The sequence below is a fragment of the Apium graveolens genome, unplaced genomic scaffold, assembly GCF_009905375.1.
Source record: "Apium graveolens cultivar Ventura unplaced genomic scaffold, ASM990537v1 ctg5669, whole genome shotgun sequence".
In the NCBI taxonomy this organism is placed as follows: Eukaryota; Viridiplantae; Streptophyta; class Magnoliopsida; order Apiales; family Apiaceae; genus Apium; species Apium graveolens.
Genome location: NW_027419048.1, coordinates 986 through 73,074, shown reverse-complemented (window position 1 = coordinate 73,074; position 72,089 = coordinate 986). Strand labels below are relative to the sequence as shown.

Genomic DNA, 72,089 nt, shown 5'->3' with positions numbered 1-72,089 from the left:
TCTGAAAGTAGTCAGATTCAAGATCTTGGAAGAATGAATACACAGAAAATCAGTAGCATCAAAATTCCTATATTTGACAAAGCTAACTACACTCTTTGGAAAAAGAAAATGTTGCTGTTTATCAAGATGGCCAATCCACTCTAAATTCAAATTCTCAAAAATGGACCTTTCATTCATATGGTTAGAGTTGAAGAATCAATTGATGGTGATATGGTCATTACAGCTCATTATGCTCCAAAAGACCCTTCTGAGTACATTGAGCCTGAAAAATAAAAAGTTTCCCTGGATAGTGGCTTGCAGCTGATATTGATAGAGTCACTTGACAATGTAATGTACAACAACATTGTCAACTGTGACATTGCCAAACAGATCTGGGAAAAGATCGAGATACTTTGTGAGGGATTTGAGGAAGTTAGATCAAATCAAAAAAGGATATTGATTTCATAGTATGAGGGTTTCATGGCCAAGCCAAAGGAAAGTATAACATATGTGTTTGAAAGGTTCAACAAGCTGATAAATTACTTGCAGCTCCATGACAAATACTATGAAGCTGAAGAGGTGAACTTGAAGTTCTTGCTTACTCTCCCTGATCATTTTGAACAGAAAATCTCAGCAATCAGGGAAAGGAGAGACTTGAGCGGAATAACACTGGAAGTTCTATATGGAATTCTCAAAACATATGAACTAGAAATGGTTCAAAGGAAATCATTGAGATCTGGTCAAGGACATGTTGTAGATGGCTCAAGTGCTTTAATTGTCAATGAAAGCCAAACATCAAATGATGAGCCAAGATCTCAAACTCCAGTTGCCTCAACAAGTGAGCAAAGAACAAATAATTTACAGGAACAAGTCATTCTGGAATTGGAAGAAGATGAGTTCTACACTCTTGATGAACCGGATGAGCTAGATCAGTCAATGGCCTATCTGGCTAGAAAATTCTCTAACATTAGAGTAAAGAAGCCGATATACTTCAAGGGTAAAGGACAATCTTTCAACAAAGACAGTAGCTGGAAAGGAAAAGGGAAGTACACTTCTGACAGCAAGAATGGTTACAAAACTGGATATGTTGACAGATCTAAGATAAGGTGCTTCAACTGTGATGAACTGTGCCATTTTGCTATAGAATGCAGGAAACCCAAGAAAGCAAAGAAAGACAAAGCTTATCTTGAACTAGAAGCAAAGTATGAAGCTCTTCTGAAGAAACAACAAAGCAAAGCTTATATTGCAGAGGGAAAAAGTTGGGATGACTCTGAAAATGATAAAGATGAAGAATTTGGAAATTATGCACTCATGGCCTTGGAGCAAGGGGAATCATGCTCATCTAAATCACAGGTACCAACTCTTACCACCATTGATTTAAATGTGAGTCAATATTAGGAAACTATAGAGAAGATGAGCACATAAATATTTCACATACATACAAGTATGGTTGCTGCTAATGAAGAAGTGAGCAAACTGATAAAGGTAAATGAGAAGCTTGAAAGTGAGAAGCAAGAAACTGAATTATTGTTGGTGGAGCTTGAAGCTGTAAAACAAGAGAATGCTTATCTCAAGAACAAGCTCAAGTGTGCAAATGAAATTGAAGCAGTGCTAAGGGAGAAGCTGGAAAAGAATGAGGTGAAGTTGAAGTCTTTCAAGAATGCATCTGAGTTAATTTGGACAGTATCATGAGAAAAATAAACCATGTGCAAATATTGTTATTGGTCTTGACTATGATGCCTTGAACAGCAAGAAGAAAGAGACAGGTGATAAATGAAAAGCAACAGTTAATGAAAATGTTCCATCTAAGCTGAAAAAGGTTGCATCACCTATGTTCAAGGCATGTGAAGTCAACTTCAGTTAAGAAGAATTGATTATCAAGCAAGAAATTGTTAATGAGGATAAAGAGCAGAAAACTGCAAAATCAACTCAGTCTTCCAATACTGAAGAGAAGCTCATGGACAAACAAAGTCCCAAGACACCTGTTAAAGAAACCAAAACTGAAGATGCAAGAAAGAAAAAGAAAAATAGAAATGGGAAAATAGGGATAAACAAAAGCAACGATTTTGCTTATGTTACAGATGCTCCAAGAAAGAAATGTGAAAAATGTGGCTCTGTGAATCACCTAACTCACCTTTGTAAAAAGGCAGTTAACAAGCCAACTGAAGGAGCCTGCAAATACAATGAAGCAAATGCAAACGATCCCTACTCCTTCTGTGACAAGTTCGACTGCATTCCTTGCAACTGATGAAAAGCTGTCACAAACTGAGAGTAGACCTCAAAGAAACAAAAATTGGGTCTACAACAGAAAGGGAAAATTCTCAACAGTCAATGAACTCTATTTTATCTGAAACTACTCATCCTACTTCTGCTAAATTAGTTAACAAGAAGAAAGTACCCAACAATGCTTGGGTTGCTAAACACACTTAAAACTCATTGTGTGCAGGGCAAACTGAAGAAAGTTATCTGGATCATAGACAGTGGATGTTCCAGGCATATGACAGGTGATAAAGCCCTGCTATCACAGTTTGAGGAGAAAGCTGGCCCCTTGGTGACCTTTGGAGACAAAAGCAAAGGATTTACAATGGGATATGGAAAAATTATTTCTGAAAATGTTGTCATTGATGATGTAGCACTAGTAGCTGGTCTTGAAGTGAATCTTCTCAGTGTTAACCAATTTACAGACAAAGGCTTTGAAGTTTTATTCAACAAAGAAGAATGCTCTTTTATCAGCAAGAAAACTGGTGAAGTTGCTCTGAAAGGAGCAGGGAAAGGAAGCTTGTTTGTTGCAGACTTAGACTCAACAAATAAGGATGGAATTTGTTGCTTCTACACCAAGGCATCAGAAAAACAAAGCAAGCTATGACATAAGAAATTGTCTCACTTAAATTTCAAGACAATTAACACCTTGGTCAAAAAGGAGTTAGTAAGAGATCTACCTAAACTGGAGTTTGCTCAAGTTGAAGTTTGTGAAGCTTGTCAGAAAGGAAAAATGAAAAGATTAAGTCACAAGTCAAAAACTGTGAATTCTATAAGTGCACTATTGCAACTTATTCACATGGACTTGTTTGGGCCAGTAAATGTCTTATCAATTTCAAGAAACAAATATGCACTTGTGATGGTGGATGATTTCTCAAGATACACTTGGGTAGAGTTCATGCACTCTAAAGATGAAACTCCACACATCATAATTGAGCACATCAAGAAGATAAAAAACAGGCTGAAGATCACAATTGTGTAAAAAGATTTAGAAGTGATAATGGAACAGAATTCAGAAATGCAACATTGAGTGAATTCTGCAAAAGTACAGGCATTGTTCAAGAATTCTCAGCTGCTAGAATACCTCAACAAAATGGAGTAGTTGAAAGAAAGAACAGAACATTAGTTGAAACTGCTAGAACAATGTTGCAAGATGCCAAGTTGCCAACAAGTTTCTGGGAAGAGGCTGTTAACACTGCATGTTACACTCAGAACATATATCTTATTAACAAGGCACATGGCAAATCACCTTACTCAATCATGTCTAAAAGAAAGCCTACTGTAAATCAACTTCATGTGTTTGGAATCAAGTGTTACATTTTGAAAGACAACTCTGAATATGTGAGAAAATTTGACTCAAAAGTCTTTGAAGCAATTTTTCTGGGATATTCACTGGAAAGAACAGCCTACAAAGTTTATGCGATTGACCAAAAGAAGATTATGGAGAGCACAAATGTGACTTTTGATGATGATAAGTGTCCAGGCTTGGAATGCCTTGATGATAATGAAGCTAAAGCCCTTGCATTTGAAAACCTCAATATTGATAGTGATTCTGATGGGGAAGATGAAGTTGATGCACAACAGATGACAAATGAAGAGTCTACTGAACAAGAAAATCATGAAAATGGAAGCTCAACTCAAACACTTGAATTTGATAGCACAAACTCAGGGGGAGAAAGAGAAGAAGGATCTAGCAGTCATACCAACAATGAAGAAAGTGATGAAGGCACAAGTCAACAAACTCATATAAGAAAGTGGGATAGAATCATACTAGAGAAGCAATAATTGGCGATCCTACTGTTGGTGTGAGGACTAGAAGTGCAACTGCTAATGAGTGCCTACATGCATATTTTATGTCTCAAGTAGAGCCTAAGAAAATTGATAAAGCTCTATTGGATCCTGATTGGATATCTGCCATGCAGGAAGAGCTGAATCAGTTTGAAAGAAACAAAGTTTGGGAATTGGTTCCTGCACCAAAGAATAGAAGCATTATTAGAATAAAATGGGTGTTCAGAAACAAGATGGATGAAAATGGCATAGTTACCAGAAACAAAGCAAGGTTGGTTGCAAAAGGCTACTCACAAGAAGAAGGAATTGATTATGATGAAACTTTTGCTCCAGTTACAAGACTTGAAGCAATAAGGATTTTTCTAGCATTTGCTGCACATTTAAATTTTAAAGTGTATCAAATGGATGTCAAGAGTGCCTTCCTGAATGGTGAGCTAGAAGAAGAAGTTTATGTGCAACAGCCACCTGGCTTTGAAGATCCAAAATTTTTAAATTTTGTGTATAAGTTACTCAAGGCTCTATATGGACTATAACAGGCATCTAGAGCTTGGTATGATACACTGTCAGAATTCATATTGAAGCATGGTTTTACTAGAGGTACTATAGACAAGACTCTCTTCTACAAGAAATATGGTGAGGATATGATCTTAGTTTAGATCTATATGGATGATATCATTTTTGGTTCTACAAATGAGAAACTTTGCCAAAGATTCTCCAAGCTTATGCAAAGTGAATATGAAATGAGTATGATGGGGGAACTGAGTTACTTTCTTGGACTTCAAGTCAGTCAAAGAAGTGATGGTATCTTTATCAGCCAAACTAAGTATGTCAAGGATTTATTGAAAAAGTTTGGTATGTTTGATTGTTCACCTGCATCTACACCTATGTCTACTGCAATAAAGTTGGATGAAGATAGAAAGGGCAAGAGTGTAGATATCTCAAGCTATAGAGGGATGTTTGGATCATTGCTTTACTTAACTGCAAGCAGACCAGACATCATGTTTGCTACATGTCTATTTGCAAGATTTCAAGCCAATCTAAAAGAATCATATTTGATGGTTGTAAAGAGGATTTTCAGATATTTGAAGGGAACTCTAAACTTGGGATTATGGTATCCTAAGGGAACTGGTTTTGAAGCTGTTGGTTACATATATGCTGATTTTGCTGGATGCAGGGTTGACAGGAAGAGTACTAGGGGAAGCTATCAATTTCTTGGACAAAGACTTGTATCCTGGTATAGCAAGAAACAACAATCTGTATCAACTTCTACAACTGAGGTTGAATACATACTTGCAGGAAGTTGTTGTGCTCAAGTGCTTTGGATTAGAAATCAACTAATGGATTATGGCCTAGTGTTACACAAAATTCCTATCATGTGTGACAATACTAGTGCTATATCTATAGTAGCTAATCCAGTTAATCATTATAGAACAAAGCACATTGATGTAAGGTACCATTTTATTAGAGAACATGCTACAAATGGTACCATTGAGCTCATTTTTGTTCCAACAGAAAAACAATTAGCTGACATTTTTACTAAACCTTTGGATGAAGCAACTTTCACTAGACTTGTAGGTGAAATTGGAATGCTTAATTCTTCATCCTAAGGCAAGAACTCAGCTAATGTTTTACAGCAGATTAATTTCTAATAAATCAATCTTTATTTGATTTAAATTGGAAATTAATTGAAATATGAATTATAATTATTTCATAAATCTCTGCATATTTATTTTCCAAAATTCAAAATTCAACTTGGAATTTTTCAAATTTTAAGTAAACTGCTCAGTTGATAATTTACATCCTTAATATGTAAAATTAACACAAGGCAGAATTACAATGATCAAAAGTATATAGAGAACTGAGTTCTCGATAAGTCTAATTGACTTCTCGACAAGTCATTTTAAGACTTCTCGAGTGAGTTCTCGATAAGTCAATTTACAGACTTCTCGAGTGACTTTTCGATAGGCTTAAATATGACTTATCGATAAGTCCTTTTAGAGTTTTCTAGTTGTGTTAATTCACAGAGTTCTCTACAAGTACAATTTTTGACTTATTAATAACTCAGAACTGAAATAACTTAATTTAATAAATTATTTTGGTAAAATACTTTTGGCAAAATTTATTCTAATTTTATTTTGAATTTATTCAAATAAAAGTTGGAATTAATTCAGTCCATTTTTGGACAAACTGGGTATTTATTTGACATCTCGATAAGTCAATTTTTAGTTCTCTATAAGAGCAATTTAAAATGACTTCTCGATATGTCTTTCATTTCCTAAAATGACTTCTCGATAGACAAATTCGAAACGTCTATTTTTGAGTTCTCGACAAGTCATTTGCTTTTACTATAAATACACAGACTTCTGGATACATATACATACTTACAATTTTCGAGATCTCAAATGACCTAGCATTTCAAGCAAAAACCGATTTCACTCTCATTTTTACTCCTTTCTCAAAAATTCTTCTTACCCATTCTTGTAATATCCGGGATATATCGTGTAATTATTTTGCTATTAAATAATTATTATATGTGTTCAGTATCTATTCTGTGAATTAATTGTTAAGTGTTATCTGTATTTGGATATTCAAAAATAATATTAATTGAGTATTTTAATTTTTATATGTCCAAAATAAAATATAGATAATTGTCATATCCTCCTAATTATTTTTATGTTGATTTATGAATTTATAAGAATCATATGAAATTTATAAAATCTTTTTCCGGGTATTTAAAATCTATTTTATTAAAACGGGAACCAACCGACGTCATCCGTTGTTACGTTTTTGGAACCCGAAACTCTTCCGAGAACTCCTTCCTAACCTAATTGTAATATTCCGAGCATATTCCATGTTTCGACTTTTTCGATCCGGCGTACGGTTTGTTCTGCGCGGGTCCCGGCGCAACATTTTCGATACAATATTCGTTTCGGTAAATCAATAAAACCCGTATTTTCGATAAACGAGAGCTTTTTATTAAACTATCACAATTATCATCTCGTAATACGTGTAACCAGGCGCTGAGACCAAGACCGCAGTACAAATTGTACTGATCTGGATAATTATCCTGAAAACCAATACCGATTGGATCAATTTTTATAAATAAACGTACCATTTTATATCCGGAATGATCCAACGGGATACTAATTTTCCGTAATTATAAATAGCCTTTTCCCGTATTTTATTTCGTATCAAAATCATTTGCAGACAGATAATTATATAATTTTCAGAGAAAAACCCTAATTTCATAAACTGTCTTAAGAATCAAACAGCAAAACGAAGGCGTTACCGATCTCTGTTTTCAAAGCTCGAGTACTCACTCCAAAGGATTTGAAGTGTTCTATCAGATTCTGAGCTTCGTTTTACTACAGAAATCAAGGTTTATTTTCTATATTTTTATTTATTTTCGAATTAATTTTATTAAAAATATGAATTTTTGTTCGGATGATTGTTTGTATGATTTGATGATTGCATGTTGTAGAGCTTGTTTTCCTGATGATTTTGATATATTATACGTCTGATTTGGAGTTCAATAACATGTTCAAATTTGAGTTTGATTTTCGAATTTTAAAATTAGGGTTTATAACCCGTATGAATATTCTCAATTGAAATTTGGGGGTTTTTGATTTAGGGGTTATTAGTTGTTGATTTATAGTGGATTGTGTTCCTTATGAAATTTGCAATCGATTGGTATATAGCTCGTTAACAGAGGATTAGTGAATCGAAGGGAGTTGTGTTTTGAAGTTTTCCGAAGTTCGTCGGAAACCGGCGATGTTCTTGGCCATTTTCCGGCCAGGACAGGGATGATTAATGAGTTTTGATTGCATGTATAAGTTGCTGGTAACCTGTAGATTAATTCTGGACAGTTTGGTGGCCTGAGGTGACCGGAATCGTGTTCTCCGGCCACACTCCGGCGAGTCGACGACGGGAGTTTGCAAAATTGCAAACAGGTCCCTGGACTTTTGGGGAAGAAACAGTTAGGTCCCTGAAGTTTCCAGACTTTGCAAATTTGGGATTCCTGTTTTAAAAATATTCAAAAATCATATTTCCTATTTACTTTTATTATAAAAATTTGATTTTAATTTCTGAAAATTCCAAAAATTATTATTTTAATTCCGAAAATTATTTTTAATTCAAAAATAAATCTGAATTAATTAGTTAATTAATTTCAGTCAATTTTTAATTGATTAATTGATCAATTAATTCGAAAATTAATTGATTAATTGATTTAATTAATTATTAATTGATTTTAATTAATTATTTAATTAGATTTAATTATTTAAAAATGATTTAAAAATTCCGAAAAATAGTTTCGAGCTTTAAAATATTATTCTAAATTATTTCCAAGGCTCGATAATTATTATAAAATTGTTTCGGAGCCAGAATTGGCCAACCGAACCCTGTTTATTACCTCGAAATTAATCCAACGACCCGTTTTAATTCCGAAAAATATTTTAAAAATCAATTTAAATACCTGAAAGCCTGTTTATGACCCGAGACTTATTTATAAATGATATATCATTGATTATGTGACGTGTTATGTGTTATTTATGACTTATTGGTTGACTGCCGGTCTGTATATTCGATGTTTACTGGTTAATTGCGTAACTTGCAATCCGTTAATCGGATTTGGGTGAAACGAAGGGTAGATAGAAGTATGTGTTGAATAGAATCCTATGAGTTAAATATTGATAGATGCTTATGATATGTGAGCAGAAGAGGCAAGGCGTAGGAAAGGGAAACAGGTAGTTAAGGAGTAAGACGGTTGAGATTGGAAACGAGTGCAGTGTAGTAAGCTAATACCAGGCAAGTGTTCTGAACTTTCTCGAGATATTGTAATACTTAGTAGTTCTGTTGATATTGCAAGTGCTTTAAAGCACTGAAACCCAAACCCTGATTCCAGTTATTGCTCTTGAGCCGTAAACCCTATTCTTTCTAAGCCATTGACTATTGCATACCCGAATACGAACCTCAAGTATACGATACTACTCCACAAATACATACAAACTAAATACCGAACACTAAATCGAATTACCCACACACTCCAACCATTGTATCCTATGCTTTGAAAGGCAAAATCATTAAAACCTTGAAACACCGATTCCTTTGTTATCCAATTCTTTCATTACCCAACAGCTAAGCTTTGAAAATGCCATATTGATCTTCATGAACTCTGAAACCATTTCATTATGAAACATCCAATGTTGTTAATGATTCTGTTTATTGTTTATTATTGCTTATTCTGTTATTATGCTAGAATTGGATTGTTTTTATAAAATTGTAGACCAGATTCGTGGTCAGACCATATAATGGTCAAGTTAGGCCAATGTGTGCCTTGGATCCAGTAGTTAGAGCAATGTTGTGTGCTTTGCTCGGGGTTAGTGCGTGACTGATCAGCAGCCTAACCTTGGTTTTTAAAATAAATGTATAATATCCAATTCTAAATCATAATCCATTGTTCACTTGATATCATAACCATATTTACCTGATGATCATTATTCTCAGTTTTGTCATGGTGACTTGCTGAGCTAGTTAGCACATTTGTGCGACATTGTTTATATTCTTTCAGTTAAAAAGGAACAAATTGGTAGTGAGGATCCCCAGTCCAGCGCGAGAGCTAGGGGTTCAGGTTGATCGAGTTAAGCTAGCAGGCTTCTTTTGGAATAATTTAAGTTTGTAAAATTTTGTAATAATGTTTAATACTCAATTTGAGTTTGAATGGTTGGGATTTGAACGGTTTGTAATGTAAGTAGATGTGTTTGGCTTGTGTGCATACTTTAACCTATTGCGATCCTTGGTAGTTGGTAAGTAGGGTCACTGCATATTACTACTATCTTTATTATTGTTATATGCAGGTTATAATTAAGGTGTGTGAGTGGACCCCAAACTTCTAACCCGGGTTTGGAGGGCGCCACAGGTTTGGTATCAGAGCTACAGGTTATAAGTCACTGACACAAGCCTAGGTTGACGGGAATGGGTAGAGGGTTAGGATTAGAAGTAAGGAATAGAAAGATAGAACGTTGAGAGGTTGAGTGCTTCGGTATAACAGGTATTAGTATAATTCACGTCATGGTTCGAGATTCTTATATTGCGATATGATTTCAGATAGCAGCGATGACCGACTCTTTTATCCCCGTATCAGCTGATCACTCAGAGCCGTCAGTTGGAGCACCATCATCAGATCCACGTCCTGTTATTCCACCAGCATTGGCTATTCTACCTCCACCTGTGTTGCAGCCCGTACCACTGCAGGCTATTCCACCCCCAAGCATGAGGCCACCTATCAGAGGACCCCCATCAGCTGATTCAGATTCCACTGGGCATTCAGTTACGAGTGCCCCATTCCAGTCTACATTGCCCCAGTTCCTTACTACCGGTATGAGGCTCTTCTATTGGAGCGTGATTCCTTACTGGCCCAGATCAGAGAGCTACAGCATATTATTAGGACTACTGATGTTGATCGTGGTGTGAGGGAGCTTCGAGAGGAGATTCATGTGACACGGAGGGTTCTTGAGGCTAGACTACATGGAGCTACCCTACCTGGCAGAGGCCCTGATGCACTGATGGGCTGGGCTACTGAGGTGATGGAGGACTTTGAGAGGCTGGCAGGACCAGAGTTTCCTTGGAGTTGAGTCAGAGATCCAGAGATGGAGATGCTGAGCAGTATTGTGATGGTTGTATAGTATGTACAGTAGTGTGTGGTGTGTATCAGTAGATTTTTGAGTTGTATTTATAGACTAGCTATGCTGACTAGTGAGTAGGTTATTGTACCCTTTTGCTTTTACTTCTGAAGCGTCTTTACGCTTGTACTACCAAAAACTTTTGATCTATATATATCAGTACCCTTTTTCTTTTCCAGCACTGTCATTTACTTTATTGCACCTGTTTTACTTTACCTTATTTATTGCACCAGCTATACCCTGCGATACCATGTACCCTGTTTTCCATAACTGTTTATATTCTGTAAAGAAGCATGCAATTTACTTAGTTATAACTGTTTTCAAAAAGAGATATTTCTGTTTTACAAAACTGTTCTTTTATGCAAAAGATTTGATTCAAAAGCTAAATAAGTTGTTTGATTCTTTACAGAAAAATGCCTCCTAGAAGAAATACCCGCACCAACACCCAGAATGAAGAAACCAACAACAATAACAATCAAGATGATACAAATCCAAATATGAACCCAGGACCCATGGACCCAGCAATAGCCCAGATTCTTCAAATTTTGGCCCAACAAACAGTTCACCTGGCACAACAACAACAAAGGCAGACCAATCCCCAGGTAACCTTCAAAACTTTTTAGGCGATAAACCCACCAGAATTCAAGGGTTCCTTAGAGCCGATTGAAGCAAATGTTTGGTTAAAGGAAATAGAGAAGGCATTTGCCTTAGTAAAAGTAAAGGAAGAACAGAAGGTTAAGTTTGCAAGTTATTATCTGAAGAACGAGGCCACCTATTGGTGGGAGATGGTGAAGACATTGGAAGGTACATATGCTATTACTTGAGAAAGGTTTAAGGAATTGTTTCTAGAAAAGTATTTTCCTCAGTTTGTCCAAGATCAGATGGAGCTGAAGTTTTTAGAATTGAAGCAAGGGAATATGTCGGTGGCAGATTATGAAAGTAAGTTTGAAGAATTGTCAAGGTATATGCCGTCGTATGTGGATACTGACAGGAAGAAAGCTAAGAGATTCCAGCAAGGCTTGAAGCCATGGATCAGAGGGAAGGTAGCTATTTTTGAATTGGAGACCTATGCAGGAGTGGTACAGAAGGCCATGATCACGGAGACAGAAAGTGAGATGTCACAGAAGGAGAAATAAAGTAAGAAAAGGAGATTTGAAGGGAATGAAGGTCAGTCACAACCAGGGAAGTTTCCAAATATTAAGAAAGGCAAGTTTCAGCCAGAGAGAAATTTTAATTTCAAGAGACAAAATGCAAGCGACGGAGGCCAGGGCAACCGTCCAGTTAATGCGAATCAGCCGAATCAGTTAAGACTAACTTTTTCAGATTGTCAAGTATGTGGAAAGAAGCATGGAGGAGTTTATAATAAGTTAAATGTGGTATGTTTCAAATGCAACCAGAAAGGGCACTATTCGAGGGAGTGCCGAAATTAGCCAGCAAGAGAGCCAGCAAATAAGGATCAGCCTATCCGGAATCCAGCAATAAAGGTTCCAGCCATTGGATTTACGTGCTTCAAATGTGGAAAGCCAGGACATATGGCCAGGGATTGCAAGACACCAGCCCCAGTCAGTAATGCATTGAGGATTATGGGATCTACCCCAACAGTGAATGAGACTCCAAGGGCTAGAGTTTTTGACATGTCTGTGAAGGATGCTATCCAGGATACGGATGTCGTGGCAGGTACGCTTAATGTGAATTCTTTATGTGCTAAAGTATTAATAGATTCGGGAGCCACTCGATCGTTTATTTCACAAGATTTTGTTAGTAAGTTAAATTGTCCAGCTGAGTATTTAAATGAAATAATGACGGTGGAATTAGCAAATCAAGAACGTATATCTGTTAATCAAGTTTGTGGGAATTGTGAAATTGATATCTCTGGTAGTAAGTTTTCTGTAGATTTGATACCATTTAAGTTAGGAGAATTTGACGTTATATTAGGGATGGATTGGTTATCTAAGCATGATGCCCAGATAGACTATCGAAATAAGAAGGTAATGGTGAAAACGCCAGACGAAAGGATAGTAACGTTCAAGGGCCAGAAGCAAGTAAAGAAGTTCTTAACAATGATTCAAGCCAAGAAGTTATTACGGCAAGGATGCGAGAATTTCGTAGCATATGTGATTGACAAAAGCCAGGAGCCAGCAAAACTTGAAGATATTCCAGTAGTGAATGAATTTCCAGACGTGTTTCCTGACGAATTGCCAGGACTTCCTCCGGATAGAGAAATTGAATTTGCAATCGACTTAGCACTTGGAACAGAACCAGTATCCAAGGCCCCGTATAGAATGGCGCCCGTTGAGATGAAAGAGTTAGCGAAGCAATTGCAAGAGCTGTTGGAGAAAGGAGTAATCAGACCCAGTATGTCCCCGTGGGGTGCACCGGTATTATTTGTCAAGAAGAAAGATGGAAGCATGAGACTGTGTATCGACTATAGGGAGCTCAACAAGCTTACAATCAAGAACAAGTATCCGTTGCCTAGAATTGACGATTTGTTTAACCAATTGAAGGGAGCCAAGTACTTCTCCAAAATTGATTTAAGATCAGGATATTATCAACTGAAGATCAAGCCAGAAGATATACCAAAGACAGCTTTTAGAACGAGGTATGGAAATTATGAATTTCTAGTAATGTCTTTTGGATTGACCAATGCCCCGGCAACGTTTATGGACCTGATGAACAGAATTTTCAAGGAGTATTTGGATAAGTTCGTTATTGTGTTTATAGATGATATTTTAATTTATTCGAAAACGGAAGAGGATCATGCGGAACATTTGAGGACAGCTTTAGAGATTTTAAGGAAAAAGAAGTTATATGCTAAATTCTCGAAGTGTGAATTTTGGCTACAAGAAGTTCAGTTTTTAGGACACATAGTCAGTAACGAAGGGATCAAAGTGGACCCGGTAAAGATCGAAGCAATTACAAATTGGGAGAGACCGAGAACACCCACCGAGGTAAGAAGTTTCTTGGGATTAACGGGATATTATCGTCGATTCGTCTAGAATTTCTCAAGGATTGCAACATCATTGACAAAGCTTACCCGAAAGAACGAAAAGTTTATATGGAACGATAAGTACGAGGGAAGTTTTCAGGAGTTGAAGCGAAGATTAATCACGGCACCTGTTTTGTCACTTCCAGACGATCAAGGGAATTTCGTAATTTATAGTGATGCTTCTCACAAAGGATTAGGATGTGTTCTAATGCAGCACGATAAGGTGATTGCGTATGCGTCAAGGCAATTGAAACCACACGAACAGAAGTATCCTACTCATGATTTGGAGCTAGCAGCCATAGTGTTTGCTTTAAAGATTTGGAGACATTACCTTTACGGAGAAAAGTGTGAGATTTATACAGATCACAAAAGTTTGAAGTATATATTCACCCAAAAGGAACTTAATATGAGGCAAATGAGATGGTTAGAATTGATCAAGGATTATGATTGTTCGATTAATTATCATCCCGGTAAAGCGAACGTTGTAGCAGACGCGTTAAGTCGAAAGGAAAGGTTGAATGTGCTATCAGTACCTGAAGAGATATATAAGGAATTTCAAAAATTGGAATTGGAGATTAGAGTTTGCAAGCCTGAGGAAGCTAAAGTGTACAGTATGACTTTCCAGCCGGAATTGTTGGAGAAAATAAAGAAATGTCAGGAAGATATAATGGATCAAGACATAAATCATTTGGTAGGTAAAGAATTATGCACACAAAAGGATGATCAAGGTATTTTGAGGTTTTCTTCTAGAATTTGGATTCCACCAGTAACGGAGCTGAAGAATGAAATTTTGCAGGAAGCGCATAGTTCAAGATATTCCATCCATCCGGGGAGTACCAAAATGTACAGGGATTTAAAGGAAAATTATTGGTGGCCAGATATGAAGAGGGAAATTGTGGAATGGGTTAGCAAATGTTATACCTGTCAGAGAGTTAAAGCAGAGCATCAGAGACCAAATGGATTGTTACAGCCATTGGAGATTCCAGAATGGAAGTGGGAACATATTACCATGGATTTCATAGTTGGATTACCAAGGACAAGGGCTAATCATGATGCCATTTGGGTTATAGTGGATAGACTTACCAAGTCAGCTCATTTTCTGCCTATAAATGAAAGATTTTCGCTCGACAAGTTAGTCCATATGTACCTGAAGGAAATCGTAATTCGTCATGGAGTTCCAGTGTCTATTGTATCTGATCGAGATCCAAGGTTTAATTCAAGATTTTGGAAGAGTTTTCAAGAATGTTTGGGAACGAGATTGAATATGAGTACGACCTATCACCCGCAGACGGACGACCAAATTGAAAGAACGATCCAGACAATCGAGGATATGTTACGTGTTTATGCTATTGATTTCAAAGGAAGTTGGGACGAGCATTTACCTCTGGTAGAATTTGCTTATAACAACAGTTATCACGCCAGTATTGTTATGCCACCCTATGAAACCCCTTATGGACGTAAATGTAGATCTCTAGTGTACTGGGAAGAAGTAGGAGAACGCAAGATACTTGGACCTGAACTGGTATAGCAGACAAAGGAAATTGTTGAAATTATCCAGAAGAGATTGATAGCCGCACAAGATCGTCAGAGAAAATATGCAGACCAGTCAAGAAAAGACATGGAATTTGAAGAAGGAAGCTTGGTATTACTGAAAGTATCACCATGGAAAGGACTAATGAGGTTTGGAAAGAAAGGGAAGCTAAGCCCAAGATATGTCGGGCCTTTTGAGATCCTAAAGCGCGTTGGCAAAGTAGCTTACGAATTGGCGTTACCGCCGCACATGGAGCACATTCACAATGTTTTTCACATATCGATGCTTAAGAAGTACAATCCAGACTCCAAGCATGTAATAGAATATGAGCCAATAGAGCTTCAGAAAGATTTGTCATATGTAGAGAGCCCGATAGAGATTCTAGAGGAAAGAGAGAAAATATTGAGGAATAAAGTAGTAAAGTTAGTAAGAGTATTGTGGAGAAACCCAAAGGTTGAAGAGTCAACCTGGGAGTTGGAAAGTGATATGAGAGAAAAGTACCCTCACTTGTTTTCTTAGGAGATTCTGAGGATATAATCCTTTTAAGGGGGGAAGGATGTAATATCCGGGATATATCGTGTAATTATTTTGCTATTAAATAATTATTATATGTGTTCAGTATCTATTCTGTGAATTAATTGTTAAGTGTTATCTGTATTTGGATATTCAAAAATAATATTAATTGAGTATTTTAATTTTTATATGTCCAAAATAAAATATAGATAATTGTCATATCCTCCTAATTATTTTTATGTTGATTTATGAATTTATAAGAAACATATGAAATTTATAAATCTTTTTCCGGGTATTTAAAATCTATTTTATTAAAACGGGAACCAACCGACGTCATCTGTTGTTACGTTTTTGGAACCCGAAACTCTTCCGAGAACTCCTTCCTAACCTAATTGTAATATTCCGAGCATATTCCATGTTTCGACTTTTTCGATCCGGCATACGGCTTGTTCTGCGCGGGTCCCGGCGCAATATTTTCGATACAATATTCATTTCGGTAAATTAATAAAACCCGTATTTTCGATAAACGGGAGCTTTTTATTAAACTATCACAATTATCACCTCGTAATACGTGTAACCAGGCGCTGAGACCAAGACCGCAGTACAAATTGTACTGATCTGGATAATTATCCCAAAAACCGATACCGATTGGATCGGTTTTTATAAATAAACGTACCATTTTATATCCGGAATGATCCAACGGGATACTAATTTTCCGTAATTATAAATAGCCTTTTCCCGTATTTTATTTCGTATCAAAATCATTTGCAGACAGATAATTATATAATTTACAGAGAAAAACCCTAATTTCATAAACTGTTCTAAGAATCAAACAGCAAAACGAAGGCGTTACCGATCTCTGTTTTCAAAGCTCGAGTACTCAATCCAAAGGATTTGAAGTGTTCTATCAGATTATGAGCTTCGTTTTACTGCAGAAATCAAGGTTTATTTTCTATATTTTTATTTATTTTTGAATTAATTTTATTAAAAATATGAATTTTTGTTCGGATGATTGTTTGTATGATTTGATTATTGCATGTTGTAGAGCTTGTTTTCCTGATGATTTTGATATATTATACGTTTGATTTGGAGTTCAATAACATGTTCAAATTTGAGTTTGATTTTCGAATTTTAAAATTAGGGTTTATAACCTGTATGAATATTCTCAATTGAAATTTGGGGGTTTTTGATTTAGGGGTTATTAGCTGTTGATTTATAGTGGATTGTGTTCCTTATGAAATTTGCAATCGATTGGTATATAGCTCGTTAACAGAGGATTAGTGAATCGAAGGGAGTTGTGTTTTGAAGTTTTCCGAAGTTCGCCGGAAACCGGCGATGTTCTTGGCCATTTTCCGGCCAGGACATGGATGATTAATGAGTTTTGATTGCATGTATAAGTTGCTGGTAACCTGTAGATTAATTCTGGACAGTTTGGTGGCCTGAGGTGGCCGGAATCGTGTTCTCCGGCCACACTCCGGCGAGTCGACGGCGGGAGTTTGTAAAATTACAAACAGGTCCCTGGACTTTTGGGGAAGAAACAGTTAGGTCCCTGAAGTTTCCAGACTTTGCAAATTTGGGATTCCTGTTTTAAAAATATTCAAAAATCATATTTCCTATTTATTTTTATTATAAAAATTCGATTTTAATTTCTGAAAATTCCAAAAATTATTATTTTAATTCCGAAAATTATTTTTAATTCAAAAATAAATCTGAATTAATTAGTTAATTAATTTCAGTCAATTTTTAATTGATTAATTGGTCAATTAATTCAAAAATTAATTGATTAATTGATTTAATTAATTATTAATTAATTTTAATTTATTATTTAATTAGATTTAATTATTTAAAAATGATTTAAAAATTCTGAAAAATAGTTTCGAGCTTTAAAATATTATTCTAAATTATTTCCAAGGCTCGATAATTATTATTAAATTGTTTCGGAGTCAGAATTGGCCAACCGAACCCTGTTTATTACCCCGAAATTAATCCAACGACCCGTTTTAATTCCGAAAAATATTTTAAAAATCAATTTAAATACCTGAAAGCCAGTTTATGACCCGAGACTTATTTATAAATGATATATCATTGATTATGTGACGTGTTATGTGTTATATGTGACTTGTTGGTTGACTTTCGGTCTGTATATTCGATGTTTACTGGTTTATTGCGTAACTTTCAATCCGTTAATCGGATTTGGGTGAAACGAAGGGTAGATAGAAGTATGTGTTGAATAGAATCCTATGAGTTAAATATTGATAGATGTTTATGATATGTGAGCAGAAGAGGCAAGGCGTAGGAAAGGGAAACAGGTAGTTAAGGAGTAAGACAGTTGAGATTGGAAACGAGTGCAGTGTAGTAAGCTAATACCAGGCAAGTGTTCTGAACTTTCTCGAGATATTGTAATACTTAGTAGTCCTGTTGATATTGCAAGTGCTTTGAATCACTGAAATCCAAACCCTGATTCCAGTTATTGCTCTTGAGCCGTAAACCCTATTCTTTCTAAGCCATTGACTATTGCATACCCGAATATGAACCTCAAGTATACGATACTACTCCACAAATACATACAAACTAAATACCGAACACTAAATCGAATTACCCACACACTCCAACCATTGTATCCTATGCTTTGAAAGGTAAAATCATTGAAACCTTGAAACACCGATTCCTTTGTTATCCAATTCTTTCATTACCCAACAGCTAAGCTTTGAAAATGCCATATCGATCCTCATGAACTCTGAAACCATTTCATTATGAAACATCCAATGTTGTTAATGATTCTGTTTATTGTTTATTATTTCTTATTCTGTTATTATGCCAGAATTGGATTGTTTTTATAAAATTGAGGACCAGATTCGTGGTCAGACCATATAATGGTCAAGTTAGGCCAATGTGTGCCTTGGATCCAGTAGTTAGAGCAATATTGTGTGCTTTGCTCGGGATTAGTGCATGACTGATCAGCAGCCTAACCTTGGTTTTTAAAATAAAAGTATAATATCCAATTCTAAATCATAATCCATTGTTCACTTGATATCATAACCATATTTACCTGATGATCATTATTCTCAGTTTTGTCATGGTGACTTGCTGAGCTAGTTAGCTCATTTGTGCGATGCTGTTTATATTCTTTCCAGTTAAAAAGAAACAAGTTGGTAGCGATGATCCCCAGTCCAGCGCGAGAGCTAGGGGTTCAGGTTGATCGAGTTAAGCTAGCAGGCTTCTTTTGGAATAATTTAAGTTTGTAAAAATTTGTAATAATGTTTAATACTCAGTTTGAGTTTGAATGGTTGGGATTTGAACGGTTTGTAATATAAGTAGATGTGTTTGGCTTGTGTGCATACTTAACCTGTTGCGATCCTTGGTAGTTGGTAAGTGGGGTCACTGCATATTATTACTATCTTTATTATTGTTATAAGCAGGTTATAATTAAGGTGTGTGAGTGGACCCCAAACTTCTGACCCGGGTTTGGAGGGTGCCACAATTCTCACTCACTAAACTACAATTGCACAAAATAATGTTAGAGCAACTATCCCAGAGAAAGGAACAAACTATTTGGCTTTTACTGATGCTAACCAAGCCCCTGATAGTTTCAAGGGGTTTGTGAAATTTCTTTCTGAATCTTACATTGCAGGAGCCTTGACTGATAATCTAGTGTTATACCTGGATGTGTTGCATGAGTTTTGGACTACAGCTGTGGTAAGGACTGTGATGAATGACAATTCTATATCCATGGTGGTGACTTGCTCAGTTGGAGGACAACAAATTGAGTTTAATGAGCAAGATGTGAACCTAGCTTTGGGTTTACCCACTGTAAATCTGGTGGAGGTTCCAACTCCTGATGAGCTGAATGAGTTTCTGGACTTCATCAACTATGGTGGAAGAATCAACTTGTCAAGCCTGAACAGAACAAATCTAAGGAAGGAGTGGTCATTCATCTTTGATTCTGTGGTGAGAGCCTTCACATGCAGGAAGACAGGATATGACAAAATTTCAAGTGTGGTGCAAAAGTTGGCGTATTCAATTGCCCACAACAGACACTTGAATGTTGGTATGTTGATCCTGGAAGAACTTGCAACCAGGCTAACAATGCCCCTGACAGCTAGAGGTAAGGAAATTTTCTCTCCTAGATTTATTATGTCCACTTTAAATAATAAAGTAGCAGACATACACTTATTGAATGGTATAGATAACACAAAAATAGGTAATTATAAGCAAGTGTCCAAAATAATATTTGGTTCACTTACTACAAAGAATAAGGTAAATGTAAGTCTAAGAATCACTCCATTCATGTTGGAGAGGTTTAGGACTTACCCTTATCCTGTGCCTGACATGAGATCAAACATACAATCTAGCACAGCTATGATCCCTGAACCTGTGGAAGCATAAACACAGAAACACCCACAGGGATCTTCCCAAACTGTAACCATTTTTTTAAAACATCTAGAAGCTAGGAAACCAACCACCTCATCTTCTCAAAAGGATGAGATGAGTAAAAAGAAGAGAAAGGGAGTAACCTTAACAGTTATAGCTGAGAGTGGTGAGGATATAGCAGAAGCTGAGTCACCCTTGGTTAAGAGATCCAAAAGGAGTAAGAAATCTGAGCTGACCACTCAAGTCACCTCTATATCCTCCCAATAGGATGCAGTTGTAAAAGCACCCAGTATTGAGTCTGCATAGCCTGCACCTGAAGTAATTCAAGTGTATGGTAGGAGAAATAAGGATGACACACACTGTGAGAGCACATCTCTTGAAGCTCTCTCATCTATTCAGGGGGAGTTGCCAACACTCTTATCTGAGCAACACTCTCTCAAATATCAAATTTCTTCCTCACCAACTGCACTTGAATTCAATTCTCAAATGCAAACTCACTCAAGTGACTTAGCTCAAGAAGCTTTGCTTACCACCCAGACACTACATTTAGATGGTGAGAGGCTACTAGCTGGGGTAGACCTTGATGACACCATCAAAACCATGGGAGATTCATCAGTTTTTACTGAAGACCCCATGAATGTCTCTAATGCACCTTCATGTAATAGTCATCACAGACTGAAAGGTTTGAGGGTAGTACTCCTGAGGGGGAGCTATCTAAATCCTCTCCAATTCAATTGGAGGTTCCTCATGTAGGAACAACTCCCCTCAAAATCCTAACAGAAATTGCCTTGGCAGTTAATGCTAGGAGTACGATTGCCAATGATCCTGTCATATGGGAGGCAAGTATAGCACATTCAGGTGCAAGTGTGTTGCAAGACACACAAGGGTTTGAGATTAGTGTACATGGCAGTAACCCAGTCAAATCCCCTCCAATTCAATTGGAGGTTCCCACACCTAGTGAGGAACAACAACTAGCCATAACCACAGAGCAATCTGTGAGTAAAACTGTGACTCCAGTCACAAGTGTTTTTGAACCATCTACTTCACAACCTCAACAACCTCACCTTCTCTCAGTGGTTGCAAGAATCTGGCTCTTAACCAACTTCTGTAGATGATCTACTAGTAGAGCAGATTTCTGGACTGGCCAACATATCTCAACATCTACTCACTTCTGATATGAGCAATCAAGACTATCAAGCCATCATGCTCACCTACAATGAAGATGTTGAAAAACAGAAGGAGAAGATTGTGAATGATGAAGAACATGATGGTAATGTTGATGCATGGTTATCCCAAGATTTTGTGTTGAAGATGGATCAAGTCTTGGCCAGATTCAGGGAAGAGTATGTTACAATCCTTGGAAGCAATGCAAAGGCCTTGACTCCACAAGAAGTGTATGATGTTGTCACAGAAGTGCACAAAGCTCAGCTCAAGGCTTTTCACCTTTTTGGTAAAGCTCTTGAAGTCAAAATGACTAGTCATGAGGATAAAATCAGGAAGCTGGTGAAGGATAAGATGGATGAAATTATACCATCTCAAGTACATATCACCTCAAAGTTCAAGCATTTTGCTGATCAGATATCAAGGATGGATCTTACTACACTAGAGAATGAAGTCAAAAATCTCAAACAATCTTTCATCAATCTCCATACAATGGTCCAGCAGCAAATCACTCATTCTAATGACACTAAGGTCAAGCTGTATCAACTTCACCAGAGCAGATATGAGCCTTCAGCTTTGCTAATGGAAGGCATCAAACAGGTTCTCGAAGAAAACTTTGGCACATCCAGCAGCTCTATTCAGCCTGGATCCACTTAAACAAATTTACAAATTCAATCTCTACAAGGCCAAGTCTCAGCACTGCAAGACTCCAACTCTTCTCTCACTGCACAAGTTCAAGCCTTGACATCTCTTGTCAAGAGCCAACAAACAGACATCCAAACCCTGGTGGACTCTCATAAGCATCTTCAAATGCAGAATTCTATAGCTTTGGGAGCCATCATGGGAAAACTCAATATACTACTACCTTCTCTAACTGAACATGTAAGGCCTGAAATACCTACTCCCCTTCTCATGCCTGCCAACAAGACTAAGGCGGAGATAGAGGCTAGGCTGGCTCAATCAAGGTCATCTCAACAACAAGTCCAGGGTGCTGAAAAGAAATTAAATAAAGAAGTAGATCTAGACATGGAGAGACTTATTAGGGCTGCTGAAGGACCTAGTCTGAGCAGAGAATTTGATAAACTACTCAAAGCCCTAAAAGCTTCTCTCAATAACAATCACTTCATATACAAAAAGGCCCTGGACAAGACAATTAACTTCATAAGAGTGATCATGGTCAATCAGGACAACTTTTTGCAAAAGAAGATAGTGATCAATATAAATGACTCAGGGACAGACAGATGTATGCAGGTGTCCCTCAATTACCTTGTCTCAAGGAGGGTATCTGAGTTGGATATCTTCATCAACAAAGTCAAAGTTATAACTCATGAAGATATCTTGCTATTAACTGAACTGAGAAATGCTCAAGTGGTTGCTTTTCCTGAAGCATATCTACAGCCAAGCAAGGGTATTGCATACATCTGTCCAAACACCAAACATTTCAAACATTTTTAGATCCCCAAGCAGTGTGTCATGAGCAACAAGAAGCTTATCATGATCCTAGAAACTGGCTTAAAAACCAAGAAGAACAAGAACTTTGATGACATATAAATGATAAAGCTACCGGGGAGATACTTGAATAATGCAAAAGCCAACTTGCCCAAAACTCAAATCAACAAGGATGACTTGGATGATGATGAGCAGAAGAAAGATGATCAAAATCCTTCTAGCTCAAATTCAAGTCAATCCAGTAAGCCATCTGGCAGCAAGGGTGGAGAGAAAAGGAAGGAGGATGATAAAAAAGATGAAGAGAAAAAGAGAAGAAGTGAGAGGAGGAGTAAAAAGAACCATGATGGCTCAGAAACATAACAATCCCTAAAAATCCAAACAGTCCTAGCTCAACCTTTATCTCAACCTTCAGAAACAACCATCTCAAACATTATACCCTCTCAAACTCCAAAACCTAAATTTCTTTACAAACAAACAACCAATGCTTTTCTAAAAATTCCAATCACCACAAGCCAAACAAATCTCAAGAAAATCTCAATCCTACCTTTAACCAAGCCTTCACTAAAAGTCAATATTAAATTTGTTGGAAGAAAAACTAAGAAAGTCAAGTCTTCTGAAAAAGTTGAAGTCACTGAAAGGACCATCTGGAACTGTTTCAAGCAATCTGACTTCCTGAAGGGTTTTTAGCACATAAACGCAGCGAAAACGTAAACTTAAATCTTAAAAAAAAACCAAAACCCTCCGCAGGATCCATGCGAAAAATAATATTTAATTCGTAGTTCAGTATGTTTACCTTAAGAAGCTTTACATTAATGGAAAGATGGAGGTCTTTAATAGCGATCCAAGAACCACGAGCGGAGATCCTTAGCAGCTGTTCCTCAAGTGTGAAGCACTTCACCGGTATCCACCAAGAAAATGATGTAATGGAGAAGGAGGAGGTGGAGAGAATTAGGGTTTTGTAAAATTTTTAGGTTGAGGCAAAAATAGGGTTTATAATAGTATATTTATAGGCAAAATTTTCAGCTGAAAATTTTCCCATAAAATATTATTATTATTAACCCTTTATTATTCTCATTAATAATTAAAACACCTTTTAATTATTAATCCTTTTTCTAAACACTTTAGAAATAATTTTCTCTCTTGATTTAATTTCCAAAAATTAAATTCTTAATTAATAATATTAAGAACCTTTTCTTAATTAATTTATAATCAATTAAATCTCATTTAATCAATTATTAAATTTGCCAATTAATTATTTATTTTAATAAATAAATAATTATCAGCCATTATTAATTAATTCCTCCACCATTAAATTATTCGCTTTTATGGTGTGACCCTGTAGGTTCAATATTAAGCCGGTAGTAGAAATAAATAATAATAAAACTATTTTATCATTATTTATATAAATTCTCTAATTTATTAAATATGATTAATTAATTAATCATATTTATTCTACACCGTGAGAAATACTTCTCAGCATATCGCGACTATCCAGATAATACGAATTCACTGCTTAGAATACCAAGAACATATTCAGTGAGTAGTTACCGTAGAATTAATTCCTTCTACCCTGCAATGTCACGATTAAATATAAGGCATGGAACTTGTGTCAAGCATATCTTATTTAATCACTTGCTTTCCCATTCACTATGCTTAGTTCTATTTAATGTAAATTAGAAACTCCTTTCTAATTTCATTCACTCTGGCCAGAGATTCCTGAACTAACATAAGTGGATCAGCATTGAATATTCTCTTCCTTCACTGGAAGGGGTAGATCCTTTATTGATCATACATTATTTTCGTGTACAAATTCCTATACCCAGTGGAGCCCTTATAATTGTCTCTGGAGACTAAGAACTAAACCAAAACATAGTTCAGTGTACATAAGATGACTATGATGACCTCAAGTCTAAGGATACTTGTACAACTATCACTATGTGAACAACTGCTGACACATGAGTGAACTCCATCAGTTGTTCAGCTGTGTGAGTCATGTTCAGTGAACTTATTCTATAATAAGCACCTACATACTAGCTATAGTGTCACCACACAAATGTCTATGAGAACAGACATCCTTCATAATGAAGCAAGCATAGTATGTATCGATCTTTGCGGATTACTAATTACCATTTAGTAATCCTATGACCAGGAACTATTTAAGTTTAGAGTTATCATCTTTTAGGTCTCATTATTATGATCTTATCACAATCCATAAAAAGCTTTACTCTAAAATGTGGTATATCTTATTTAAACATTTAAATAGATAGAGCTCGCAATAAAAACAAAACAAGTCTTTTATTAATATCAATGAAATCAAAACAGATTACATAAAAGTTATTCCTAAATCATCATACATGATTGGACTTAGGACATATCTCTTTCAATCTCCCACTTGTACTAAAGCCAATCACTCTGGTATCTAATACCCATCTTGTTTTTATGACGATCAAAGTGACTTTGAGAAAGTGACTTTGTGGGTGGGTCTGCTACGTTGTTATGTGTGTCAACTCTCTTGACGTCTCCTCTTTCAATACAACACAAGAAATGTTACCGCGCTCCCACTAACCCTTTTGTAGACACATGGTTCATCTATGTTTTTGATAAAACCAAACTCTTTGATCAAAACGGATGTTCCATCTACGAGAAGCTTGCCTTAAACCATATATGGTTCGCAGCAGCTTACACACTAGGTGTTCATTTCCCTTGGAAAGAAAACCCTATGGCTGTGTCATATACACTTCCTCCTCAAGTTCCCCATTGTGGAAGGCCGTTTTCACGTCCATTTGCCAGATCTCATAGTCGTAGTAAGCAGCAATCGCAAGCAAAATCCGAATTGATTTTAACAGGGCTACAGGCGAAAAAGTTTCATCAAAGTCAATCCCTTGCCTTTGTTTGAATCCTTTTGCCACGAGCCTGGCCTTATAAGTCTCCACCTGGCCATCTGCTCCAATCTTTCTTTTGTATACCCACTTGCACCCAATAGGCTTAATACCTTCAGGCGCCTCAACCAGAGTCCATACTTGGTTGGTATACATAGATTCCATTTCGGATTTCATGGCACTTTTATAGAAGAACTGGAAATTCTTGATCACTTGAAGGATGTTCTTAGGGAAGAAGCAGATACAAAAACGATCTTTACCTGATACTTGTTACCACCGAACTCTGTAAATCTTATGTTGTACAAAAGTTATAATTCTATCAAGCTTTGTGTATTAATTTTATTTTCCATTATTTTAAACTCGGGGTTAGTCTTCTTAACAGGCATAAATTTGTGTTAAGCAATGTTCTCACAAATTGGGGGAGATTGTTGTGCAAGACATGCCTGTACTTTAACAAGACTAAGACAGTTTGTCAACCCTAAGTAAGTTGTATTGTTATCTCAATTTTTATTTTGTACTTGTAACACTTAAATTCTGTAAAAATGTCAAAGGAGCAGACTGGAGTCTTTTTCTATAAACAGTGTCAAGTCTAAGAATTCTATCTGGAAGAAGATCAAGAAAATTATGTCTCAGAAGAATTATGAAGAAGCTTGGAGTTGAATAAATCTGTTTTAGGAAAAATATTTTAAGTCAAGATCTCTACAAGTCACAGATTTAGTGTTATAGAGAAGTCATTCTAGAACTCCAGAATAATTTATAGAGAACTCAGGAAAGCTTATAGAGAACTTAGAGATATCGACAAGCCAAATTGAGGACATGAAGATCAGAGATATCGACAAGTCATTTCTTCACTAGAGAACTCAGAATTATCGACAAGTCAACATTCATTAGAGAACTCTGAGTTATCGATAAGTCAAATTCCACTAGAGAACTCAGAGATATCGATAAGCCAAAATTTACTAGAGAACTCTGAGTTATCGATAAGTCAAATTTGACTAGAGAACTCTGAGTTATCGATAAGTCAATAAGCCACTAGAGAACTCAGAGATATCGATAAGCCAAAGTGAAGATATGAAGACTAGAGATCTCTACAAGCCAAATTCTCTTATAGAGAACTCAGAGACCTTTACAAGTCAAAATTACTATAGAGTAGTAGAGATCTCGATAAGCCAATATACTTATCGAGATGTCAAGTTCTCTATAGACTAAATGGAGATCTCGAGATAAAATCTCAAAGTACAAAATTGCAGATCAGTTCAATATCCAAGATTTACAATCAACAAACAATCCAGACAGCTGGATTGACAAGTCTACAAAAAGCAGCTTGAAGGATGTGCAAGATCAATGGTGAAGATTAACTAACAAAGGAAGATCAAAGTAAACACAGGATGCTAAGATATGCTAAGCCAGAAATATAAGATATACTTTTCTATAAATGGAAATGACAAGTGACTGTTTACTAAAGCTAATAGCATGTCTTATTGTACACTGTGTAAACCAGTAGTTAACTAAATTATAAAGTTAACATTGGTCCTTTAGTCAGTTGTAACAACTCAGATAAAAAATCTTGTAACACTCTCAAGAAGAAGCTAAGCTCTTTATCAACAAAGAGCCTAGAAATTTTGTAGCAAAACATTCTTAATTTTAATATAAAATTAAGTGAGTTTTGAAGATCTGTGTTCTTTATTTTTGCAAATTTAATTTCTGCATGAACACACTTTCACTACAAAATTTAATCTACTTTGTTCAACCATAAAATATTTAAGAAAAGCTTAAAAACAGTAAAACACATTCACCCCCCTGTGTGTTATTCATTTCCTAACAAAGTAAAAATAACAGAAATGGGAAGGTAGGAATTAACAAACATAACAACTACACGCCTGATAAATATGCTCCAAGAAAAATCTGTGTTAAGTGTGGTAGTGTTAATCATTTGTTTGTTAATTGCAAACTTGCTATGCCTACTCCTATGTCTGCACCTCCTTCATTTCCCAACATGTCTGCCATGTCTATGAATGCTTTGCCTACACAGAATATGAATGCACAATTTACTAATATGCCTTTTTCACCTAATCCATATTATGCTGCATTTAGTATGCCTCAAATGCCATTTAGCATGCCTTACTGGAATAATATGTTTGCAAATAGCATGCCTTTTCTTGTTAATCAAAATATGCATGATAATTCTGCTTCAATGAATGGTTTCAAAGGTCAAACTCAAATGACAAAGGATGAATCTGATATACCCAAGTCAAATGAGATCAAACCTAAGAAACCAAAGAAAAGGGCTAACAAGGTGGGACGGACCCAAGGAAACTTGGATACCAAAATCAACTTGATTTGATTTTGATGTGTGCAGGGAAACATAAAGAATTTTCGGTATTTGGATAGTGGGTGCTCAAGGCACATGACTGGAGATTCTACCCTGCTCACTGGGTTCAAGGAAAGAGCTGGCCCAAGTATCACTTTTGGAGATGACAGCAAGGGTTATACTGTGGGATATGGCTTGATTTCAAAGGATAATGTCATCATTGAAGAGGTTGCCCTAGTGGATGGACTCAAGCATAATTTGTTGAGTATCAGCCAGCTTTGTGACAAGGGCAACTCAGTCACTTTCAACTCTGAAGCCTGTGTTATGACCAACAAGAAGAGCAACAAAGTGGTTCTCACTGGAGTGAGAAAAGGCAATGTGTATCTAGCTGACTTCAACTCAACAAATGCAGAATATGTAACTTGTCTTCTCAGTAAAGCAAGTCAAGATGAAAGTTGGTTGTGGCAAAAGAAGCTGTCCCATCTAAACTACAAAACCATGAATGAGCTAGTCAAGAAAGAATTGGTTAGAGGTATTCCTCAAGTGGAGTTTTTAAAGGATGGATTGTGTGATGCTTGCCAGAAAGGAAAGCAAATTAAAGCATCATTCAAAAAGAAACTTGATTCAACAATTGAAGAACCTTTGTAACTGTTGCACATGGATTTATAGATGATTTTTCAAAGTTCTCTTGGACATATTTTCTAAAGTCCAAAGATGAGGCTAGTGAAATCATCACCAATCACATAAGGCAAGTTAACAATCATTCTGACTTCAAGGTTAGAAGAATCAGGAGTGACAATAGAACTGAGTTTAAAAATTCCGTGATGAGACTATTTTATGAAGAGAATGGGATTATGCATGAGTTATCTGCAGCTAAAACTCCAAAACAAAATGGAGTGATGGAAAGGAAAAACAGATCTCTTATTGAAGCTGTAAGAACAATGCTAGAATAATCAAAGTTATCAACATACTTTTGGGCTGAAGCTGTGAACACTGCATGCTACACTCAGAATATTTCTTTGGTCAATCAAGCAAAATGCATGACACCCTACCAATTGTTCAAGAATAGGAAGCCAACTCTAATTTTTCTTCATGACTTTGGATCCAAGTGCTACATTCTAAGGAATCAAACTGATCAACATGGGAAGTTTGATGCCAAAGCAGATGAAGGAATTTTTTGTTGGATATGCTGTTGGAAAAGCATATAGAGTCTACAATCTAAGAACCAACAATGTTATGGAATCTGTACATGTTGTATTTGATGATAAAAAGATTGAAGGACTGCAAGATGGAGATTTCCATAAGAGCCTCAAATTTGACAATGTGGAGATGATCTGTGAAGATGGTGATGATGATAGTGATCAAGAACCAATATCCAAGGACCATGTAGATAAGTCTACAACCAATGAAGCACATAATTCAACATCCATCGAAAGACCAAGTGCATCATCCGTCGAAAGACAATCTGCATCATCCGTCGACAGACAAAGATCAATATCCGTTGATCCCTCAATAGGAGCTGAAAGTCAAATGAGATCACAGTCAGAAAGAACCCCAGCTTCAAGTCAAAGATCCATAAATTCAGGGGGAGTTTCCGATCATCAAAACTCTACTAATCATCAAGACAATAATGAGGCCTCTTCATCTAGAGCTAATCTACCACAACAGAGAAAATGGACTAGAGATCACCCTTTTGAGCTCATTATTGGTGATGCATCTTCTAGAGTTCAAACAAGGAAAGAAACTCAAGAAGAATGTCTATATAGCAGTTTCCTATCTAAGGAAGAACCAAAGAAGGTAGAGGAAGCTTTGTTGGATCATGATTGGGTTTTAGCTATACAGGAGGAGCTAAACCAATTTGAAAGGAACAAGGTATGGAAGTTAATACCCAAGCCTAAAGGAAATAATCCAATTGACACCAAGTGGGTATTCAGAAACAAGATGGATGAAAATGGCATAGTTGTCAGGAACAAAGCTAGATTGGTTGCTAAGGGCTACTATCGATAAGAAGGAATATATTTTGATGAAACTTTTGCTCCTGTTGCAAGACTTGAAGACATCAGAATTTTCTTAGCCTATGCAGCCCATGCCAATTTCAAAGTCTATCAAATGGATGTCAAAAGTGCCTTTCTGAATGGAGATTTGGAGGAGGAAGTCTATGTCAGTCGGCCTCCTGGTTTTATAGATCCAAATTTTCCAGAATATGTATACTATCTTTTGAAAGCACTTTATGGATTGAAGCAAGCACCTAGAGCCTGGTATGATACTTTGTCAAAGTTTCTCTTAGAAAATCACTTCACAAGAGGTACTGTTGACAAAACTTTATTCTTTAGAAATGTTAATGGCTCTAGTATACTTGTTCAAATTTATGTAGATGATATTATATTTGGCTTTACAAATGAAAAACTTTGCAAAAAGTTTGCCAAATTGATGCAAAGTAAGTATGAAATGAGCATGATGGGAGAACTAACCTACTTTCTTGGTTTACAAGTTATGCAAGTTAGTGATGGAATTTTCATTAGTCAAACCAAATATATTTATGATCTTTTAAAGAAGTTTGACCTAATGGATTGTACATCTGCAAAAACTCCCATAACCACTGCAACTAAACTTGAATTAAACACTACTGAAAAGTCTGTGGATATTTCAAGCTATAGAGGCATGGTTGGCTCACTTTTATACTTAACAGCTAGTAGGCCGGATATAATATTTGCTACTTGTCTTTGTGCTAGATTTCAGGCTGATCCTAGAGAGTCTCATTTAATAGCTATAAAGAGAATTTTCAGATATCTCAAGGGAACACCAAAACTTGGCATTTGGTACCCTAGAGATTCTGGTTTTGATCTAACTGGTTATTCAGATGCAGACTATGCAGGATGCAAAATTAATAGAAAAAGCACTACAGGAACCTGTCAATTTCTAGGAAACAAGCTAGTATCCTGGTTCAGTAAAAAAAAAATTCAGTTTCTACTTCTACAGCTGAAGCTGAATATATTGCTGCTGGCAGTTGCTGTGCACAGATTCTATGGATGAAAAACCAATTGTTGGACTATAGTCTGCAAGTAGATAGAATTCCTATTTTCTGTGATAACACAAGTGCAATTGCCATCACTGAAAATCCAGTACAGCATTCAAGAACAGAGCACATAGACATCATGTACCACTTTATTAGGGAAGATGTAATGAATGGTACTGTGGAACTTCATTTTGTTCCAAGTGAGAATCAACTTGCAGATATTGTTACCAAGCCACTTGATGAATCCACCTTTACTAGGTTGGTAAGTGAGTTAGGTATGCTTAATTATTCTTAAATTGTTTATGCTGATTTTTGCAAGTTGTAGTGCAGCCAGAAACTTAATTGATTTCTCTATTTTAGATGAAATTTTGACTAAGTCAAAATTTACATCTCGACGGATGTTCATTATCCATCGAGTTTGATCATCCGTCGAAATAGAATAGCTTGGTAAAAATCAATTACTTTTCTGGATTACTCTTTTACCCAACGGATAATTACTTTATTCTCATCCGTCGGATTGTCTACATCTTAGCCGTTAAAGTTCTGAACATTATCCATCGGATATACTTACAGTCTGTAAGTAAATCACGACGGATAATTGACAGAATTTTGACAGTTTATTTTACTTTTAAACGGCTATTTTGGGCAATTCTCATTGGGTCTTCAATTTTTATCTTTAATTTTTATCCCATTTTATTTGAGAGTACATAAAAGCCTAACTTCAGATTATTTTTGCTTTTATCTCTCTCTACCGCAATTAACTGTTCTCTTCTCTCTCAAAGCAAAACCCCTTTCTCTCTGCAATTTTCCTTACTTTAACAATGGCTTTAGTAGTCAAGATTATGTCTCAATCAGGATTCATCTATGAGAAGAACAATTTTGTAACTCTTGTGAACAAAAAGATTCCAGCATATGAGGATTATCACAAAATGATGGATTTTGTGAAGGGATGTAAACTTAGTTTTGCCATGCTGGAATCACCCACAATATACTGTGAAGTTGTGGAAGAAATGTGGACAACTGCTGTGTATCAGGCAACTGACAAGACCATAACTCTCTCTGTGAAAGGTAAAGAATCCTGTATTAACAGTGATATTATCAAAGCATGCTTTAAAATTCTTGATAACACTACTACTAAGCCACACACAAATGCTGATATAGTTAATCTGCTTAATTATATGGGCTATGCACTTCCTATCACTAAGTTGGGTGAAATTAGGTGGCTAGGTCTTAGGAAATAGTGGAGTTATTTGTGTGATGTAGTTACCAAGGTGTTTTCTGGTAAAATAAGTAACTTTGATTCTGTCAACACTACAATGCTTAACATGCTTTACATGCTTCTTACTGATAAGTACTACAATTTCAGTGATGCCATCATGTTTGAGTTAGGATACATAAATATACTGTAAGTGTTTGGTAACAGTAAAGTAATTGGTCGTTAACATTAAGAAAATGTAAATTTAATAATTCATCGTTGGTGATTTGAAAATATTCAGAAATAATTAGAGAGGGTTTAGTGCTCAGCTTGAGCCTACAAAGAGAGACCTTAAATCAAAATATTTTAATATTTTAGTGTTTAAAAATTTGTCATGTAAGTTTTAAAAATACTTTGTGTAAAAAATTACGGATTTTAGAAATATACAACTTTATAATTTATATTTTATAATTTTTAATCGAAGTGTATACATAAATAATGGAAAACATAACTAGAGGACGAGTGTGTTGAGGAACCCAAAAAATAAGATGTGTGTTGAGGAGACCGAGAAATAATTGAATCCCTTCCCTATTTTGAGCGGTGATCGGGTCAAGGATGTGCGGGCCGAATTAAATGACCATCCCTAATCATCAGTAACACAATATTTTTCCATCGAATAGAAAAATATATCTTAAAAATGCGAGATGGCGCCGGTAGGCAACGTCGAGTAACACTCTTTGATAAAAAATATACTAAATTTTTGTACGGTTTAAGAATTTTCTTTGACAAAAAATGATCATATAAAATTATTTTTAAAGTTATTTATAAATAATATAGTCATATATTAAATTTTCCTTTTTCTCATAATGCTTCAAATCACAATTTTCAAGGACATCGAGTTAATTTGCATGCAAGAAACTTCAGTACACAATCCCTTAATGAGGATTTTTTTTTCTCTCCTCGATCCCCGCCATTAATTAGGGTTTAACAATTCTTAATTTAGGTTTTATAAATATTTAGTTCTAAAATTTTGGATTTTAGAAGTACAATTTTTTCTAAAATAACTTAATATTTTATAATTGAAAGCAGGGACACTAATTCGACGATTTTTAATATTTTAGGGTTTAATAATTCTTCATTTGTGTTTTAGAAATATTTGGAATAAAATAAGTAAAATATATAAAAATGTAGGTGTACTACACAAAACCCTTGAACCTGTGCACCCTAATTTAACCATTTTTAATATTTTAGGGTTCAATGTTTCACCATTTTGGTTTGAGAAATATTTACTTTAAAAAAAATAGATTTTAGAAATATACAACTTTTTAATTAATATTTTATAATTTTTAAAGAGTTTGTGTACATAAAATATGAAAAACATGATCGTAGTGGTGTGTATAGATGAACCCGAAAAAATGGGTTTTTCCGGACAAACCGAGAATATAACTGAATCACTTCCCAGTTCAGAGCGATGATAGGATAAACAATGTGCGGGATGGGTCATGTGACTATCTCTAATCATCATTAACAAAATGCTCCTCCACCAAATAGAATAATATATCTTTAATAAAATGCGAGACGACGTTAGGAGGCGACGTCGAGTAACGCTCTCTGATAAAGTTGCTTTATGATAATGTGTCTGTATGGTACTATATCTATAAACATATGATAATATGTCTATATGGTACAATTTCTATAATGAAATGTGAGACGAAGTCATGAGACGCTGTCGATTAACATCCATTATATAATTAGGTCGAGTAAATTTATAATTTTGTAAAAAATTTATTCTGTTAACAAATTTCTGAATCCTATTGCAAACAACTGAAATAACTAAATCAACTATACATAATTAATAAATATAGTTAATCCAAATATACTAAATTTTAGTTTGTTAGATGTTTCAATATTTTCACATTTACTTATACTTATATACTTAAAACCAATATGTGTATACATGCGTGATTAGTTTAAGTCTAATTATTATTTTTCGTTACACCGTTCTTCCGTTTTGTAGAAACTTTAAAAAATAATGACTTTATATTCATATATAGTTTTTGTTAAATAAAATATTAATTACTTTAAGCAATTATATCAAAATTTATAGATACAATTAACTTTGTGTAAACAATGCATGTTGCAAGTGGTGTAATATTTTGTTTTTAAATTATACAGAGTGGAACACGGGTTTGGAATGTCTAATTGATTACAACTCACTTTAATTTAATATTTTGTGTTGTTATTTACGCGTTTTTGTGCAAGAAAAGCACTTAAAATTCTATTAACGTACGATTAACATACAATTTGGATCATATAATCAACTTCAAATCTTCTGCAATACGGAATAATTACAAACTTCAATTTCAATGCCAAGTTTAGAAGAATCATATTCAGAGTAAAATTTGGTATTGAATTGAACTTGATTATATTTATACATATAATCTTTAAACAAGATATTACTAAATGATATAGATGATTAATATGATATCATTTTTAATAGAAGTTGTATCAAAATCAACTCTGAAACTTATGCAAATCTAATTACGTCCTATAGTACAATATCAATACTATATATTACTTCATTATATGACAAATAAAATATATTCCTTATCAGTAAGACACCACTGCATCATCTGCGTTGCAACCCAACCACAACAACATTATAAGTTAGTTATTGAATTTAATCTACACCATTTGTTTGTAGATACATATGAACGTGTTTTGTTATTTTAATTCTCTCACTGATATAATAAATTCATATCCAGGTTTGCATTAATCTTAACAAATACGTGTACTATTGTTTCATTTTAATAAGCATGTGTCTTTCATCCTTTAAGATCACTTGATGCATCAGGAATGATCGAGAGAATCAGGATTCGTGTAACTCGCATTTGGCCTTCAATAATCAATGGCTGTTTAGAGTTAGCATGAATGAATATGATTTTGCTTGATGAACATGTAATAATTCAACAAATTTTAAACTCTCGATATTGTCATCAGTTCCATTATATTTCGAACATTAAACTTACTTTGTTATTTTCGTACACATGTCAGAATTATGATATTCATGCTTTTGCACAAATTCCAGTTTGGAGATTCTTTGAAAATGTTGTGGAAGAAGGAAGTCTATTACACATGGTAGATTACACGACAGTAGAAGCAAGAGGATCTCTAATGTCCGTTTTAACAGATGATTTTTTTTATTTATTTACAAAACCATATTACAAGTCATCGTTAATCGAAACGTACATATTCCATAACAGAAATTTGAACTGAAGTATATTAATGAATTAGGCGAGTATGCGTTCTCATATGCTCCCGAACAAGTTCCCACATTGGCACCAGGTAAGTAGTTATTGGCATTAAATGTTTTCAATTCATATACGGTTTAATGTATGTGTTTTTTTATAATTTTATAGATGTTGTTGGTATTTTTTCTGACATCGAGCAACGAGATGTATACACAAAATGGGTTCTATGAGAATATGTTCATTTTAATCTTCGTGATGAAATAATGGTAATTTATATATCAATTTTTATATTTATGTGAGGAGTTTTACACAATACGTTTGAGGTTATTAAAATTTATGTATCTTAGTTGACTAATATAAACATTTAAGAGTTTTGTACAAGTTATGATTTAGGGTTCATTGATTTTTGATATAGAACCTCTCATCAAAGGAAATGTACCATCACCTGCTGTTATTATTTTTGCAAGTGTCCATGTGAAATATTCGCGTCATAAGATTCTTTATTTGTTTCACCTTAATAGATATGTGTTATGTATACATTTTTGTACATAGCTTAATATGTAGTAATTTTCATTGTCCAATTTACTAACACGAATGGTTTAAAATATCGTAACTTTATCAGGAGGCCCATTGCCTAGGATATATATAATCCTTTACACGATAAGGTGGCGAGTTTTGGGGATAGGTATTGTTCTATTTTTAAATTTATAAAAATATAATTGGATGATTTTAGAATATGTTTGTTTTGTTCCATTATACACTAAAATAAATGATGCAAAATAAAGTAATATGTAAAAGTTTAATAAAGTTAAACAATTTTATGAAAAGTGGAAGTTGATCAAGTCATGTTCTACAGCTCAGTTCAGAATCTTTTTTTTAGGTAAAATGTTGATCACCATCTCGCAATTTTAGATCATCTATCAGGTAACTATTTCCCATCTTTGTTCGACTATATTTTCTTTATAACTATATTTAGAGGCCTTGAAAGAAGGCAAACTTGTCAGGAGGTGATTGAATTGCTCAATAGAACTAATATAAGGTCGAACCTGATAGAAATAATTAAGTTGTATGTAGATATGTATGCTTACATTACAAACAGAGACTATCTTCTACCTGTATACAAGTTTTTCTCAAACACGCGAAATTTAGACCCAATATACCAGTTAGAGGGTCATCTTTATGGAGAAGAATTGTGGCTATCACTTTGCTCTAATACTGTTGAGTCTGACTTTCGCATTGAGGGTTAATTTATACCAAAATCTTGAAGATGGCTCATATGTGGAACAATGAGTGTGAGCATTGTGCTACACAACTCATTCTCTACAAGATTCTCCTAAGTAGTTTCAGAGATTAAGCATGTTAGATATGAATGTACTTTGACAGTTATAGTTTTGAATTGAATGTTTAGCATGCACAATGCATGAACATATTAATGAATTTTGGATTGTAACAAGATGTTCAGATATTTTCAATTTTGATATTTATTTTGCCGTATGTTGGTTTTTATAACAATCTCAAAGCTATTGATTTTAAATTGTTATGTATTATTAGTTACAATATTACTCATCTTGGCTAAATGAATTTTTTGACAAATATTTATCAATGTTTAAATAATATGCCCTTTTTTTCATCAACATTTCCCAATATTTCAATGTTAATAACACCTTAATATATCTTAATAGGAACATTGTCGCCTAATGTGACAGAAGTATCCTACTAGAATGAAGCAAGTCAATAATGCAATGTTGTCTCACTCTTCCTTAAATTTGAACTTTACATTAATCCGGTACATTGTCATGGCCATTATCTTTAACAACAGAATATACAAATATTTTTAATGAGTTCTTGAATTGCTCAAAGAAATCATCATCTGTAATCACCTGCAAACTGTTATGTACTTGAAAATCCCATTGTCATAGTAAAATCAATAGTTCAAGCGTCTAAAAAAAAATTAAACAGCATATTCGTTTACAATATACATTGTGTTAAATTGTAAACATGTAAAGGTTCAATTCTCCTCTTATCTCTTACACGATTAGCTTAATATCAGCCATTTTTTTAGTCTAATTTTTGTTTCCTTAGGCCTTATGTTCACAATAAAATGCCATCAAACAAATCATCTTCAATCCAACACTTGCTGTCTGCCATTCGATGTTTGAGGCAGCAGATTAAGGAATTTTTTTGAGACATAGTTAAATTAAAATCTGAGGCTTCAAGCGTCATTCTGTTAAGCACAACTCTATGATAGTTAATTCTTCATGTTGTACCTTCTCATTATTCTACTGAATTAAACTATATTAGCCAGTTGTTGGACCTCTACTAGAACACACATGTGTTCTTCTGCATCATTGGACATGTTAGGCATAGTCAAACATTTACAAAATGACCATTGGCCATCAAACTCTGCATAGTAAAGAGAGTAAATCAAATTGTTGTGACTTATTCAGATGCACCATTTTTGCGAGTACCTATACCTGTTAAGCAAAATATAAATGACGTACTGTACACGTATACTATTGAACAAAGTTTTTCGATTGTTACTAAGGTCTCTTCTTATGATCCTTAAGAACACATATAACCATTAAAAATCTTAGTACAGATTTTGCTTAATGCTCAAAATATTTTGGAGAATAAAATCCTTTCGTTTATGTTTAAGTGTTTTACCAAGCAAGAGTTCCCGTGGTTTTCTTTGCAGGGATCATGTTTTTTTTGTGCATCCATATATTTTTAATTGTTCGTTAACTTAATTAAAAGGATGATCATTTCTGAATACAGTCTCGCGGTTCTTTTCATTTATAAGAAAGAATATGGTGTATTTATATATTTTTTATTGTCCGATAATATAATTATAAGAGTGATTATTTTTTTTACGTTTCTAAAATGTCGGATAATAAGCGTGCATAGCGCGGGTAAAAGTCCCTCGTTTGTATAGGAATTAGTATAATTATGAAAATGGGTCGACCCACTCGTCAAATTTTAAACATATGGGTCAAAATATTTACAAAAATGTCATTCTTAGTACAAATTTTTGGGTCTCTTCACTAGTGCTCATTAAGATATAATAGATAATAGATTTGATCTTAACTTAAAATTATACACAATAAAATTATAATTATAACTAAATAACCATTATTTTAGTATTTAATCATTTACATCAAATTTTTAACCTCCTTTCTCCGAGGTTTTTTCTCATTTTTCTGAAATATTAACAAAATACTTGTTTTTAAATTAAATGGTTAGTTTTTTTACCCGATGGGATACCCATTTGATAGTCCAGTATCTAATTTTATACGAAATAAGCATTTGTAAATTAGGTATCCCAAAATTTTATTTGGAGATATTCATTTTAGAATGGGGTATTCAATACAATATATTTTTATGATACCCATTTGTTAATTTGGTATTGTATACAAATAAAATATTATTTGCCAACTGTGTATTTTTATTATTAATATTAATCATCTCATCCAAAAATTGTTATTTTTGTTATTTTTCACCTAAAATAGTTAAATTAACCTTCTTTCTCCTAGAAATTCAATTTTGCCTCAATTTGATAATCAGTTAACTTAATGAGTATATTCAATATATATTTTTTATAATTGATAATAATTTATAAATTTTAAAAAATTGTTGTTGATTTTAATTATAGGTAGATTTATGAAAAATATTGCAAATTCTTGATAATTTACTTGAATTTTTCACAAATACATCAAAATCTTATGTAATTCAGAGAGATTTCAAAAGATAAAAGAAACACTAATAAATTTATTAAAAATCCACCAACTTATCATGACAAAAAAATCCATCAAATTATCAAATAAAAAATACATAGACTTTTAAATACTATTAGATTTTGATAGTTTTTTAAAATTCAAAATGAATAACACCAAATTTTGATGGATTTTTTAAATTAAAATAAATACATCCAAATTTTGATTTACTTCTTAAAATTTAAATTGAATACCATCATATTTTTAAGAAAATATTAAAATTCAAATTGAATATATCTTTATTTGAAGAATCCTAGGAATTCTTGATTAAATACACCTCTTTTAATTTGATTATTCTCTAAAAATCGAAAACTGAAATTATCTAAAACCGTAAAATAATAACATAGAAGAATAGAGTTTGTTTTGAGAATCAATATAATTACTAAAACTTGATATTTGACTCATTGAAGCATGATTAAATCCGTTTTTTATTCTTTAAAACCTCAAAAATAGTAAAAAATAAATTAAAATTTAATCATAATTTTGTGAGTCATATAAAATTTAATCATAATTCAGTAATCATATTAAATTTCAAAATGAGCTCCGCCCATACATATCATTTATCCACACTATATTAGCTATTGTCAAGGTAGCCGGTTCTTAACAATTGTCGTGGGCTGTTTTTATAACAAAATAGGATACAAAGTCGCGCTACAGTATAATAATTTTTTTGAATATTGCGCATTTAACAACCTTATCAATTGAGCTTATATATTTGTTTGTTGATACTGTTAATTTAAAATTGTGCATAATATATTACAAAAATGTTAATGGTTACAAAGTAAATATTTTTTTATGTAATTGATATAATGAGATCGAAAATATTTATTCGTCAAAAATTTTTTTTGTTAATTTTTTTTTATAAAAATATGTATTATACTAAATCATACTTCATTTTTTTGCGTGAGTTACATTATCCTTTTTTTATTTGTTATCTTTTTTACTCTCTTAAAACAATTTTAATAGTTTTAAAAATATATTTAAAATAATTTACATAAAGCATCATTAGATTAGTTGGAAAGATACTCCTACTACATATCTAAAATATATAATCTTAGAAAAATATTAAGTATGAAAAATAACAGTTATAATATGATTGTAAATTTTACAATAAAAAAATTTAAAATATTAAATTAAATTAAATAACGTCTTTAAAAGACGACAACCCTCTCATAACTGACATCCTTAATACTAAAAGAGTTATTCTCTTATTCCGACACATTTTAAAGATAAATGATGTGTAATATTTTGTATCAATTTAAATAGAAAAGAATCAGGTTATATTAATCACTCTTCATGCATAATTTTTTTATCTGTAATTTCCATGTCTATCTTATGATGATTCATGCATAATCACTGATAAAATATATTTCAAAAAATTAAGACCGTTGGAGAAATTATAACATGAACTAAATATTTTATTAATAATTTATTTACAAAAGAAGTTATAACATAATTAATCTTTGGCGAGTCCAATAATTTTGTATGAACTATCCGATAAGCCTAAAAGACAATCTTTGTGGGGATATATAAAAAAATATATGATTTTTCAAAAGAAAAAACAGTCTAGTTTGAATGATGGGTTGGTCTAAGTAGGGGCGTACCACATATTTTTAGGAGTGAGGTACGTACAATAATAAGAAAATGATCTTTGAACATTTTTTAAACTGTCATGTCATCGCCCTACTCGTTGGCTATTAATTTCGCGAATTAATTTTATTTTTCTTTTTTGAATTAAAATTTAATCATTTATAACATATTATTCGTTAAAAAATAATTGTTCAACTGTGCTTTTTATTCACTGAAAATAGTTACGTGGACATGTATTTACGGAGGTAGTATTAAATATAACAAAAAATATTAAACAAAAATCAAATTTAATAGATATAATTAATGACTATTAAATGATATTAATATATATAATTTAATGATCGCTAAATATTTAATAAAAAATCAAAAATATGAAAATTCAAGAAAAATATTTTGAAAACTGTGGAGGCATCCTGTTTCGATCTCATGCTATTATAATATATATGGGTTTTATATCAATGTGGCCACTCATTCCTTCAAAATATCTCACTTGACTCACCGTTTTCAACGAGGACTCGTTTAAACCACTAAAAATACTGCATATATCACTCCGTTTAATCTAAAAAATTGGTTAACGGAGAAGTTAACAGAATTCTATTCAGCATATAATGTGGTTGCCACATGGAGTTGAAAAAACAAAAAATATAAACATGGAACATAAATACTTTTTGTTTGTTGTTGGCTCTGTTTATAATAATTTCGTTAAACATCAAGTTAAAAATCCAAATCAATTAATGGGCTTCATGTGATCTCCCAATTAGATTGGAACAGTGTAGTCTCTAGATGATGAAATCACATAAAAATGGCTTTGGGTTTAGGAAAGATATATGGATAATCATCAAGGTCACTAGCATCTCGTACAATAATTTCTACCTCTCTTCTTCATCTATTTCTTTTCCGGTTACCCTAAGCCTTTTCTTTGTTTTGTTGTGTTGGTAAGAACCCACCCCAACTTTGCTAGCAGGGATCGATTGGACGCCTAAAGGTGGCATATTTAGACGTACTACTTGCATTTTGGGTGATGAAAGTGGATATATTTAGCGAGTTTAGAAACTGAGTGTTGATGATTATGTTTGGCAAGTGGAAGGTGTAGACGGTGAATTAGAGGATTGAAGGATTTGATTTATTTAAATTTGTTTACTGGGAAGTAGAGTCGGTCAAACGTGCGGGTTCGAACCGCTCATTCGGGACCGGCTCGTACGAAAACCGTAAAATATTCGGCCCGAATAGTGTCGGTTCAAACCCGTACAACCCGCCAAAAGAAGCGAACCGAATACGAATTTAGTTTTAAAAAACCGTGACTGGCACTAACCCGCACGAGCCCGCACAAGCGAAGCCCGCACGAGCCGCATGCACTATGCAGACCGCACAGCCCGCACAGGCCCGCGGGTGTGCGTCACGCGCTTTACAACGGTCCATCTGTCCTGTGTCATCTGTTCCGTGTTGCAGTTCTGTGCAGTGTTGCAGTCTGTAACTGCAAGCCTCAACAATCAACTGCAACGCCAACGGTAACACTAACACAACGGTAACCTCCTCCGCCAACGTTACACTCTCCAACGGTCCTAATCTCAGCTTATAAATATGTATATACAACAACAATCATAATTCACCATCTCAATCTCTGTCTCTCTCAATCCAATCTTTATTTCTCCATTTTTTCTCCGACTTCCGAGCTTCAACAACAATTTAAATCCTTTTATTTTCCTGAATCATTATTTTCCTTACCCTTTTATTATTAGAATTTAGAATACACGGCACAACAGTCAGCAAAACAGGCTTTTATCACAGATTCACAGCAAGTTGCGAGTTGGGCGGGTTAACATCAATTCAATTCGCAAATCAACTAACTCGGAAAAATGGAACAAGGTAGAGGGAGCATTTCTTCTCAAGGTTCAACTCCGGTGACTTCGATGCTACCGCCTCGACCCGGATCCACGTTTAATACCGAATAAGGTATTTCATTTTTCTGTTTATTTTAACTGAAAATTCTGGGTTTCTGGTTTTGGGATGTTGATTTTGTGTGTTTTTGGATTGTATATATTCTCTAAAAAACGTGTAATTGATTGATTGTTTTTCGAGAAATGGAAGTAGGGAAGAACGGAAGAAGGGGATAGTTTAATTTGTGTATTGTTCTGGGCTTCTAGGTTTATTCGGTATAGTTTATTATAGTATATTGTTTATTATAATATATTGTTGATTATTTTTATTGTAGATTCATTTTTTTAAATTTCAGTTTACAAATTCAGTTTATTTTGTAAATTCATTTTTGTAAATTTCAGTTTACAAATTTTATTCGATTTGTAATTTGACTTTAAATTTTAATTGATGATTGTAAATTCGTTTACTAATTTTATTCATTTTATAAATTTCTGTATGTGCTACGAGTTCGAGACAATCATCGCACGTATGGACATATTTTTCGAAAGAAGCTGTGTCGGATAATCCAAATAGATTTAAAGTACATTGTTTGATTTGTGTACAAAATGGTAGACCACAACCACCATTTAGTTACAAAGGGTATGTAATAATTAATAAATACTAAACATGAGATTATACATGCACATGGACAGCTGTCACTTGTCAGCATATATACATTTTATTTGATCAATTCAAGTTGCAAGCCCGTGAACCCGTGATCCTTCAGCCCGTGAACCGAGTAACCCGCCAACCCGCAACAACCCATGAACTGCCTGGCACGCACACGAATTCAGTGCCGAATCCGAGTTACTTTCTTTAAGTTCAAGCACAGCCCGGCCCGATTCGCTCACTTCAAGTGCCGGTTCAGTGTTCAGTTTTTCCGATTCCAAGCCGCTTCCAATCCGGCCCGGACCGCACGACCCGCACGGTTGGCTACATCTACTGGGAAGATGAATTGATGGTACACATACATAATTGTGGCAAATATATATTTATTATGTTGTTTCATTTTATCCACATGGATGACATATCATCTACTAATTTGTATTCCGTTAACATCTCTGTTAACTTTTTGTCCAGAATTAACGGAATGATATATTTAGTGTTTTGAGTGGTTTAAATGAGTTCCCGTTGAGAACGGGGAGTCGGGTAAGATATTTTAGCAGAATGAGTGGCCAACATGATATAAAATCCTAATATATATAAATAGATGATTCAGCCATTCAACAAATGATCCCGCCATTCAACGATTCCGTATTTCAAAAAAGAAAAAAATCATGCCAAATCCAAAACAATGTCCGCGATATGAGAAAATTATCATTCGTCCGTAATCAACTACCACGAAAATTGTTCGCGGTCAATTTTATTTGAAAATATAAAATGTTAGTTAATTAAATTTTGTTTTATTTCGAATTTAATATCTTGCTAATACGTACAAAAGCCATAATTATACATAAATTTCATCCTAATTTTAAGTTTAATTTTCTATAATTTTAAGTTTAAATAATACTATCATTCGTATTAAAATTTCAATATCGGTTCATGATGTTATCGAAAAATTTAAATTTTAAGTAAAAATAACATATTTGTTTTGAGGACATGGTAATTTGCTATACAATCTTGTGAACTGGAGATTTCGAACAGACACACAAACTTCCAGACACACAAATTTCTGGTAAAACCACAAATATCCACCATCATTACTACCGAAATCTAAGAGGAAAAAAAGTACTCCCAAAAAAAGTGACAAACGAGTCATGATCCCTGGAGTTTTGATTGTCCAATCATTTACGATAACCCATGCTTCTTTTTCTCTTTTCTCTGTGGCGGTTATAATTAAAAACATCATCTCTCTTCTATTTTCAAATAATCTAAATATTGGCACAGTGATGTTAATCCCTCTTTTGGAGTGTTCATTACTTTCATCCAGATGCACGTGTTTAAAAGTATGTGGAAGAATTTGTTGGGGCATGTGACATTGCAAATTTTATTCTCAGCCCAATCAACCTTTATTCAATCAGGCTATTTGATTTGAATGACGACCAGAATGGTAAGCAATTTGGATTTATGAGTTCGTAATCTGTGTGTGGTGTGCTTTCGATCTGGGATAATATGCGTGGAAGGGCCCGAGGTGTTGATAGTCAGGGTGAAAGGCTATTAAGAAGGAGCGTGGTACACTAATTGAATATAGAAATTTTGCCCTGTATTCAAGTAATGTTAAACGCATTTGGACTTAGGTATGTTATATGTGAATAAGAGCTTAGACTTAGATTTATCTCAACCTCTTTTTACATTATACATCAAATTTTACATTTTTAGTTGAAATATTTTGACATTTTTTATATATTGTATATATACACACAGAAGGCAGTAATCTTTTGGGAAATAGACTCTTCATTCGTCTAAATGAGAGGAAGACGGCACGAAATCGGAATATACTGGTATATTTGATTTAGTTTAGTACATGGTAGTTTGGAAAATTCACACATCATTTACCAAAAACAAAAATATTCACACATCCTCACTGCCGGTAAATGTAAACAAACAAAACAGGCAACACAACACAACACAAATCAACAAATCAAAATCAAAATCAAAATCAAAATCAAAATCAAATAAATGGCGTCGCCGACGACAACACCGCGGCAACACCCACTCCAACGTATCTCCACCTTCAAAGAGCGGCCATCAACCACCACCACCACCGCATCAATCTCCACTCCCTCCTCCCCTCTGTCCTCCTACGCCTCCGATCCGATCTTCTCCGTCTTCCTCTCGCCCGATTTCAACTCCACTTCCTTCTCCTCCGCCGCTCTCTCCACCGGATCCTCCATCGCCCGTGCCGAAAAGCTCCAACACGCCATTCGCAATCTCGAAACTCTCCTCCGCTCTCAAGTTCTCTCTCACCACACTCATCTCCTCTCTCAGCTCTCTAATCTTCACCAAGCTGATTCCTCTCTCTCTCATCTCCGATCTTCTCTCTCTACTCTCCAGTCTTCGCTTTTACGCCTCCGCTCCGAGATCTCCGAGCCCAATAAGGTTATCAAATCCAAGACTATACAGTTGTCCAACTTACATTCTACTGTTTCGTATTTACAGTCGATTATTCGGTTACTTAGGTTATCGAAGAAATTGAGGGGGTTAATGAGTGTGGAGAGTTTAGATTTGTCGAAATGTGCTCAATTGTATTATGAGGTTATGAGTTTGTTTAATGAGAGTGAATTAGGGGGAATTGCGGTGGTTGAGGAGGAAATGAAGTGGGTTTTCGAGTGTGGGGACGAGTTGAGGGTTAAAGGAATGGAGGTTTTGGAGAGGGGATTGGAAGGGTTTAATCAGGCCGAAGTTGGTGCTGGTTTGCAGGTGTTTTATAATTTAGGGGAGTTACGTGTCACGGTGGAGGGTTTGGTTGGTAAGTATAAGAATGTGGCTGTGAAGAGTATTGCCAATGCGTTGGATATGAAGGCGATTTCGAGTAGTGGAGGGATGTATGGGGGTGGGCCGGGTGGGATTCAGAGGAGTGGGACGCCGCAGATTGGTGGGGGGAGTAAGGCGAAGGAAGCTTTGTGGCAACGGATGAATGGGTGTATGGATCAGTTGCATAGTATTGTTGTGGCGGTTTGGCATTTGCAGAGAGTTTTGTCTAAGAAGAGGGATCCGTTTACTCATGTGTTGTTGCTCGATGAGGTTATGCAGGTATGGTGTTTGCTGCTGTCAGTTTTGTAGTTGTATGTTAAGTTCATTACATTATGCTAAAAGTTTAATAGGGTTTGGATGTTGGAATTCTGATATCGAGGATTGTGTTATATTTTGTATGTACGCATGTAGATATAACCAAACCAAATATATTGGTGTACCTTCCCTCCTAAAACATGGGATTTAAATGAGGTGTATGCACACCTTACTCTTACCCGTACAAATAAAGATGATTCAGCTAAGAGTACTGCCCCTCCATGGATTATAAAAAAAAGTAACCTTGAATCTAGTTTTGTTCTAAAAAGTAGTTTATCTTTAGGAATCCTAATTTGATTATGTAGAATAGGCTACCTTCAAAATGTAGGACAGATAGTTGGTTATAGTTGGTGGTAATTTCTTTGTATGCTTTTACTTTGAGTAACTTTGTTAGTGATTTAATGCTATCAGAGGTGTTGTATTTTTGTTACCAGTTGTTAGGATTATAGCTGTTCTTACTTGTATCAGCTTTTTCTATTTTAGGAAGGTGATTCGATGTTAACAGATCGAGTTTGGGAGGCACTTGTAAAAGCCTTTGCTAGCCAAATGAAGTCTGTTTTCACAGCATCGAGCTTTGTTAAAGAAATTTTCACCACCGCCTATCCGAAACTCTACTCTATGATAGAGAATCTCCTTGAAAGAATTTCCCGTGACACTGATGTTAAAGGAGTACCACCAGCTTTGAGTCCAGAAGGAAGAGAGCAGATGATTCAAGCTGTTGAAACATTTCAGAATTCTTTCCTGGCTCTCTGCTTGAGTCGCTTGTCAGATCTCGTTAATACTGTATTTCCAATGTCAAGTCGTGGAAGTATTCCATCCAAGGAACATATATCAAGAATTATATTGCGTATTCAGGAAGAGATTGAAGCTGTTCACATGGATGCTCGTTTAACACTTCTAGTCTTGCGAGAGATCAGCAAAGTTCTACTTCTGGTGGCACAAAGAGCTGAATACCAGGTAAGTTTCACCTCATTTAATTGAATCAATATTTTGTGTACGTATCTTAAATATGTGCGAATGGGAGTTCTCATATATCGTAAATTCTTATATTCCCATCATTTTTCGTTGGCAGTTTTGCACTTCATGCCAATTGCAATAGCAAACATTTAATGTAAACTAAGTTAAATATCACCTCTCCCATCGATAAATCAAGCCAATATGATCATCTACAATACAAGTGAAGTATGACAAAGATGTCTTTTCCTGCTGTAGTGGCCTTTCAGACCCCACAGCACGAGTCTCCCAATTTCCTATCTGTACTTTCTAACTGTCCCGTCACTAGATATAAGACTTTTTTGTCACCAATTTCCAGGTGCATAAAGATAGAGCAACTTTCTACTCCTGATCAAACAACCCAGTCCACAAGTTTCCTGGAGATAAAACTTTGAGCCAAGTATATGAATGGGCATTAGTTAGTTAGAGCACTTCTTTAAACCTTTATCATGTTTAATATATTAAAATATGATATTAGTTTAACACCTAAAAATTTTGGTATAGATTTCCACCGGACCTGAAGCACGACAGATAACAAGTGCAGCAACTCCAGCTCAGATGAAAAACTTTACACTTTGTCAGCATCTACAAGAAATTCATACACGTGTAACGTTAATGGTGAAAGGGCTGCCCACAATTGCCGCAGAAGTCTTGTCTTCCGCATTGGGCACAATATACGGTGTTGCCTGTGATTCTGTAACATCCTTATTTCAAGCAATGCTTGAGCGCCTCGAGTCTTGTATCTTGCAGATCCATGATCAGAATTTTGGTGCACTTGGCATGGATGCTGCTATGGACAACAATTCATCTCCGTACATGGAAGAACTGCAGCAGTGCATAACTCATTTTCGTAAAGAATTCTTGTCTAGACTGTTGCCTACTTCAGCAAGTGCTAGCTCTGTAGGGTCAGAAACCATATGCACCAGGCTTGTCAGGAGCATGGCTTCTCGTGTTTTGATATTTTTTATTAGACATGCTTCACTCGTTAGACCCCTCTCTGAATCTGGAAAGTTAAAAATGGCAAGAGACATGGCTGAATTGGAATTAGCTGTGGGTCAGAACTTGTTCCCAGTAGAACAGCTTGGTGCACCTTACCGAGCTCTTAGAGCATTGAGGCCTATTATCTTCTTGGAAACATCTCAATTGGCTGAATCCCCTCTCCTTCAAGATCTTCCATTAAGCGTCATACTTCATCATCTTTATTCTCGTGGTCCAGAAGAACTCGAATCACCATTGCAGAGGAACAAGCTTACATATTTGCAATATTCACTATGGTTGGATTCTCAGGGGGAGGATCAGATCTGGAAAGGTATCAAAGCAACTTTGGGTGATTACGCAGTGAAGGTTAGAGCAAGAGGAGATAAAGAGTTCAGTCCTGTATATCCCCTTATGATAAGACTTGGGTCATCCTTGTCAGAAAAAATTCCTGCATCTCATAAACCTTTTTGACACTTATTTATTAGATTGACAGTGATTCAACTGGGAAAGCAAGAAACAGAGATTGTTAGGGATTCATCAATGATTTGAGTGCCCCTTCACTACCTACATCAATACACCAAATCATGTTGTTACAGATAGGATGGTTGATCCAAAATGACGGGAGGTTAAATGATTTTATTTCTTATATCATTTTTATTGGTTCAGTTTTTGTCGCACTTTTGTTTGAAGTGATACCTATCAACTATTTGTATTAAACCTTCCCATATAGCGATGAACTACTGTCACTTTAACCTTTTTTAGTGCGTAAGAAAGAACCGTGATAGAAGTGTGGGATCTGGAGGAGTTAAGAGGGTGGAGTATCTTGACTCATTGTGGTTTACCAGAAACCATGGAGATTGTTCTAGCTGTGGGAATCTACTTACCCTGTTGCCTAAGACGAATGAGCGAGCCCCTACTCCCGGTAGAAGTTTATAATTACCAAAATATAGAGTTAACTTTAATTACTAGTATATTATAAGCTAAATTGACAGTTATAGCTAATTACTTTTAAATTTACTTGTATGTATCTAAATTCACCACAAAATATGTCGCGGATAAAGTTGCATATATCTCGACTGGAATGCATAGATTTTTGTGAAAAATAATATCTACAGCTGAGGTGAAATGCATATGGTAAACCCGACCAACTTTTTTTAGTTCAGTTGAAGGTGTGAAGCTATCGGATGATTCATAATAAAATATAATCTTAATTTCATAGATGTGTCATAATTTAGAGTAGGCAATGAGCAGGAATTTGACAGCTTGTCTAATTAGTTTATTTAAGTGAAATAAGAAATGTAATAGAATATGTAACAGCATAAAAAGGAGATGCTAACTGTTTAGAACTATGTCAAAACGGAAACAAAGTATAGAAGGGGTGTTTGCAAGTAAGTACATGACTAATCTCATCTAGAAGACTAAAAACTATGTCATTACGGCTACAGATTAAGAAAGATGTGTTTGTATAAAACTAATCACATCCAAACCTGTGACAGGTTCACAGGCAGATTATTAAACAACTAGCAAGTCTTAATCTGTGATGTCAATTCCTGGCATCAGAGTCAGGAAACTCGATTTTGGCTTTGCCCTGTCCTTGACCGATAAACTATGTCGATATATGATCCGTCCTATTCCTGTTTGTCGTATCACAACCAAATACATTCCACACTTCCAGTTAAGAAACGCTTGCTGACTTTTATGTCCTTTTTTTTGCATCCAGGTTCTGTCTTGCTAGTACTATTACACCCAATTTTGCTTTATAATTAAGGGTTTTTGATGATTTGGATTAGGGATAATTATTCCGTAATTTTTTCATATATGATCACCAAAGTTAGAGTCGCTCTCTGAAAATGGAAGCAACTACAACTAGACAAATAGTTGGACCCTAGGCCGTGTGCTTTTACTGTAAGTAGTAATAACTTAAACTAATCAGGAGAAAACTATCTAGAAAGGTAGGTGAAGAAGAAAGAATGATAGCACATCATTTTTTTATTTTTTTAATCATAGATAACCCGCAGCTGCTACCCTTCGGCTGCTGCGCAATAGCCTGGAAACCACGTGAACCAAGCTAAAGTGCATTTAAGCGACAGACTCTGACTCATAAGACATAATCGATAGCACATCATTTTCAGCATCTCTTTCATATGCTTTTACCTTAACGGTTGTGTATATCAACACCTTTATATTTTCCAATTTTATTAGCTGTTAGGATCATTCGTTACCCACTAGAAAGTAGGAGACTATTCCTAGGTTGATCCATCGAAGAAAACTCCTACTTTCCTTCATATAACCATGGTAAAGAAATTAATCACCAGTCAAGCTGCAGTTGATGATCGTAAGTTATCAGTGAATAGTAAATTAAAGAAAAGTTGTGAGAAAAGTAACCTCCATAGTTTGGCCAAGGTTTTGAAGCCTAAAGTCTTTATTCTCTCAGATTCGTCTACCTTCAAAAATCTTGTTCAAGAATTGACTGGCAATGGAAATATTGGGTGTACAAGTGTTTGTGATACAGGTGCATCACTCTCATCTTCTTGTGCCACCACTTTTAAACCAACTGATCACGAGCAGGTTCCAGTTATACAGAACAGTATGATGTTTCCTGGTGGAGATTACAGTTTTCAGGATTTTAGCCCGGAAATATCTCTTCATTCCTCTGATTTTGACATCGGTCTGATTAGCATTCCAGTAATATCCGGTTCTCCTCCTTGCGCCATCATATCTGAACCACTTGAGCAACTTCCCGTTATAGGGTACAATCTCATGTATACTACCGGAGACTATGGTTTTCAAGAAAGTAGCCCTCAATTATCATTTGATTCTTCGGATCTTTATATTGATCTGATTAGCACACCAGTCACATCTGATTTTTCACAAGAAATCATTGATGACATCATGGCAACTACATTGATTAGTGAAGACCTCGAGTTTCAAAGTACGTGGAACATGACGAGTTGTTCACTACAATATGAAGAGATGGAGCCGTGGTTGTTGGAAATGGATTCTTGTGGTAATAATAACAATGGTTCGCATTGGCTTGAACCACTTGTGCCTCAGGAAGTTTGTGCATTCGACTGTGACTTATTCGCAATTATGTGACATTCAGAGTTTGATGAACTCCTCGTGCAGATTGTATTAGTTGTGCTCTGCATACGTCATGTAAATTCTGTTATTGTACAAAGGTATATGTGTAATGTAGCTGATAGATGATAGGTCAGCTGTCTAAACTCTAATTAGTAATTAGTGCATGTTATCGCCTATATAATCCAAGTTCATGTAAATACAAGAATTGATTTTTTTTATCGACCGTGCTACATACGGTCAAATTTCATTATTAACAACAATTTCCCATCCGGACTCTGTGGCCCAATGGATAAGGCGCTGGTCTACGAAACCAGAGATTCTGGGTTCGATCCCCAGCAGAGTCGTCTGTTAAATTGTTTGGACAAATTTCTACCTTTTTATACATGGAATTCTTGTGCATAGTATTTGATTATTGAGCTTTGATAATTTTCCTGGGGAAAGGTACCCAGAGTTTTAGAATGCTGAAACTGACTCAATTAGCATAACACAATGCTCCGAAACTGTGCCAAGTTTCAACACTTTCTTAATGCTTAATGTGGATTTCAGCTGTTTCTGATGAGCTTGCTGCTGTTACCCACCTAACCCCGCCACTGACCTAACCCATCCTTGAGGCTGGGAAGTCCACCACTGACCTAACGCATTCCAGTCGAGTGACTGCTGCGAAAAATCACAACCTGACTAGTGTTTTTGCCTTGGCCACCTCTGACATGCAAGTCAAAAACTCGCGAGCTCAGGAAGGCTATGATTTATTCTGGCTCTTTACCCTATTCTTAGGACTCGGGTGTAGAGAGATTTTTTTCTGTGAAAACTCCTGGCTCTTAAAGCTAGAGCTTTTCAGGTATGAATGAAGCATCATTTATCTGTTAAGTTCATTTTGCTAAGCATTTTTGGTCTGTCACCAGCGTCTTGCAATTGAAGTTTTCGCAAGATTACTAGTTGCTATTCTCATTGACATTCCTGTTGCCTAATAAACACCAATTTCTTCAAAGAAGTCACTTCAAAACAATTCTTGCCAACATAACATTTTATCAGAATATTCAAATTTTACCTAATAATTAGAATTTCAAGAACTATAGTAATGTAATTTAGTAATTTCTTTCTTTCCTTACAAAAGATATGCATGACACATCCTGAATAAGTACTGCAATATGATCAGTACATAATTCAGTACACACATATCAATATTATCAACCTGAGTTTTATAGCTTTAACCAAAAATGCTATATTATCATAAGCTTAACATATAGATATGACTATAACTCACACTCTAAGCATAAGCTTCAACTACAATCCAAATTTGGATAACCATACTATATATCATTAGGTCAATAATTACAATTGGTAACTAAAAAATCTCACACCTGGAGATGTTGTGAACAGTCTTCCTGTTAGCAAAACCAGGATCACTGAGATGAATATACACTCGTTTTTCTGAAGGGACCTCTGTAAAAGCTAAACTGCTTCTGCTCTCCGGGATTCATTGTCTGATTAGTGCGTTGGACTTGTGCATCGCCTATAACTACTCCTTGTTTTTTAATGTAGTTCCATTTGTCTTGGAACAAATAAAGGAAAGCAATAAAGATTACTTCGACAGTGAAAATTGTTGTCCAAAAGTTTATACTTTTGGAACTTCTCTTATGGTAGGCTTGTAAACCTGTGTACACATTAATGATTCCCAGTAGAGTAACCATAGTTCCTAGGCTCCAATGGACTAAAAACCATAAGCTTCTGCTTGTATTTCCCCTATAACAGGAAAGAGAATGTTTAAGTTTATAATTTCATTGAATTTGCACGTGTTAGAAAACGTTATTTTCAGAGCATTTTTTTTAAAAAAAATTCCAAGAGTTATTTTGTAGCAAATCCCCCCTGCATTCACAATCTGTAACATTTTGTTTTTTACCAGAGATGTTGTGAACAGTCTTCCTGCTCCGGTAATAACATTTCTCTTTTTATAATGAAAGCATGGTTTTTAGAAGGCCCCTAAACCTACTCATGCACTAAGACTCTAGACCATCAACATCTAAGTAGAGGGAGATTAAGCACTGCCCTCTGGTGATTAAATTTTAAGTTATCACAAGATTGATTAAAAGAAAGTGGAAATATTGTTTTGTGCTTTTCTGTGTATCAGTAACTAAGAACAGTTCGAGGAGAATAAATGGATAATGCCATCTTGTTACATTAGGTTTAGCAGGCCTTTCTCCAGCAAAAACGAGTCTTTAAAAGACTACATGTGTGTTACCTTTTTGGGCGGAAAAAACCGATCAAAGCTTGCAACCATACGACACCATAAAGGGCTAATCCAAACCTTTGGTGATTATTGTTGAAAGCATTTTCGAACTTTCTTATTGACAAAACTGCTCCTACTGTTACTAGAAGTACAGAAAGTATCTGCAGAACAAATAAGGCATGTCAATTACATAAAGAAACTCATAATTCGTGTGATGAAGGCATATGCAGGGATTGCTGAAATCTATTTCCAGGTTAGTATAATGCATCAGATGAGGGAAGACAACTATGTAAGACCCAGTCTGTATGAACATTTTCGACTTGATTAAGAATGTACTACACCTAGTAGTGTCATAATTTTGCTTGATGCTCCTTTACTAGATAGACATATTTAATATCTTATCCTAAAATTCAAGCACCTATAATCTATCTATTAGTAACACCTTATATCTTTTGACAAAAACTATGGGCTGTATGAGTAATTATTTGCAAGTAGGGTAGATTCATCTTTACTTTTATTTTTGACCATCATTAAAGCTTTGGAGTAGGGTATTTATATGTAATAGACAAACTTTAAAGATTTTCTGTCCACTTTGTGTGGCTCTAGTTAGAGATTTATTGTGATGATCAGCTTGACTATAAGAGTTTAGTAACACAAAAAGCAAATTAGACACTAGTACTACTGTATTATCAGATAATAATTAGGTTAACTGAAAAGTACAAAAAACAAAGAAAAAAATGACCATATGGAATGGAACTTGCCTGAAGAGTTGCATGCATGTAGAACAAAATCTTCAGTCTTCTTCCAGATTGTTCTGTATTCGACATTCTGATGACAAGTATTCCTATTGGCATCAAGAAACCCATAGATGCCCAAAGGAGAAATCCATGGACTGTAATGTCAAATAATTTCTGAGGACTCAACTGAAACGCATCGCAGTTGAAATCGGTTATTTGTGAAGAAAATTTGCCCAAACTCAAAAATTCTGCATGGATGAGGTTAGCTAAATGCAAACAAACACAGAAATGTTGATTTTGGAAAGATTAAAAACTTTCATTTCCTCCGTGGCCATTGTGTAATCAAAGAACTTACCTTATTAGTCTTGACATGATTATTTCTGGTGTCCGGTTCAACATATTCTTGATCAGATGCCTTCATACATGGTGTAAGAATAAGAACAACAACTGTAATTAGAGCCATGAATAACACCACCTTCTGCATTTGTGCCATCGTAAAATCTTTCAAAAAGAAAAGGATATAAATCTAATCAGTATGCTTCTGATAATTGGATTTCTGATAGCGATTGAGAAATTCATGCACAGATCAATCTAATTACTGAAAGCTAAGTGGAGCACAAGAAAGAAGAAACTGAATGAAATCTGGGAAGCCTTAAATATGTTATATTCTGAACTACCTACCTTATTCTTCCTGTATGTGTATATGTGTCTTTTCAGAGTCTTGCTACTGTATTTTTAAGTTTTGTATCTGCAAATTTTCTCTTGTGAGTATGAATCTAGAAGGTTAAAGTGCACTTCTTCCTTTTCTTTAATAAAAGGTAAACAGCTAATCTTCTGTTTGTTGAAAGAAAACCAAAGTTGGATGCTCTAATCAAAAGGTATGCCTTTGCATGACTTTGGTGGACAACAAGTAATCCAAAGGAATGAACAAAACAGAAAAAATGAGAAGAACAAGTTAAGATTTTAACCATGTAGGGTCAGTGTCACAGACTATCTGATTTAATGGAATAGAATGTGCAATTGCAGAGGGCATATTAAAAAGTCAGAATGTACATGGAGGATGTATATAAATATGAAAAGGTGCTAGAATAGTAGTGTAACACTCTGTTCTACCTACCTACTTAGTACATTCCACTCTTAGTCCTTACAAGTATGCTAAAATACTAATTACCACATAACTGGCATTCTAAAGATTCAATTGTTATGGGTATCAACACAAAATGTTACTAATAGTTTTGTCACCTGTGAAAAACAAAGCTAAGATTGTCTACATCAGGACTTTTCAGAGACTATGTTGATGCGAGAACCATCATACCTTGTTATTAGGCACAATATTGTTCTGTTCTTCGATTTAACAAGAAATGTGAGGATTCAATCTAGGTATACGGGGAACAAGGTACAACTATTAGAACATGAACTTTAAGTAAACCTATGTTTCTGCAATCATTAGTACTGATCAAACCACCATGTTATGGATAATAAATCAAATCCTAACCAAATAAGGGCCTAGCTATAATGATCTTTAACAAACATGTAAAATAGCAAAAGAAGAGAATAAAAAGAAATTGAACAAAGATAGGTGGACTAAGACATGTTATTCCCCACCCCCTCATGCAGCTTTTTTAATATTTCAGTTTGTGGGAAATCTACCAGAGATTGCACAACAGCTAGCACATATAAATGGTCCCTCCCTTGCATCCCTTCAACAGATACTGCTTTCAATTTCTTGAACGTCATGATGATAATATGTAGCCTTTTACATTCCATCATATAGATCTTTTATGTATTACTACATAAATTTTGTATGTTAAAAAGAGTATATGCATGCTTATATGCACACAACATAATTCAGAAATTCAGTTCTGGAGACTCCATTTTCATAATTGACTATAGAATGATTATGCTAAATGCACTCTTCACAGAGCTAGCTCATCTTTGGATTACTTTTTGATACTTTCTTCAAAAAAATTCATTCATTCTGCTACTCTTCATTGTAAGTGGACACAGCTTGTCTTTCTTTCATTTGGTCAAACCTCTAATTTAATTCAAAAAACAATATATGTGCCAAACAAAATATAATACCGAAAACAAAATGAACAAGTAGATGAATAAGAAAGCCAGTGCAAAAATGAAGAAACTGAGAAATGTGGACAGGGCACTACAGAAAGAAACATGAATATAGTGTTTGTCATCATGAACCTTGCCTGCCACTAACTCATTCAGTCTGCCTGCGTTTTGCTTAGACAAGGACTCCCCTCCAATCCCAAGATTTCTATTTATCTTTAAGCCTCATCACAATTTCAACACAAGTACTCTATATCAAAACTATGGAGTACTTTTCTTTTACCAGGCTTCCATTTTCATAAATAATAATGGATTAGTCTGGTGAGAGTAGCCCTACTCCATGTAAAACATAGACAAACAAGGAGAAACTTTGGCTGCAAATGGAATGGGTGGGATAGCTTGTCAATATCTATCAGAATATACATAATTTGACGACACTAATCTCATCAAAGTAGTTGTGGTAGCCAAAAGCTATCTATTTGATTAAATATGCTATCTTTTTTGACGTTGTTTGGAACTACAGAGAAGAGTATATACTTTGGTTGATATATTGCATGCAAGTGGATCTTCTTTTTGCTTACTTTCTTTGATTTGATTTAAACTTGATGTCGACGATACCTAAAATTATTCACTTTGAAAAGGAACTAAAACAAATTAAAATGTTGGAATTTTTTGTGCTCTTTGGTAAGGTAAGGTCTCAGAATATCACTTCTCTGGGCAAGGTAAGGTCCTAGCAAACAATTAAATGAACTCCATTCGTCAGGAAGCCTGAATTTTAAGATGATCGACGCAAATGTTGGGGAATCAAACTCGACAAAATTTCATCTCAGAAAATCATTCAGAAGATGATAAAGGGAAAGTATGACTAACAAGGTCCAGACCTGATGTATATTGTGCTTGATAGGAATGCTGAGAATCTATAAAACAAAAAAAAAACTGTATACCATTAAAAAACCCGTTTCTGTATAAATCGATATGTGATGAATACTGTAGCGGAACATACATAGCAACAAATATATTCACATCCTTTTACAAAAGGAGAAGAATATCATTTTTGGTTGTTAACTTGTCCAGATATATACATTATAGTTCTAATGACCACCAAGTAGCTTTCACATGTAAACATACATTCAAATGTTCAATCATTATATGTATAGTATAGTTCATTTGTTCATGGTCTTATCATTAATAAATCAAGACAGCATCTTGCAAAGTCTATCATTAACACCATAAATCTGGCAGTTAAGCCCCTGATGTCAAAAGCACACAACAGAATGTTTCCTAATCATGTACTATCATAGAGATATTGACTATAGCTGCAGGCAGCTGTATCGATAAGTTGTCAAATTCTTTATGTTTACTGAGGCAACTGGAAAGATGTAACATGAACACACAGAAATGGTCGACATTGACGGAGGCAAACTTAATAGGAAAAAAGTGAAACAAAATACATGCATATGGACATGTTGGACCATGGGCCCAAAAAAGACAAAGCCCAAGAAGATTTAGTAATAGCAAATAATGTAACAATTAATATAATGGCCCAAGAGGCCCATTTTGTAAGAAAAAGCCTCTTTGGAACTACCTATAAATATAAAGGACCAACCTCATTTAAAGAGGTTGGCTAATTGAGTAAAGAAAGCACCTCCTTAAAGATTAGTCCTAGTAATTATCAATATTAAGGCACATCATTTGGCGCTAGAAGCAGCTTTACTCTACAAATCCAACCGAGATATGATTGTGGAAGAAATTGATCCGGGAACAGCCGGACCAACTCAGGTAAAGGAGTTGACGGCATAAATTATCGCCGACACCTCGACCCACGGTGGTCAAGAACTGCCCAAACAATCGACATTAAAACCGAAATGTTTATTTCCTCCACCGGAAGGAGCTTCCCATGATCAGCCGGTGAAATTAACAAACGCAGATCAACGAGACAAGAAGAGAAAGTTCAAATCAGATCAGCGTTTAAGGATCCAGACATCCAAAGGCAAAAAGATTCTCTCAAGTGACATGCGACTTCACCTCGAAAAGAGGGAAAGGTTAAAAACTCAAGGCAAGGAGGACCAGAAGATCTACCTTACTCAGATGAAGAACTTGAACTCCTAGAACGTGAGACTCGAATGCTCCAAGCAAAGCTTGAGCGACAGCGTGAAATTGATCGTCTCCGTCGAGAGCTCCAGCAAGCGTCGATTCAGATGCAGGGACAAGATGATGAGCTCTACGATGAAGATGAAGACACTGAATATGATTATGAACCATCAGCAGAGTCAACATACTCACAGCCGCACAAGCGTCGACATCGCACAGTATCGTCTGCCGATGTCTCTCAGCGAACCGAATCCACATAGTCCATCTCTCATGAAGAATTTGCCAAAATGCAGGAGGAAATCGCTCAGATACGCACCATAATGTGAAATCAGTCAGGATTCGAAACTGTCTCCGAGAGCCCCCTGTCGTTGGTCATCGAGAAAGCACGCATCGACAGGACGCTGAAAACTCCTGCCCTTGATCATTTCAACGGATCTTCTGACCCGTTAGCATTTCTCAACACTTTCGACGGCCGCATGGCCTTCTTCGGCCACTCAGAGATCGCCTGTTGTCAGTGGGGCACAGCCCTTCGATGGTACATTAATCTACCCCCTCGATCAATCGACTCATGGACAACTCTAAAGAGCAAGTTCCAAGCTCGATTCTCCAGTAACTACAAAGGCATCAAAGTCACAGCATCCTTGATGACAATGCACCAACACTCCGGGGAGAGCCTCTGAAGTTTCTTAACTCGATTCAGAGAGGAAATAGCGGAAATACCGGATTTGATAGAGCAGATGACCGTCAATTTCCTGACAGTGGGCATTGATAAATCTAGACACGGACTACTCCTAGAAGAAATTTTTGAGAAAAGGTCAAAAACCATTCAAGACGCATTTCAGATTATAGAACATCGCATGATGCTCCAAGAAGCAGTAAGTTGCATCCAATCTCCTCGTCGTGTGTCAAGATACGAACGGCGTCGTAGCTAAAGTCCTCGATCGCCCGCGCGCGAAAGGCGCCGAGAGCGTCGCCAATCACCACCGTCGCGTACAGTTGACCACCTCCCGAGGGATAGAAGAGACAGAGATTGGCAGCCCCGTAATCGACCTGAGAAAGAATTTACTAAACTCAACGCCGAGAAGGCAACAATTTTAGCAATATTAAATAACGGAACCAGATTACCGTCCTCCGAGACCCATAAAACCAGGTAGACCCCCAAGCTCCAGATATTGTGATTATCATGAAGACACCGGCCATACAACAAAACAATGGTTTCAACTCAGCAACCTCATTGAAGAAAAGATTCGACGGGGACAGTTTATCCACTATGTGCAACAAGATGATACGCCCAAACGCCACCATCGAGATGAAGAAGACCGGGTCATCGATGTCATCTTTGGCGGTATAGCCGCCGGGGGCCTCTCTCACAACTCTCGCAAGCTTTATGCTCGAGAAGTTTTTAATGTCAATCCCTCGACAACTAAACGCCCTAGAGCAAATCCCTCCCCGGTCATCTCTTTCTTCGATAACGACTACCGTCCCGGTCTCATTGAAGGCCATTAGGACGCCCTTGTCATTACCACGCGTGTGGGAAACAACACAGTTAAGAAAATGCTAGTTGACAATGGCAGCTCCGTCGATGTCTTGTATCATCATGCTTTCTCCGGAATGGATATCGGGGATCGAAGACTTGAGAACTCTCGAATACCGTTGTATGGATTCACGGGGAATGAGGTTCACGTGGTAGGAACTATCGACATGCCGGTACTTTTTGGTTCTCCACCGTGTCAAGTTTAGAAGATAGTCAAGTTTTATGTGATTAGTGCCTCCTCTAGTTTCAACGCCATATTGGGGCGAACAACGATCACCGCACTTTGAGCTATAACTCCCATCTCTCATTTGAACATGAAATTCCCCACAGATTTTGGTGTAGGAGAAATGACCAGTGACCAGGCGACAACAAGACAGTGCTACTTAACCACAGTATCTCCAAGGAAGAAGTTAGACGAAGAACTTGAGGTCAATCAAGTGCTCGACATCGACCCCAGAGCACTTGTCGACCCACCCACCAGCAACTCTTGCTCTCCTGTCGAAGAAACCGAAGAAATTGAGGTAGTTGAGGGAAATCCTGAGAAAATTACAAGAATTGGCAAGAATCTCCCAGAACTATTAAACAAAGATATCACGAGCCTTATTTATGAATTCTCTGACATTTTTGCCTAGGATCCCAAAGACATGTCGGGGATTCCAGAGGTCGTCGCTCGACACTCTTTACACATCAGCAAAAACATCAAGCCAGTAAGGCACAAACACCGAACATTCTCTGCCGAGAAAAGAGCAGCCATCGATCAAGAGATTGACAAGTTACTTGAGGCTGGCTTTATTGAACCGGTATAATTCCCCACATGGATCTCGAATGTAGTGCTGGTCAAGAAAAGTAACGAGAAATGGAGAATGTGCATTGATTACTCGGATGTGAATAAGGCTTGCCCTAAAGACTTTTACCCACTGCCAAACGTCGACCAACTCATTGATACGACCGCGGGAAATGAACTCCTCTCTTTTATGGATGCCTTTTCGGGGTACAACCAGATTAAAATGGACTTCCAAGATTGGCAATAGACTACATTCATCACACACCGGGGAGTCTTCGGCTACCGAATGATGCCTTTCGATTTATTCAACGCAGGGGCCACTTTTCAACAAATGATGGATAAAATATTCACCTCACAGATCGGGAGAAATATGCTGATATATGTCGAGGAAATGATTACAAAGTCGAATCTTTCCTCCGACCATGTGTCCGACCTTCGCGAAATATTTAAAAATGTGAGAAAAAACAATATGTGGTTAAACCCAACTAAGTGTTCGTTCGGTCTTACCGCGGGGAAATTCCTTGGCTTTTTAGTTGCCCAAAGTGGTATCGAAGCAGATCCATCTCAGACAAAAGCAATCTTGAAAATAGAGAATCCAAAATCCGTTAAGGATTTACAAAAACTAACAGGTTGCATCACCACACTCCGAAGGTTTATTCCCCAGTCGTTAAAAAGATGCCTCCCCTTTTTCTCAGCAATGAAAAAAGCTTCCAAATCTTCGCGCTTCGAATGGAATGTTGAATGTGAAAAGAACTTCTCTGAATTAAAAGCATTTCTAACAAATCCATCCATCCTCACTCGACCATTACAAGGCGAGTCGTTGCGGGTATATCTCTCAGCCTCCGATGAAACAGTCGCGGCAGTTCTAGTTCGGGTCGATAATGGAAAAGAAATCCCGGTGTACTACATTAGTCACTCACTTCAGGATACGGAGGTTAGATATCCACAGGTAGAGAAACTAGTTTATGCCCTAGTGGTCGCCAGCCAAAAATTGCGACACTACTTCCAGGCGAGGGAGATTCATGTGCTCACGAATCAACCTCTGAAGAGGATCCTTGTTAGCCGCTAAACATGCGCTAATAATACATGCAAGTATACGAGTTCGCAAGTAGTATAGAATCTTTTCTAGTTCGTTCCCACATAGACTGTATTGGTTAACTAATTAATTCACGCACTTAAGCAACAATGTATGGTTATTATTTAATGCTAAGACGATAACAATTTGATGTTATTTATAAACTAATAATTATAACTACGAGATTAAAATTGACTGAATGAATATATATGACAAACATGGGATTCTGACTTCATTAAATACTTCATTCAATAGCCTTATTGTTCTTAACCTTAACATGCAATGGTGATGACACTAATCAGACAACACTAAACTGATAAACGCCAACTTTCGTTGCACGAGTACCATACTACGAGACATCCACAAAAGATATAGAAGCTGAATAGACACCAATTATATTGAGACCCTATATGTCTATAGAATTTGACAACATAACGGTTTACGCACAAGTTATCTATCTTGATTACACAGGGCAAGTAAGATGGTTAAAATTACTTACGAATCATGCATAACTAATACATGAACCTATGCTAGCATGACAAGTTCTAAATCCTTAAATTCACTTTCGCTTCATTAAGAATTAAAACAATATCTTATAAGTTCGCGATGCTCACAAGACGAATACGCACAACCAATACTAGGATATTATACAATCACCACATACTAAGGCATTAAACAATTAACTAAAGAAATCCATAAATAAATCCGCTAAAACCCCACGATAACGATTATCCCATAATTGGACTCATCATCAACGTGGGTTCCGATGAAAACATGATATAACAAACGTAGTCTTTATAACGAATAAATAACACAGTATAACACAAGAGTATAGGTTCAATAAAACAAGAAACGAGCATCCAAAATTACAACTCAAAACAAAGATTCACAAGAATAAACTAGATCGTCTTCGCCTTTGTTGATTCGTGTTATAGATCTCTTGCCGTCTTCTCCTTAGCTCTGAAGTGTCCCCCTTTTCCTAAAAATGACCTAGAGTTATTTATATAGTAGCCCTCATCCGCATAGACACCAGAAAATCAGTCTTCTATTCAAAACAGGAATTCTGCATGCCGACCTGGCGCGACCGCGCGGTTGATCAGCGCGGGCGCGCTGGCTCTCTGAAATTCCGGCGCGGCCGCACGCTTGATTAGCGCGGGCGCTCTGGGCTTCTAACAAAAAATATTTCTTTTCTTTTCTCCTTTTCTTGCAGCCTCGAGCCTGACTTCGCGAGCTTATATTCCAACACCACCTAGACACCATATTAGCACCAAAACAATGCTAATTCACCTGATTACTTTGATAATGCCTGAAATGCAAAAATACTCGAAAACACGTTAAAACACTTAATAACTTGAGTACAAATGCATCAATTCAAAGCTTATTAGAGCAATATAAAGTGTCATAAATGCCACTCAACATACCCCCAAACTTGAATCGATGCTTGTCCTCAAGCATAAACAGACTCAAAGAACAAGAAATAAATGCATGAATGCAACTAATATGAATGCAACAATCCCCATATAATAACTAAACCAATCGACAAGCAATATCTCAACAAATGCAATTACTCACATAAAGATCAGCTAAATCATACAAATCAACTTACAAACTAGAGACGTTCGTGTGTGCAGATGCTTACAGATGTACTATCGTAACTAGATCAACAATCATGACTCACTACTTATCAAGACAATCGCTAGTTTATAAACAGAATAAAAGCTAGACTCAAAATAACTTATAACACTTCAATTCTTATATCGGAGTTTAACACGGCCTCATATTTTTATTCACAATAAAATAACACAAATATGTTTATTTGATCGTGCAATGAGTGAGGTCCACAAAAGATTTATACAATAGTTACCATATAGCGAGCTTTAGGTTAAGGGATCCCAGACTAAAAGCCTTAGGTCACTAGACACAAAGTCCCCTAAGAACTTAATAATTCGAGTACTAAAGAGCCCACTCGTGATCAATTATACATAACACTTATTCTTTTTTCATCTTTTTTTTCTCTTTTTTTCTTCTTTTTTTTAACAAATTTCTGAACGAGTGCGTTTCACTCCATCTCGTTCAACCCTAGACCACTCATATCAATATGAGCCGGCTACTAGCCATTTGACACCTAGCCACACAACTAGCAATGAAATCCAATTTTCTCCAATTTTTAAATATCCTTGTCTTTTGTTATTAAGCGAATATCCTAAATTCTAAATATAAACAAGTGATTAAACCTCGACAAACCAACAAACCATGACTATGATCTAGCGCTCTAGCAACCTATAAGACTTAGTGAAATACAAGTGTCTCTCGCATGTAAATCAACTTGATATGACTAAATATCTCTAAACACGACATCACTACACTAGCATCAATATCACAAGTCAAGTGGAAAAAATTATCAAAGGGATCATGTTATAATGCAAATGCATGAAAACAATATGAACAAAATAACATAAAACTATCAATAAAAAAAATTATATGGCAAAATATGCAAACTATATGAACTAAACTATCATGAACATGCAACTATATGAGACTCACAAAAACTATTCCTTCAACTACTACCCCCAAACTTAAAATATTCACTGTCCTCAGTGAAGGTAATAGTAAGGAATTCAGGAATACCTACTATGAATCAGAATCATCACCCTCAACGGGTGGAGTATCAGGCATGTCTAGCGGCGGATATACGGAATCCTCACCAAAAACTGGCCACTGGTTGTCAACACCGGTGGCTCTAAAAGCTGTGCAAACCGACTATGGATGTTGTGCATCACATCCATCCTCCTCGCGAGATGCCTATACTGCGTCGAACTCAAACCAGCTCCCATCTATGCTCCTACTGCCTCCTGCTGCTGCTGCTGCGACGAACCAGCCTCCTCTCCATACTGAGCTATCCGAGCTGCTCGACGGGCATGCTGAGAACCTCCCGCTGTAGCCGCTTCCATAGGCACACCACCTGGCAGATGATCATATGAATACCCAAGCCCCTTGGGATCGGGCTTCCCTCCATACCACTCCTGCATGCTCAACAACGTAGAACTCTCGATAGGAGCACTGGGAAGCTACAGCTGCTCATGTGCTGGCCAATGAACACTAACCGCCACACACAACTTCATCACAACAGATACATATGGAATAGCTCATGTAGTACCTCCTCTCAAAAATCTCAAAATCCCCTGATATATCACCATCCCCAAATCAATGTAATCACCATGCAGAATCCCCCACAACAGAAGAGCACACTCCACAGTAATCTCATACACATGCGAAGATGGCATGATGTTAGCACAAATAAACGAGTTTCAGGCCCGTGCAAACCTGTTCATGCACGACGCAGGGAACGTGGAGTAATCAGTAGTGCCCCTCTTGAACTTCCAATGAGTCTCAGGCACACAGAGAGTAGCAACGATGAGATCAAATCAAAGTCCTTTGGAGTCTTATCGTTCCAAGTGTCCTGACCCACCTTCCTCGCGGGATGCTCAATCACCGTCCTGATAGCCTCTGCACTGTACTCCACAGTCCTCCCCCTCACCCCAAAACCATTCTTCTCCGCCTTGGCGTTCGCATAGAACTCCCGCACAACACTCATGGGCACAGCAGCGGGTGCCTCACAAAAAGAAACCCAGCCCATCTCGAGAATTATTTCTAATAGCTTACCATCCTTCCCTGATGGCAGAAAACCTCGCTCTCTAGCAATAGGCTTCGAGAGAAGCCTTGTATACTCTTCTTCAGCCTCAGGAGTAGAAAACACGGGCTTCATACCACCTGTAGATGAAGAATCGGTGGTGCTGCTTCCAACTTATGTTCTTTGCCTCTTGGGTGCCATCAAGATTGCAGAAAAGAGAATAAAAGCTTAAGTGTTTAGAGAGAATTTGTGTTTGAGATGCGGTGGAGAAGTTGTGTGTAAGTGTATGTATTTATAGGTGGAGAGGTGTGAATTCTATAAGGAATAGAAGTGGGAATTGATTATGGGAATCGTGGGAATAATGGAATTGATTGGGAGAGGAAATTATGGGATGTGGAAGAGTAAAAATCAGGTTGGAATTGATTTTGGAGTAAAAGTCCCGATTTTACCTATTAAAACTGCTGAAATAAATTTTTTCGAACAGGACCCGACGCGGCCGCATGTTAGGACAGCACGGGCGCGCTCACTCTCTGGAAAACCGGCGCGGCCGCACGCTAGATCAGCGCGGGCGCGCTTGGTTACTGGAAAAACGGCGCGGTCGCGCGCTTGATCAGTACGGGCGCACCCAGCTTCTATAGTTGGCCCTGAATTTGTTTCTTTTTCTGATTTTTTTGTGTTTTTTCCTTTCTTCTTGTTTCTCTTACCTACTAATGTACAACAAATTTGGGTTGCCTCCCAAGAAGCGCATCTTTTACGTCGTTAGCTGGATGTAGAATCTCGAGATCAAATGGACAATAGAACGGCACTAATCACCTCGTGGTTTGCCGTATCACCATAATAATGCTTCAATCTTTGACCATTTACCTTGAATGCTTGGCCCAAATCATTCTCAAAAATTTCCACCGCTCCATGTGGAAATACAGTTTTGACAATGAACGGCCCTGACCATCTTGACTTCAACTTTCCAGGAAAAATACGAAGACAAGAGTTGAACAAAAGAACTTGTTGCCCTTGCACAAATGATTTGAGCACTAGACCCCTATCGTGCCACCTCTTGACTTTCTCCTTATACATTTTGTTGTTCTCATAAGCTTGAAGTCGAAACTCATCGAGCTCATTCAATTGGAGCATCCTCTTCTTACCAGCTGCATCCAAATCCAGATTCAACTTCTTTAAAGCCCAATACGCTTTATGCTCTAGCTCCATCAGCAAATGACACCCCTTACCATAAACCAACTGAAACGACGACATTCCCAATGGAGTTTTGTATATTGTTCTATACGCCCAAACAACTTCATCAAGCTTCAAAGACCAATCTTTCCTCGATGGACACACCACTTTCTCTAAAATACGCTTGATCTCTCTGTTAGATACCTCAGCTTGACCATTTGTCTGAGGATGATAAGCCGTAGCAATGCGATGATTCACATTATACCTTTTCATCATAGCAGTAAACTTGTGATTGCAAAAATGCGACCCCTCATCACTAATTATAACTCTTGGAGTTCCAAACCTTGTGAATATCTGCTTGTGAAGAATATTAAGCACCACTTTCGCATCGTTTTTTGGCAACGCCTTAACTTCAACCCATTTTGACACGTAATCAACCGCCAACAAGATATACTGACTATTACAAGATGAGACAAATGGCCCCATGAAGTCAATTCCCCAAACATCGAAGACCTCAACCTCGAGAAGCACATTAAGAGGAATCTCATCCCTTTTGGACATATTACCTACACGTTGACATTGATCACATTTCAAAACAAACTGATGAGCATCTTTAAACAATGTCATCCAAAAGAAACCTGCTTGAAGAACACGAGCTGTTGTCTTTTCTCCACCATAATGTCCTCCATAAGCCATTGAGTGGCAATCTCACAAGATCCCCCCCGTTTCGCTATAAGGAATACATCTCCTGATGATTTGATCAGCTCCTTGACGAAAAAGAAATGGCTCATCCCACATATACCACTTCACTTCATGTAGAAACTTCTTCCTTTGAGCATAAGATAAATCAGGAGGCATGATATTACTCACAAGGTAGTTCACAATGTCTTCAAACCATGATTCTTCTTCTTGCACTCCCAACAGCTGCTCATCGGGAAATGATTCATTTATCAATGTCATATCCAATGAAGTAGCATTAGGATTCTCTAAACGCGAGAGATGATCAGCGACTTGATTTTCAGTCCCTTTTATGTCCTTGATCTCTAGTTCAAATTCTTGAAGCAAAAGAACCCATCTAATCAATCTAGGCTTCGAGTCCTTCTTTGAGACGAGATAACGAATTGCAGCATGATCAGTAAAAACTGTCACCTTCGTCCCAAGTAGATATGATCGAAATTTTTCAAAACCATAGACAATATCCAAAAATTCTTTCTCTGTAGTAGTATAATTCAGTTGAGCACCATTTAGGGTCTTACTAGCATAGTAGACCACATGCAATATGTTGTTCTTCCTCTGCCCAAGAACTGCTCCAACTGCATAATCACTTGCATCATACATCATCTCAAAAGGTTCATTCCAATCAGGTGCAGTTATGACCAGTGCCATGATTAAACTCTTCTTCAATGTCTCAAAAGCTGCAAGGCACTCATCATCAAACTTGAAAGGAACATCTTTCTCTAGCAAACTACACAATGGCTTCTAAATTTTTGAGAAGTCTTTGATGAAACGCCTGTAGAAGCCCGCATTTCCAAGAAATCTGCGAATTCCCTTAACAGAAATAGGTACAGGAAGATTCTCAATGACCCCCACATTGGCCTTATCCACCTCAAGACCTTTACTAGAAACCTTGTGCCCGAGAATGATGCCCTGACGCACCATAAAGTGACATTTCTCCCAATTGAGCACCAGATTGGTCTCAACACACCTCTTGAGAACGTGTCAAAAATTTTGCAAGCATTCATCAAAAGAATCGCCAAAGACTGAGAAGTCATCCATGAACACCTCCACATTTTAGCCAATCATGTCTGAAATGATGGCCATCATACATCTCTGAAATATGGCTGGCGTACCACATAGACCAAAAGAAACTCGTCTGAAGGCGAAAGTACCAAATGGACAAGTGAAGGTAGTTTTCTCCTGATCTTCTGAAGCGATACAAATTTGATTATAACCTGAATAACCATCCAGAAGACAATAGTACTCATGGCCAGCCAACCTGCCGAGCATCTGATCAATAAAGGGCAGAGGGAAGTGATCCTTCCTAGTGGCTTTGTTCAGCTTCATGTAGTCCATGCAAACTCTCCACCCCATGACTGTTCTAGTAGAAACAAGCTCATTCTTCTCATTTGCGACCACAATAATACCACCTTTCTTTGGCACACATTGAACCGGGTTTACCCATGAACTGTCTGAAATAGGGTAGATGATCCCTGCATATAGCCACTTAAGAATTTCCTTCTTCACTACCTCCTTCATGATTGTATTGAGTCTTCTTTGCTGCTCGACCGTAGGCTTGCTACCTTCCTCTAGCAGAATTATATGCACGTAGTAAGAAGGGCTGATTCCCTTGATATCTGTTATAGTCCAACCAATCGCTGTTAGTCCCTAACAATGCAACAAGAATTACAGAAGGGGGGTTGAATGGAATTCTTGAAACTTTTTCTTGGTTAAAAAGTGTTCTAACTTAAAACATATATCTGTGTGAATTGATTTTCAAAGTGCGGAATAATAACTTGGAATAAATCAAAACACTAAGTAATAAAAACACAAATCTTTAAAATTTTCTGGTGGACTTGAAAGTATCCACCAGAGATATATAAATATATCGAGATAACTTTGTGAAGCTTGAATAGCTCACAGCTGCTTACAAAAGAGAACAACTAAACTTACAGAGAAATGCTAAGAATACAGCTTACAAATGTTTCTCTGAGAATTTACTTGCATAGTGTTCTTGTTGTTCTATTTGCTACTTCTTGGTTTATATATCACCAAGATTACAAAGTAATAAGACAAGATAATAAAACAAAACCTATCAAGTCTAATACTATGCTGCTTCATTACTCTATTCCAGCATCTTTGAATATCTTCATAATAGCATGGAAATGGCAATGCTTCTTTGTTCTCTAAAACCCAGTTGAATAGGCTTCCACATTCCTTTTGCATACACTCGACACATGTGATTGTGTTGTCACTGTCAACAGATGTTTGAATTGATTATCCGTCGGGTATATGATCATCCGTCGGGTTGCCTTGTTGATCATCCGTCGAGTGGTATTGCTGTTTATCCGTTGGGTAGCTATCTGGCAGTTGACTTCATTTCATTTATGCAGAATTACAAGACATTATCTATGTACAATTGATCAACTTATTATGCATATCTAATTAAAGTCAACATGACTTGAGTGCTACTACAGAATCTAAACAAGGTGTATGCAGAAATGTGCTATAGACTCATTATTACACAAGCTACTCACTCGATGGATAATAAATCATCATCTGTCGGGACTATATTGAGTCATCCATCGGGACTATATTCCTTATCCGCCGAGTGCTACATTTTTCACTAATTAAAATCTACTAAGGTGTTTTGTTAATGAAATCATCAAGTTCACAACATATCCACAACAATCTCCCCCAATTTATGTCTACTGGAATTGTAGCCATAAATTAAGAGAAACTTGATGATAACAAAACACCCTAAAAATACAACTTTTAAAAGTAAGTAGATAAAACTGTAAAGTACTTCAAATAAAAAAATACACAAAGATTAGCTCACAGTCATTTTCAGGGTGCTCCTCTAGCCTGAGCAGATTAATCTAATTCCTTGAAGATTTGGATCTCTTTCCAAGATTTCTGTTATTTTCTTCTATCTGATTTTGGAGCTATCTGTGGAATTCCAATTCATCAGATTCTGAGAGATTTAGCTTTCCTTGCATTTCCAAAAGAGTCTCATTGCTAGAGATGCTCAATTGGTCTTCTAATCTGAATAATCTTCTAACTCCTTTGTCATCCATGAACTCCATCAGCCAGTAGGGCCTTAGATGCACTCTACTCCCTGTGTAAGAAATAGTTAGAGTCTTTGGGAGTGCATCTTTAGCTCTAATACTCCTCAGTTCTTCAATCTTCTTTAGAACAAGTCTTCTTGCAGTTACATTGAATCCAAAGTTCTTTGTTATTCCTAGTGGACTAACAATGAGATTTACAGAAGGGGGGTTGAATGTAAATCTCAAAACTTTTTCAAGTTTTGAGCAGTTTATGAAAGTTGTGTGTTCAAGAAGAACAAGTGTGTGAATTGCTTTAAGCTAATACAGACAGATATATATTCAAGCACAAATGTAAAGAACACAACAGACCTTAAAAACTTTTCTGGTGGATTTGTTGTTCCACCAGAGATGGTATTTTAGAAAATCTGTGATTAAACAATGTTGATCACAGCTGCATCCTAGTACAAACTAGATGAATTTTCTCTCAATATTTTTCTAAACAGCTCTGGAAAATCTCTTCTCTAATTACTAGCTTCTACTTGGTTTATATATTACCAAGTGTACAAGTGAAGAACAATATAAAATACAGTAATAAAATAAGATCTTCACTTGCTTCTTTTCATGTTCACTCCAGTACTTTGTTGACTATTGCATCTTTGTACTAAAGAAGAACGGCTGCTTTTTCTGTTGTTCCTAAAATTCGGCTACCACATCTCAGTTGTCTCTATCAACCCATGTGCCTCTGTTTGTAGGTACAACTACCCCTTATCAACGGCTAATCATCAGAACATCCGTTGAAGCTTTCATCTGTTGATGCACTCATCCGTTGAAGGATGTTATCCGTTGAAGCTTTCATCCGTTGATGCACTCATCCGTTGAAGGATGTTATCCGTTGATGACTTTATCCGTTGAAGCTTTAGAGACATCCGTTGAAGCTTAGCTTCTCATCCGTTGAAGGTCTTTAAGTCATCCGTTGATACCACTTCACTTATACAAAATTACAAGGCATGAAGTATTTACAATTGGCCTTCCTATCTGCATATCATCTAGTAGTCAACATGACTCATAGTTTCTCTCAACTTCCAAGAATTACATTTTAAATACAGAGACTGAAATATGCTACAACACTAGACTTATTTCTAAGTAAAGCTACACCATCAACGGATAGCCAAAGTGGTCTTATCCGTTGAGGCTACAGACACTAAATTTCTACTTAAGTATTTTGTTAAACATATCATCAAACTAATGCACATACATTCCTAACAATCTCCCCCTATTTATGTCTATAAGAATTGTAGGCATAAATTTAGGGTTAACTTGATGATAACAAAACACTTAACAGATATATGAATTGAAACTAAGTAGAAATTTAAAAATGCTGCAAAAGTGTATGTACTAGGAGGTAATTGAAGATTTACAGTGTTTCCAAGGACACTCCTTTAGTCTGAGCAAATCATCTTTTTCTTCTTTGTTCCCTGGTTTTCTTTCCTAGCCTTTTGTCATTTTCCTCAATTTGGAGTTGGAGTTGTCTGAAGAATTCAGCTTCATCTTCAACACTGACATCCAACTTAGATTGCATTTCTTT

The 72,089-nt window shown here is 36.0% G+C and overlaps 2 protein-coding genes and 1 non-coding gene across 4 annotated transcripts; 2 read left to right on the top strand and 1 right to left on the bottom strand.

Moving 5' to 3' along the window:
* The first annotated feature begins 45,215 nt into the window (after positions 1 to 45,215).
* LOC141702763 (conserved oligomeric Golgi complex subunit 5) lies at positions 45,216 to 49,363 on the top strand. The gene is made up of 3 exons (XM_074506380.1): positions 45,216 to 46,339; positions 46,859 to 47,332; positions 47,873 to 49,363. Exons 1-3 carry the CDS (start codon positions 45,266 to 45,268, stop codon positions 48,815 to 48,817), a joined length of 2,493 nt encoding a protein of 830 aa, XP_074362481.1. The 5' UTR covers positions 45,216 to 45,265; the 3' UTR covers positions 48,818 to 49,363.
* Positions 49,364 to 51,698: 2,335 nt separating this feature from the next.
* TRNAR-ACG (transfer RNA arginine (anticodon ACG)) lies at positions 51,699 to 51,771 on the top strand. The gene has a single exon. It is a non-coding gene; the product is annotated as a tRNA-Arg (tRNA).
* Positions 51,772 to 52,695: 924 nt separating this feature from the next.
* Positions 52,696 to 55,398, bottom strand: LOC141702764 (cytochrome b561 domain-containing protein At4g18260-like). Of its 2 annotated transcripts, XM_074506381.1 has the most exons (5): positions 55,073 to 55,398; positions 54,747 to 54,892; positions 54,416 to 54,577; positions 53,667 to 53,815; positions 52,696 to 53,170 (listed from the first exon to the last, which is right to left on the bottom strand). In XM_074506381.1, exons 2-5 carry the CDS (start codon positions 54,882 to 54,884, stop codon positions 52,831 to 52,833), a joined length of 789 nt encoding a protein of 262 aa, XP_074362482.1. In that variant the 5' UTR covers positions 54,885 to 54,892; positions 55,073 to 55,398; the 3' UTR covers positions 52,696 to 52,830. The 2 variants fall into 2 exon arrangements, with proteins under 2 accessions (XP_074362482.1, XP_074362483.1); XM_074506382.1 differs by lacking the exon at positions 55,073 to 55,398 and having other exon boundaries at positions 54,747 to 55,059.
* Between the last annotated feature and the right edge of the window lie 16,691 nt (positions 55,399 to 72,089).

Bases quoted from the DNA above. Each gene is read 5' to 3' on its own strand.
- LOC141702763 (XM_074506380.1), top strand. From the start codon at position 45,266: ATGGCGTCGCCGACGACAACACCGCGGCAACACCCACTCCAACGTATC. The intron at 46,340-46,858 runs GTATGGTGTTTG...TTTCTATTTTAG, and splicing joins TGCTCGATGAGGTTATGCAG to GAAGGTGATTCGATGTTAAC. The intron at 47,333-47,872 runs GTAAGTTTCACC...ATTTTGGTATAG, and splicing joins CACAAAGAGCTGAATACCAG to ATTTCCACCGGACCTGAAGC.
- LOC141702764 (XM_074506381.1), bottom strand. From the start codon at position 54,884: ATGGCACAAATGCAGAAGGTGGTGTTATTCATGGCTCTAATTACAGTT. The intron at 54,578-54,746 runs GTAAGTTCTTTG...GATGCGTTTCAG, and splicing joins ATCATGTCAAGACTAATAAG to TTGAGTCCTCAGAAATTATT. The intron at 53,171-53,666 runs GTAACACACATG...TTCCTGTTATAG, and splicing joins GGTTTTTTCCGCCCAAAAAG to GGGAAATACAAGCAGAAGCT.